This window comes from Periplaneta americana, chromosome 1 (genome assembly GCF_040183065.1).
Source record: "Periplaneta americana isolate PAMFEO1 chromosome 1, P.americana_PAMFEO1_priV1, whole genome shotgun sequence".
Lineage (NCBI taxonomy): Eukaryota > Metazoa > Arthropoda > Insecta > Blattodea > Blattidae > Periplaneta > Periplaneta americana.
In genome coordinates this window covers 173,848,641-173,920,729 of record NC_091117.1, presented here as the reverse complement: position 1 = coordinate 173,920,729, position 72,089 = coordinate 173,848,641, and the positions used below count along the sequence as shown (strand labels likewise).

Below are 72,089 nucleotides of genomic sequence, written 5' to 3'. Positions count from 1 at the left end.
TAAAAATGTAAAAATTAAAGTTAAAATGGTATTATTTTAAAATCGTAACGTGATAGATAAAAACGGACTTGAGATCTGTAATCAGCATACTCAAATTAGGGTTGGTACACTTGCTTTTGTTCAGTAGCAAAATCACTGTAGACCATTGTTATTCAAGTCCTGGAAGTGTTTGGGAGATATTAGTAAATCCGATGCTGACAAGTGGGATCATCCTGTCTCAGTTCTGATAGAGCAAGTGCTATTCTCGAGAAGTACGTAATAAGCCCCAGAATATGGAGTCCTAAATTCTTCCTATGTTAGCATAGGAAACCTATACTATCGACAAAACTTCAGCATAGACTATTTTAACTACTGTTCTTTATGGATATCACGTTATTTATATTTTGTTATCGTTCTTTAGAGATACGAGTAAAATTCAAGTCATCATTTGTATTCTGTTATCGTTTTATAACGATATGAATACTAATTATTATTATTATTATTGTATCTCCAATGGGGGTTAGCCCTATTTTACATATGTATGTTAGGGGTATAGTTTTATACACAAAAAACATAAGCATAAAGAGAAATGGAAAAGAAAATTAAATTAGCTTACGCGATGTAAACAAAACATAAACAATCCGTAAATTAGAAATTGCTATTGCAAAACAAATATCAGTTATCAATTTGAAACATACAAAAACATTAACAACACACATGCGTAACACTTCTATAACACAAATATGCAGCTTTCCGTACCATACATCATAAATTAATACACAATAGTCACACAAACACAATCAAACTATAATTACGACATTGCGACGACATCAAGCATCCCATAACTGACTCACATACATAACAAATCAAGCATCTGTTGCAACACATACACTTCAACATAGTAACCACACTTTTAAAAGTTACAAATTTGGCTACAAGAAGAATAAATAGGACACTGTTACTAATTACTATTCTTCTACAATTACTTAAATACATCTGTAATAAATCTGTGAAATTCCGATATGAATAATATTCATGTTTTTTATATTGTTATCGTTCTTTAGCGATATAAATAATATTCAAGTTATCATTTATATTGTGTTTTCCTTATTAGCATTATAAAACAATATTCAAGTTATTTATATTGTTATTGTTATTTCGCTATATAAATAATCTGTATTTTATGTAAGTAATTATTATAACACAAATAACCATCTTTCTTTGTAAAATAGGTTATTTTATTTAGATAATTAAGTACGTATTATATAATATCTTATATTAATTAAACAAACCGATATTTATTATTTATATTCTGTCATCGTTCTTTAGTGATAGCCTACTGTATAAATACTATTCAAGTTATTTGTATTGTAATCGTTCTTTAGCGATATAAATAACATAAATTTAATATTAGGTTTGGAAAAATCCAGTTGCATAATACTGGTATTAGTTTTACTTTTTGTATTATTACATTATACTATCTTGAACTACAATAAAATGAAAAGGAGTAACGAGGAATTGAACCTGAGACGTTGACATCTAAATTCATACGTTCGTCCGCTGAGCTACGAGGGCAAAAGTGTGGAAAATTTTCGGAAAAATTGGCCCAATCACACTCTAAGATTTTCTGATGATTCGTAGAAGCTAGTCCAGGATGCGGGGGGGGGGGGCAAAGGCTAATTGAGATTTCCCGGTGTCTGATCGGGTCAGACATCCTGATAGAATTAATATTTAACCCTTGCCGTGACTTTCGGTGAAGTCCGGAGGGCCTAATTAGTCAAATCCACTATCCTCATCCCCACGCTTGGGCCCCCTAGAATTTAATAAGATGCGAAAGAGATAGTGGTGTGCGGAAAGCAACGGGATGTTACCGCATTTAGGCTTATCCTTCCCAAGAAAAACTGCAAACATAAACAAAGGAAGCTTTTAATAGAAGAAGAAGGATCTTCTGCGAACCTCTGGAAAAAGAACTAAGGAAGAGACTAGTGAAGTGCGTTGTGTGGAGTGTGGCATTGTATGGGGAAGGAACATGGACATTACGACGAAATGAAGAGAAACGAATTGAAGCATTTGAAATGTGGATGTGGAGAAGAACGGTGCGTGTGAAGTGGACAGACAGAATAAGAAATAAAATTGTGTTTGAAAACGTGAATTAAGAAAGAATGATGCTGAAACTGATTAGAAAGAGAAAAAGGAATTGGTTGGGTCTCTGGTTGAAAAGAATAATAGACGACATTAGGATATGTGGATCATATGCGGAGACTAAGAGGAAGGCAGAAAATAGGAAAGATTGGAGATTGCTGGGTTTGCAATGAAAGACCTGCCCATGGACAGAACACTTATGTATGTATTTCAGAATGCCTGGAATATCGTGTCTAAGAACAGTCGCTATTTGTAAAGACTAGTCAATTCCATGCCCACTCGACTGCAAGATGATCGAGATAAGAGGAAGATAGACTAAATATTGAATTGAGGCTTTTTGTTTTGTTTTTTGAACGCTTAATTGTTTGAATGTTTTAAGGCCGACGCCAGTAAATTTGTTTTGCTTATGCCACGAAAGATATTTTATTGAGAATAATTTTTTTCTTTCCATTTGCAGCCACAATATCATAATGATAAAGTCATGGCATAATATATTAATGAACCTGATGTTAATTACTAAAATAATTGTAAAAGAGAAAGGAGCCATTATGTATAGTTTGTCTCTCTCAAAAACAGAACAAAAGAGAACATAAAAAGCATGAGGTTGTAGTCGAACGCAGGACCTCATGAATAAGAGGCCTGAACGCTACCATTACGCTATCGAATAACAGACAGAATACTTCAATTATAACTGTAGATATCAGGCAACGTGGTCGAACAACATGTAACATCGCCTGTCTCCGAATTGTAGCGAAGATACCCGAAGGGAACTTTGTTTCAGGGGAGCGGCCACTTTTTCTTTTGACAGCTGTACATCTGTAATATTTATTATAGAAAAGTATATATAAATTAACTGATAAAACATTAAAGTGAAGCATAATTAATGTGAGCAAGCAAATATAGACTAAAATATAATTATCACAGAACTGGCCAAAATATTATGTGTAAATATTACTGTATGATACACAAAATATTAAATGGATGACTTTTAAGAGTGGACATGCATATGGACAACATTGTTACTGTAAGTGTATAAAATTTCTCTGCAATACAATCACAAGTGGACGAAAACTTCAGATGGATGTAAATGATGGGGATAATATGTTTCTGTACAATCTATCTTGGAATCCTAATAAAATTTAGTTCACTACATGTTCAGACTTTCTGAAGAATTATCTTGAAAATAGCTTCAATAGTGTCCAGTGTGTTGCAAGTTCAAGAAATAGAATGGTAATGGAAATTATGATAGCAGTTACAAGGAGTAAAAAGATGATAAAAGTGTCTCCCATTGTTGCACCAACATCAGAATCTTCACTCAGCTCAGTTGTTTTTGGCGGGTTCTCCTTAACTAGTCTTGCATGAACTCCAGTATTAATTGTATCGAGTGCCCTGAAAGAAGAGCAAACCAAATTATATTACTTCAAAGTGATAAAATGTATCGTTCTTAATTATTTATATTGATGGTAATTAAAGGAAACGCTGCTTATATTCAACCACTGCGTAAATTGTACACTTATTTCAGAGTGTCCTTTATTATAGATTCTACATTGTCTAGTGATACATAAATATGTATTATTCAACACAAATGTGTACATTTTTCAGCCATTTTTTATTTGTTCTGGATTTGATACAATTACAGTGTGGCTGTATCAGATATGATGTCAGATTTTCAATTTAGTTTTTGCTCGAGTCGATGAAGAAGATTATAGAACAATAATGGTTAAACATAATAATTATTATTACTTATTAAAACACATATAAAGTGAGTTCTTTACAGTGAGTTATTCATTGACTTGATATAGGATCAACCTAAATAATAATTAGTTAATAATAATTCATACTATAGGACTATAAAATGCTATAAAGAAAGAATTATATATTGGCTTACTGAAGAGAGTGATATGGCATTCAATTTCAAATAAATGTTGATTGTGTTATATTAAAAAAAGTAACAGTAGGGAAATATTTCATGGAATAGTTTTGTATGAATATATATTGATTTATGTTCACTATTACACTTTACTACGTCATACTACTTTTGACCAATAAAACGGTACGAAACCAATCATGGCTGCTTATCGCACAATTTCATCACTTCCCTAGCATTTTTTTCGCACAATTTTATCGCTTCCCCAGCATTTGTTTCGCACAATTTTATCGCTTCCCTAGGACTTGTTTCTGTGTTTGCCAACATTTCAAACTGCAAATTCTTTACGGTACTATAAAACATGCTTTGCGATCGTTATTTGTTTACAGCATAGACAGTCAACTGAAAATGACGGCTCCGTTCAAACATTTTGTTGAAGCTAACATTAGTGAAATAGAATTTCAGTAAATAAATTAATATTTTATAGTATTAGAGTACTTTATTTCTTCCAATCTTTATACACTTTCTTCTGTTTTTATCATCTTCCTACCATTTGTTTCTTTGTTTGCCAACATTTCAAACTGCAAATTCTTTACGGTACTATAAAACATGTTTTGCGATCGTCATTTGTTTACAGCATAGACAGTCAACTGAAAATGACGGCTCCGTTCAAACATTTTGGTGAAGCTAACATTAGTGAATTAGAATTTCAGTAAATAAATTAATATTTTATTGTATTAGAACACTTTACTTCTTCTAATCTTTATATACTTTCTTCTAATCGTGTAATAGTCCATTAAATCCCACTCGAGTTTTGATTTCTCTCTCTCTCTCTCTCTCTCTATATATATATATATATATATATATATCTGTTCGTGTTCCACTCGCAGATTTATCGATAAAATCAAAACCTGTAGTGAGAATACTATAGATCATTCAATAAATAAAGCGACATTGGTAACAGGTAAATGAAGTAATCCACCACTCTCACACTTTGTGATTTTTATCAGCTATAAGTCATTCATTATCTCGTGAAACCAAATGCGTGTGTGCGCCGTAGCTCGCTTACCCCCGGGTAAGCGAGCTAAGCTGTTTGCAAGTGGAAGTGTGGCGAGAGAGGGAAGCTTCCCAAGTTAGTTTCACGAGAAAGCGAATGGCCTATACCTCTATCTTCACTCTTCAAGCGTAGACTGAAGTGTTGCGGGCTGCATTCAGGAGTGTTTCTGCGCTACCTATTGTTTTGGACACACCTGGCCTAATAGGCCTATAAGGCGTTGGTGAAAGGGGTGGGGATCATTTATACCGATGACAATTCCCTCTTCGTTGACGCGTTAACCATCCCAAAGTTGTTACCATTCCCCACTACGAGGAGGTGCGGATGGAAGTTTTCCTTCACCGAGTAGTGACACCTGAACAACATTTCACTCCCTCCAATACTTTGAGGAATCATTAATGAATATCTCGCACTAATTTTACGTACAATGTATTCTATGGTAGAGCACACTGTAGAATCGCACGATTTCCATTCCAAGAAATTAGTGACATGCGTTAATATACATATTAAATTACGTATGTTACCACCTTAAAAAAATCTACATTATCTTCTACTTACCTCAGTGCAAAAATTTTTCTCATTGGATTATTTTTGGATAGAGCTACGGAGAAGTACATGGCGTAGCATGCACCAGGTACTTCCAGAATTTCACAAAGAAATTCCTTTGGTAATTTCCCATATTTGAAATTTGATGAGAGGAAAGCGTACTTGCTTTCTTTACAGACACTTCTGAATCCTTCGATGTCTGTAGCTGGGAATTGATTTTCATTTGGCTTCAGTAACTTGTGGTACACTTGCTGAAAAACAGGATCCTGGGAATTCTGAAAGTATCATTGAACTGCAATATTATTTATTATAAGAGAAACAAATAAGCATGTTAACAAGATCCTTCACTGTGACCTGAGCTGTAATATTTTCTGTTGTAAATCCAGGGAACTAGGTTTGGAATCCTGTCAGTGAAGTGGCTCTGCATTTCCTTTCGTTAGTTATCAAGTGCGTGTTGTTTTTTTATTTTGTGTTGACACATGTTGTTTCAAGCAACCCCTTTGACAACGTGAACAGGAAACCCACCACTTTCGAATTTTAGTGCTCTTTCGAATGTTATCGTTATTGGGGGAGGAACAGGCAAAATACTCCAGTTCTTGACGTATTAAACACGAAATTAATAAAAAGAAATTTATTTTATTGTCAAATAGAATTTGTGGCACAACATATTACAAATAAAACAAAAACAATATTATAATGTAATATCGTAATATAACCTACTCGCAAGTAGGCCTATATAGTAATTATATGAATTCCTAGAATGTCCTACATCAACATCAGAGATCCTGCTCCAATTTTCGGCTACTCCAATTGTAATTTATATCACAAAAACTATTTAGGGGGATTTCATGGTTGTTTTACTTGCATTTCGCCAGAATTCAAAGAATTACTCCATTAATAATCGAAAACTTATCAGTGCAGCAGATACTCTAAAAGTGGACACAGTGATTTGCTATTGGATCCATAGTACCCGTTATAAAATAAATCAGAAATATTATCCTTGAATAGGAAGGAATATTAAAAAATTAATAAGAATTTAATGCATAGAGATGCTGAATGTTATAAATGAATAGAAGAATGAACAAAGTACAAAATAGTACAACTTTTTTCTGTGTCCGCCGAGTTAGCTCTGTGATTGCCGCCAGACTAGCTGGCCCGGGTTCGATTCCTGGTGGGGTTAGAAATTTTCTTGTAAAATTTCTACCTCGGGACTAGTAGAGATGGCGGTGCACAACTTCTAATCACTAAATTGTGCACCAAATATGCCTGGGTTAAATCCCAAATCTCTCCGCAGTGCATATGAAGAGAAGGCATATGTCACTGTAGATAGTGATTCGTCCGTCGGATGGGGACGTTAAGGCTGGCGGCCCCCTTGGTGCTATTCGACAGGAGTAGGCTAAATGTCGGCACCGGGTTTCCCCTTCTCCCTTCCTCATCTTCATCATCATCCCCACTCATTCCCTACACTATATTCACACGAACACTTAACATACACTCACCCTAATACACGAAATAACTCTTCACACAGATACACATCATGCACAACGTGGCCCGCCGAAGTGGTATGCAACTTGAAAATGGGTCACAGTTCTGCCATCTATCCGCAGTATGTGGAACTCGAATCACGCAAGTGAAGTGGATAGGCATTGGAAACACACACACACAACTTTTTCTCCAAATTGAGACGCAATTTAAATTGGTATATTTGCTTATATTTATAGAATCAAAAAATGTGGACAAAGTTTCTTTAGAGGAGAAAATTGATTTTTGATTCGACAGCTCCGACTAAATTGAATCCACAAAGGCTTGGTAATCCGTCGTGTACAGACGAGACACACTTCTATAACACTTAATTATTGTAAGAGGCTCAAAAACAATTATTTTTTGTCTCTTAATAGCACATTTTTAGCGCATTATTGTTAATAGGATGGTTGCTGTTCATAGCTCATTTTATTCAGCTCATTAAACAACATATCTTACACCTATTATTGTGTTTACTTATCCTAATTCCAATAGCCTAATTCATCTGTAGACATTGCACACAATCATAGATATTTCCTCAAATTTACTGCCACTTTGTTTAACAAAGTATTTACCACGTATAAACGTACATATGTAAAAGATTCTTTGATCGAAATGAAAAAATGACATTGTCTAAGTAACACAGGACAACGGACAAACTCACAGTCCCTATGAAAGTAAGTACACTGGACTCTCCTAAGTTGAACTGAAAAGAATTGAAAGTTTAGTCCAATAAGGGTAGTGGGGTGTGGCAGGTGAAATGAATACAAATTGCTATTGGTTATTCAACAACGAATACAGTACTGTACTTGCACATCCTACCCGCCCCGAGACTTGTGTATGCGCTGCTAGTACCACAGTGGGTTTCGACAGTTCCGTCTCACAAACGGCACAATTCTTAAATAGAAAAAGAAGAGTTCATTAATTTAAAATCAGTAATTAAATATGGATGTCCTAATCAATAAGATATTCTGTTTTCCTTTAACAATAGTATCACTACAAGACACAGAACCAATTCCCATTCAAATGGCAAACCCATTTCTTAATGTCCGTATAGGGGCGTCTCTAATTCTCCTACGTAAACAGTCGAACTATACGATGTCGAACTTGATTTCTGTCGAACTTAAGAGCTTCCACTGCACTCCTTAAAATTTCCTGTTGGGAGTAAAACTCAGATATAGTGAATTATAATAAGCCTACTCGAAAAGGTTGCCAATAAGTCATAGCGACGAGAGGAACCGCTGTGCAGGCTGATCGGTGAGGCACACTAAGAGTAATTCGAATCCTATCCTCTGCTGTCACAACCCCGCTTCTCGGTTGTTCCTCATCATTCAGAGCGGAATACAACAAGGGAAATACTAAGAGGGCAAAAAGGACAACAAGGAAAAAGTGTATATAAGGAGGACAAGGAGAATATACAGAGTAAAAGGAAAGAAAAACGAGGGGAATACCAAGAGAATAGGGAGAATATAAGAAGAATAATGGTAATATAAGAAGAATACAAGAAGTATAATGGTAATACAAAGAATACAATGGGGCTACAAGAAGAACTATTGATTTCTGGTACTCTTCATGCATAGAAAGTGAAACATGCATATGCTGTACAGGGTGGAAGTGAAATAACTCGCAGGTTTTCATAGCGAATAGCTCATGTTGTATGTAACAAAAAAACTATAATCTCATATTGGTGGAAAGTTCATAGTTATTAATTTTTTTTTTTCCAAATGTTTAACAATCTCTTATTTGGTAACTATTGCGAGTAGAATCATGATTTTTGTCCAAATCGATAGAAAACCTAATAAAGAATCATTTATCCCTGTGACGTATTTCAATAGCGTGCACGGTTTTCGTGTAAATTTAATTTTGAAACCTCTAAATTCAAGCCATTGCACGATGCGAACAAGTGGCAACATCTTGGTAGAGAGCAGCTCATCTACCGAGACACACCGAGTTCGTTCACCTCTTACATCTGTATCACGAGTAGAGTGTGTTAGCGGCGGTGTTGCCATATTGCTGAAAATTCAAACTTAATTTTCTAATTAACCGTGCATTTAATCGCAAAACGTAACAGAGGTTTTCTATTCATTTCAATGTACTATCTCCCCTTTCTATCTGCGAGATCATTTAACTTTCACTCTGTATGAATAACTTGTGCCTTCAGTAATATCGCATATACTTTATGCTTAATCAATTTAAATGTTTAGTTACCGTTTTGGATGCATTGTTTCTAACTACAAAATTCAACAACCTTTTCACTCATTTCTGTGTTAAAGAAATAGTAGGCCTAATTATTCACTCTCAATTTTATTTTTGTTTGTATTGGAATCCCCTCCTGAGCACGAGTCTTACTCATTCAGAAGTCGACTAGTTTATATTACATTACATAAACTTGTAGTCGTTTGAAATTTACTAGCAAATAAATAAATAAATATATTGCTGCTTTTCTTTTCCATATACTACAAATAGGCTAAGTAGGCCTACTTACCTTGAAGTAATATGTATTGGCAGAGGAAGTTAGTATCCCCAGTGTGTATGTCCCATCATCCAATATGCCCTGGAAGTCCGTGAAGGGCATGTCATAGCGTTTCACAGTCAGAAACGATATGAACGTGGCCGAATAAGCTACAAAGGTGGTGGCAGCTGTTAAGTAAGCTGTAAAACAGATCATGCGACATGGCCACGTCCTGGGTAAAATGTCAACTCCTATAAAAAAAAATAAAATTTCCCATCAATCGGTTATTTATGTATAATATTGAAATAAGTAGGTTAATCAGTAGTAAATATCTTATGCGGTTGCCAGTCTCTTTAATAAAATATAACAGTAAACAATGTAATGGGACGAAAAGTCTGAGTTAAGGTCGCGTTCTCATTTCGGTAGCTGGACACCATGGAGAAAAAAAAATTGTGTTCATAACTATTTTATCAATCATGGGAATTCAAACATTAAAGCTATCATTATTATTATCAGACCAAAACTGTCAAGTTGTTTGAGCTTGGACTATATCTCTACTAATGAAAACTATTAACGCAACTCTCAACCAGAATGACAAACACGCACAACAGGGTGGTAACCAAACTTGTACTCCAATCGTCCACGGCATTAGAAAAAGAAAATAATAAGCGAATAATATAGAAAAACAATGATTTTTAATTATGAATTTCGTAACTCCCCATCTAAAATAATTTTCCCATACATATAAAAATAACAAAGTATACAAATGATTCTAGCCTAATTGAAGGGCTTGGTGAAAGAACCAGGTAACTCCATTTTTGAGCGAATATGAGTTACACATTGATTGTGAAAGGAAAAAAATCCTCTTTCTTTTGCTCTAACAACCAGACAGCTCCATACAATAGCCACTGAGTTGCAGACTGGAAGGACCTGCCTTTATCATGTGTTTGGTGGAAAAATCAGGCAGATCCTGGAGCTACCTGGTTTCTTCACCAAACAGTTCGAACACTTCCCTGTAAATGCGAATGCATAGTGGAGAACTTCCAGGATGCTACTACACTGCCTACAGATCTTTCACAAGAGGTCTCACACGTCACTCAGTGTTTCTAAAAATGTTCAGCGTAAGTGATGTGACTTCTAGTATGCAAAACTGCGTTCTGAAATTTGCATGGGATTGACAAGAGCAGAAACACTTAGCGCAGAATGTCACAAGCCCACCCGACTTGCGAAGAAAACATGGAAATCGGCCACATACTGTTTCAGAAAACTGTGTAGCTCAAGTTGACCAACATATACGAAGTTTCCCTCGCAGAAAGTCCCATTACAGTCGTACAGATAATGTAAAAAAGTACTACTTGGCAGCAGATCTGAATGTGAAGAAAATGTATCATTTGTACTTGCAGAAGCACTAGCCACAAGAATATTTGAAGTTGCAATCGGGATTGGCGATAAAACCTAACATATCATACGACTTTTACTATAGGTATTTTGTCTCTAATTTTAATATGTCGTTTGGAAAACTACGTACAGATATGTGTCAAACGTGTGACCAAGTGGATGTCCGCTGAGTCTGAAAAGGAAAGAGGAAAATTAAGAACAGAAAAAGAGCTCCATCTGCAGAAGACTCAAGTGTTCTATACTTTACTGAAAGAAAAGTCGAAACTAGCTAAAGAGAATGTGTATGCTGAAACTATATGTATTGACTACCAACAAAACTTGAACTCACCAAAGTTCCTTCTAGTGATGTCTTTTATAGTCGACAGCTATGGGAATACAGTTTTTGCATTCACGTTGCTAGTACTCAAAAAAGTTATTTTTATATGTATGATGAAAGCATAGGACGGAAGGGTCAGAATGAAGTTGTAAGTTTCATCCATCATTTTGTAAGCAGTACACTCGACAATAACGTCACTGATCTCCATGTATTTTCTGACAACTGTAGCGCTCAAAATAAAAATCATACGATTATGCAGTATTGTTTCACGCAAGTGCAACAGGGCAAATTAAAAAACATACACCATTATTACCCTGAACCAGGACGTAGTTTTCTGCCCTGTGGCCGTTCTTTTCGACTGGTTGAAATACAAAAACGGAAACATGAGAGAGTGTATGAGCCTAGTGACTGGCATAAGATTGTACGGACAACCTCCAAAAAATTTGTGGTCGTTCAGGCTACTCAGAATATGATTTTCGATTTCACAGGGAATTTCAAAACCTTATTTAAAAGAAATGTCCTAAATAAGAACGAAGAGAAGCTTGCTATCTCCTAGTACAGACTTCGTCATTACGAACATGATAGAAAAGAGGTTGTTCAATGTAGTAAAACATGAGGGGGCCTAAAAGTATCAGAATTTGCAATAAAACACCCCACAGCTTCCTTGTCATTCCCTTCTGAAAGTCTTTATAAGCCTGCTCTGCCAATCAAAGCAGCCAAATTTAATGACGTAATGAAGTTAGCAACAAAGTATGTTCCTCCTTCTGACATGTGGTTTTACAATGCTTTGTTATCTGACAACTTGTCACAGGGTGACACCGCCTTGTCCGAGTCGGATGATGAGTTAGACATTTTGGAGTCTGCGCGAAATATGTGTATCACATACAAATCTAGGCTGCGGGATATCAAAAAGTAGAACTTAAATTATTTTTTATTTATTGATTTGTGAGTGTGGAACTTTGTCGAGTATACCTTTTTGTATTATTTTATATTTGATGATTAATTTGTAATTGAAGTAATTTTGTATGCCATACATTTTACAATGTATTCTCTACATATTTCAAATGATTGTTATGTCGTATATAATAATGTAGTGCTTCTGAAATACCAGGAAACTTTACAATAAATTGACTATTTCAAATGGAAAGCAAAAATCTTGGTTCTTTGGTGAAATAACCAGGTAACTCCACCAATTAAAATATTTAATTACAGGTGATGGTTTTGTGATATAATTGAGGAACGTTTTTGCAAAGTCGATAGACGCAGAAATTTTCGAAAGCGAATTACATATGGATATCGTATGTTTTCTACCTCCGGAATCGATCTATGAAATCAGATTTACCAAAACTTGATTCATACCGTATGTAGAAACTACCAAACCTTCCAGGTTTTTTCAAAACTCGATAGATCCTGTCACTTAGTGTAATTTCTGTAAAATCTTGATTTCTGCATCTATCGACTTTTGCAAAAACGCTCCTCAATTTTACTTTCAGTACAGGAAAGAGTGCTCACATCTGTTCTACAAGTGTTTCAAATCTGAGACTCATGGAAAGCATACTGATTTTTTTATTCAGTTTTTTTCGATTATCTCAAAATGAACTAGAATGGAGCTACCTGGTTCTTTCACCAAGCCCTTCAATTATAATAAATAACAATGAACATTTTCATTTTATCAAAAGAAATAATCCTTTCATTAAAAAAAATAAAAACAGTATTTCTATTATGAAAATATTCGTTCTACGTCACAAGCATAGGCGGAGTTATGGGGGGGGGGGCACGGGGGGCACTGCCCCCTCTCCAAACTTGGCTGAACTGTTTTTTTCTATTAACATTAGAAAATATTGAATTCAAAACATTTTTCTTACTTTTGTTTATGATTAAGTTTCCGTGCTTAAATTGACGAATTAATGTCTTCAAACCATGTGTCTCGACTATAATATTTATTTTAAATTCCTGAATGTTTAAGAATTCCTATACCACATTTGGGGAATAGAAGCACTAAATTTTTTTTGTAACAACCTGTACTGATGTGTTAGAACTTCGCAGGTGTTCAGGCCGCCACTTGGAGAAATATGAATAACATACTGCACAACAATGCAGAAAAAAGAAAAGTGATCTCGGTATAATGTGTAAACTTAAAGACGAGATTAAATAAAATAGAGTTTACGTTTCACATGATATCTTGCTTTTTAAATAGACAGATTAAAGTAAATAATGTGAAATTGGTCCACCGTTGTGGAGTAATGGTTGGCACGTCTGGCCATGAAACGAGCGGACCCAAGTTCAAATCCTGGTTGGGATAAATTACTTGCAGGGGTTTTTCCTCAACCAATTCAAGCAGAATTGCTGGATAATTTTCGGTGTTGGACCTCGGATTCATTTCGCCATAATTAATTCACATATCATCCATACAAAACCCTGGGTTAAGTTCACGGTGCGGTGTGCTGTACTTGTACAAGAGCACAGCCATTCTGCTACCCAATCATTCACAGAAGAGGAGTGGTAAGCACAATAAAACTCAGGCTGCAGTGCAAGCCTTCGGATCTCTCCTCCATACAAGACGAAAAAAAAAAAAAGTAAAACTGTCTCTATATTTTGTTACAACTTTACTTTATTTTACAATACCTTTATTAAATGATTTCGATATACTGTACCAAGGTCATGCTATAATGGGGGTTCTATGGTTTTACTTTGCCCCTCCAAAGAAATGGTTCTCTCTCCGCCTATGGTCACAAGGCGTTACTGGAGAAAATCTTAAATATGATACACTATTTCTTACTATCATCAGGTTAATAACTACTATGTTGTCGGTTTTTTTCGCGAACCCCTTTGAATTTAACATACATTACTGGTCAGAACAGGTCAGCGAGCAGCGCAGCCAGCACAGCTTGCGTCACACAGTCGCACAGAACACAAATTAGGTGGACAAAATTAATATCTTCTCTCCTATATAACAGATTTGTATTAAACTTTGTACAAGAGTTACAGATAGCATATATTTTTGTGTATAAAATCGTATTTAGAAACTAGCAGTTATTGCATAGAGACGCAACCCAACACAATAAAACAAAACAACAATAATAACAGGACATGACATCGGGAAAACAGTTGACGCACGAACATGGTTGTTGTCAATCCACCATTTATTACACCAGCTATTCGTTTATTCAAGCTAAGACATCTGTATACGTGTACGAGTACGAAACATAAGAACGAATATTGGGTAAAGCGACTTTTGACCCACGAATTATTCTTATTATTATTATTATTATTATTATTATTATTATTATTATTATTATTATTATTATTGACATACTATAATCCATGTTGAAATAATTCTGTACCTACTCTATAAAAGAGACCTTACGTACTGTAAATTCAATCTTCACTTCTGCGCGATCCGAAAAGATAAAATTACTCAGACATGCTATCTACTGTCCGTCCAAGTGGTTACGTCGCAGCGTCGTAGAAAGGGAGGAAATCACGTGACAGTTAATTACTTAAGGAGGCCCTTTTATTTAAGTTATTTAAAACAATTGTATGGGTATAATATTACGTAGACGTCCAATTCATAACAGAAATTAATGTTCCCAGAAAAGAGCTAAGACAGCCCAGCCACTAGCATTTACAGAGAGGCGAATAGAAGCAGTTGCGGAAAACCAGGATGCGACGTAGGCAAATGGAAAATGATGCAATATTGAAAGCTCTTTCGTCACTGGAAAACGCGAACATATTTTTGGAACGTACTGTTTACTATGACCGTAAGGCTACTATGACTGTATATGCGGTCTTGGATCTGTGTGGAGGACGGTTGAACTTCATTAGTAGAAGGGGTGGGAGTGAAGTACATTCAAAAACTCAGGTACAATAAAACTTGAAGTAAAAATAAACTTATATCCCTGTATAAAAAATTGTAATTATGAATTTCGTAACTTCCCATCTAAAATAGTTTACCCATACCAGGACGAATAGAAGAAATAGTGTGCGCACTCTGTGAGTTTACACGGATCCGCCGCAACGCGGCGCTGTTACTGCTAAGCGCCAGAGTCCGTGGATATGCACGGACTCTGCTAGGAATTCACAGTACTTGTTACGCTAAAAGCAGTCCTTTTTAAAAGCAAATTTCTTCCATTTAGCCCGGCTATTCGTAACTTAAGAAATACCTTTATAGTCTCGTATTCATAATTAATAGTATTCTATCAGGTATTACTATTATGAACGTTCGTAACAGAAAATACAATGGGATCTGAAACGTTGTGAAAGCAATTATACGTTCAGTATTTAAATAATCTTTTCGTAACAAGTTGCGAATGCAGGGACAGAAAAACCTACGAAATGCTAGTAAATAAAGAGTTGAATTATATTTGACGTCCCCATAAATGAATTAAATTACTCACCATGATTAGTTGCCTGCCACCTTTGAGAGTTTGCGAGATGACTTGACGGATTTACGAGCTTGTAAAAATCTTCGGATTTACTTTGTCCTGAAGAAGAATCGGCACTGTAAATAGTGGTAGACTAATATCGGAATAATATCGATGATGTGTCCTCTGCAACAACCTGCTCCCGAAGACTGGATCGAAAGAGCGTCAAGATGGATCTCATCCCACATTGCACTTGCTGAGCTAATCTTTTCTTTAATTTTCAATTGTGTTTGAATAAGTACGTTATACACAGCTTGGGAGGGATGGGTTAAAAAACTGACGTTCCTACCTGATCGGTAGTCTTTGATTTGGGTGAGAGCTGCACAATGAGACCTATTATTTCATTCCTGTCGAAGGGCACAGAGGGAACACGCAATAAACTTAGAGGAATGATTTACTACATAACCGGCCACATAATACACTAAACATGTCAATCAACGCAGCAGGAGTGGTATTTACTAACTCGGGCGCAGCACATTTCCAGTACTGACCATGTATTTTTTCATTAATAACATTTTTTTTTTCCTTTTATACAGGTTTCTACAGACTTCTTAACTGTCTTGTTGAGTAATTCCACATTTCGCGCTAATGTTCGCATTTGGTTCACAAACGATGTGAGTAGTTCATCACTTTTCGTTTCAGAGTTTCCAGCAATGTTAAGAAGGATCTGCTTCGTAGTAAATGCATATGGAGGAAATCTATCGTCGAAGGATGAACTGAGTGAAGACAAAATTCCGAAGTGATGTTCCAAGGGGTCTTGGGCGAGTTTCCCTGTTAGGATATATTTGTATCCTTTGCTCCGGAGCCATTCGCTCATTTCTAAGGTACTCTGCAAGGTTACTACTAAACACTGTTGTAGCAGACGCAAATGTGTTGGTTGTAGTTGTGAGACACTGAAGAAAATCAGTAAGGAATTAGTGATCAGAAGAGTTTTTATAAAGAGCCTTAGCAGAAATGTGTGAATTTAATGCGGCGGCAACAGTTTAAATGCCTTGTAAATTCTTCAGTGCCCTCACTGCCTTCGAAACCCGATGACCCTAATTCTCGATAAAATTTGAGGCCTTTGGTGACACTGTGGCTAAAGAGTTGGAACGCGAGTCTGGTGGCATCCATTCTCTTAAAGGAGATATAAATGAACTGTTGTCAAACTTGGGACAAACCCTACACATTCGCATATCCAGGTAAGTCTTCCTATAAAAACTAAAACTGATATTTTTCTCCTTACAAGAGAGTTCGATTTTAGCATGCAAATAATTTGTTATGCATTTCAGCATGTGCACAAAATCTGAGAATGCCCGTATCTTTCTTTTTGTCGTCGAACGGATTAGGAATATAGTAGGCTAATATGCTGGAAATTTTTTCCATTGATTTCTAAGTCTTCCAGGCCTTTCTATTTGTTTGACTGCCATCACAAGTGAAACCGACTACTCTCGTCCCAACTGTTTCTAATTGTAGTATAACTTGTATAAGAATTTTAGCGAGAATGTCACCTGGAGTAGCGTTTCTGCTAGCGTAAATAGCAATTGGTTGAATCCAATCTTGCATAAATACTAATGCATGATTTGCTAATTGTTTCTTTTGGACATCAGACGTGAGATCTCCGAAATCAACAAATACGTCCACTTTAAGGGAATATTATTAAATTGAATTTCTTTTCTGAATTTGACCTCATCGAATATTACCACTCCGCAACGTTTATTTTCATATATTTCATCATTTCGGTAAATTAGGGAAAATGTGAGGTACAACTCTTGGTTGTAATTTTCAACGCACTCGCGGTATTGCTGTCTTATGATTTTTTATATTAAAACAGTCTGATCGGTTATTTACCGAAAGCTGCCTATCTTTCCGCGGAATCGTTCTGACCCACTTTCCAAACTCATCTTTTTCTTTGGGAGATGAAAAGAAATGTCTTGTTACACTATTTCTACTGTATTCCGATCTACAACCGGAACAAAACAGTACGGAGTTTTTGTAATTATTTTGTAAACCACCACACAATATTCTTTTCTCACTGGTTAATTCAAAGCCACTGTTCAAAGCACAACAAAGTGAAGACATCTACATAACTCTCAACAACAAAGCATATTAACAACCCCTAGCAACTTTCATCATTAAACGCGCAAGAAATATATTTTCGAGGTATCTGACGTCAGACAATAGATGGATCCAAGCGATCGAAGCGCCACTAGTTGTCAGGTCCGCCACCGACAATGGGAAAGCATAGAAGTGCGCACACTATTTCTTCTATTCGTCTTGCCCATACATATAAAAATAACATATAAAGTATGCAAATGATTGTAGCCTCATTATAATATGTGACGATGAGCATTTTCATTTTATCAAAAAAAAATACCCCTTTTATGTTAAAAAAATAAAAACAATATTTGTATTCTGAAGATAATCGTTCTACTTCACAAGGCGTTACTGGAGAAAATCTGAAAATGATATAGTATTTCTTACTATCAGCAGGTGAACAACTACTTTGTTGTCGGTTTTTTTCGCGAATCCCTTTGAGTTTCATATACATTACAAGTCAGAACAGGTCAACGAGCAGCCCAGGCAGCATAACTTGCAACACACAATCGCACAGAACACAAATTAAGTGGACAAAATTAATAACTTCTCTCCTATATAACAGATTTGTATTAAACTTTGTACAAGAGTTACACATGGTATATATTTTTTGTGTACAAACTCGTATTTAGAAACTAGCAGTTATTGCTTAGAAATGCAACCCAACACAATAACACAAAACAACAATAACAAGACATGGCATCGGAAAAACAGTTGACGCACGAACATGGTTGTTGTCAACCCACTATTTATTACACCAGCTATTCTTTTATTCAAGTTAAGACATCTGTATAATATGTGTACAAGTATGAAACATAAGAACGAATATTGGGGAAGGCTACTTTTGACCCACCTTGTATTATTATTTTACTATTATTATTATTATTATTATTATTATTATTATTATTATTATTATTATTATTATTATTATTGTTTATTATTATTATTATTATTATTTCAACTCACCTTGTAAACAGAAGATACCAAAGACAGGAGTAACGAAGTCAAATAAGTTATATTGTTGATTCTTCATTAAAATGTTGAACCGCTTGCCAACATGATACGAGAACCAAAGCATTAAAATGAATATTATTCCACTTGCTCCCAGCATCTTCCATATTATGTCTTGAAGAGGTGATAAAATACTCTGAATAGTGCTGATGCCTTTATGCGGCTTCTTTATGTAGACACAGTACCTATCCGATAGGAAAATAATGTCAATTTGTAGAGGTTAACAATCTACTATTAAATAACTAAGCAACGTTACTACTTACTTACAAATGGCTTCTACACTCTATACCAGATGTCTTTGGAGCAGACCATCAGTGTATTCCGAATCTCACCGGTCCGGTGGCATCGATGACTTCACGTTGCAGCGAAATAAGGAACAAAACTGCTGGAAGGATCGATGGCTGTCATGGCGACTGTACAAGTTGTTGTCTGTGTTACGTTAGCAAAATTTTGCGAAATTTTCGTACTCCCATCTCGTTCAAAGAAAAGATAGCATAAACAATTTATTTCTTGAACCGGTAGTAATAACTGGTCCGTTGACATGTTCGCTCATAAGCCATTAACATATTGTTTTTAAGTTGTGCTCATTACAAACAATACAGCAGAACTAAAGCAGAACACACCGCCATGACACAACAGTGCACGATGTCATTCGTCTGCTAATTCTCGCCCTATACAAGAACCAATCAGATTCACTGATGGCGGCTGATTGAGACTGCGACCACCTCTGCTAGTTGTTGGCACCGGTGCGACACCGGTGGAGCATTAATGACGTCATCGGTGGAATTCGGAACACCGTGATGCCATCGGATTGCTCACAGGTGAGATTCGGAATACGCTCCATAACAAGGCTCGCGATGCATTTCATGTCAACGCTGCTCTCCCATTGGTTGGCGAGTCATTACTTACTGTCATCCTCTGAGGAGTTTAGGGCTGAGAGGAATGCGGTTCCGACTAGTCTAGCGTGGTACTGGAGTGGGAAAGAACAGTGACATCGCCAGTCTGGAAGGAAGTACAATCATACTGAAAACATTCGCCCAATTTACGAGAGCAGTATGCCTATTAGTTTTCTAACGTATTTTTGGCGAGATAGAGATACAACCATTCGTACTTACGTGTTCAGAGAAGGAAAGTATTGTAGAACATTTTATTTATTTATTATGGTGAAGTTAAGGCCATCGCACCATCAGAAATACAAATACAATAAAATAAATAAACATAAAAATCATAATAAAATTACAATAATATAAATGAAGAGAAGAATCATACTATAAAATTTAGTGATTAGTAGAATTGAATTAAATTTGTAAAGTAATCAATTTAATAATAATAATAATAATAATAATAATAATAATAATAATAATAATAATAAACTGCCCCCATTGAGGGTAGCCCTTACGGACACAGTATATCCTCAAAAAAATTAGTATACATATGTAAACATAGATATTAAGTTTTAAAAAAGGGAAACAAAGAAAAGGGCGTGAAAAATTACAATTGCTATTAATGTGGCACCATGTGATTAATTAGGATTTGACAGGATTTTTTTAACACAATTATCACAATGTCATCCCTCAGAGATGTTGGCAGAGCAAACTGCCGTCGAAATTCTTCGAAAAAAGCTGATATAGTCCCTCGAGCACCTATGAGCAAGCCGAATACTTCAACGTGAATTAAGGCATATTTCAGCTTGAAATAGTTGACTGTAGGCTCATAGATCGTCTTCTTCTCAAGGTGGACCTCGGCTGACTGATGACATTCTACTTCAAAACGTATCGTGGGGTCCACAATGATGCCCTGTTTAGTGTCAGCATTGACGCTAAAATATATACTCGTCCCGTTGACCCATTTTCCACAGCATGTTTCCTTAGAAATGACTTGTAACGGTGAAATATTTAATATGAGTTATTCATATAATATTAACATAGCTAACATCAGGGAGACGTTTGAGCAAAAATTGCAACAATATGTTTAATATATTTATAACAAAATCACATAGGCCTAGGTAAACAATATATATATGAAATATTCACACACTACTACAAACTGAAGAATACATATTTTTGGACGATTAATACTTCCCACTCCGCTCGGCTCGGCTTAGCTGTAGCAACAAAAGAATCTACCTTCAATCCCCCCCACCGATGACAAGAATACCTCAGGTCCCAGCACTAAACTCGTCGGAGGAAGACAGTAGCTGAGAGCGTTGTAGACACTATCGCGTGCATATCCTGGTTACGAAACGGTATTCAGAGACGCGTCCACTACTACAGTTCTATTGCGTCTAGCATCTGTGCGGTGTATGAGCAGACGACAGCAGTACAACTAATGATGGTGCAAGAAGGTATGTTCAAAGACACATTACTTTAATTTTCACTTTTCGTTATATGAACGTAGTCGGTCACTTAATTCATACACAGACATTTACCATCGTGTGAACCGCGCTCTCTTGCATTTCGTTCCGTTGTTTACATCTGCTCCAAAGACATCTGGTATAGAGTGTGGACAACCCGGACGTTCATTGCCGCCCTCACATACGCCCGCCATCGGTCCCTATCATAAGCAGGATTAATCCAGTCTCTAGGATCACATCCCACCTCCCTCAAATCCAATTTAGTATTATCCTCCCATCTACGTCTCGGCTTCCTCAAAAGGTCTTTTTCCCTCCGGTCTCCCAACTAACACTCTATATGCATTTCTGGATTCGTCCATACGTGCCACATGCCCTGTCCATCTCAAACGCCTGGATTTAATGTTCCTAATTATGTCAGGTAGGGACCGACGGAGGACTTACATGAGGGCGGCAATGAACCTTCGGGTTCCTTAAAAGCCATTTGTAAGTAAGTAAATATAATGAAACTAAAGTATGTTGCCGAAAAAGAGCAAGGTTTTGGTTTTCAGAGAAGAACCATAGAAGAGCAGAGATAGTTAATGAATAATGAGGAAAAATTATTATTTTGTACGATTTCGTACATAACAACATTTCAACAGTTGTTCAGTGCAGTATTTAAAATATTATAAAGTAAATTACGAAAATTCATTGTATGAAAATGAAAAAATGTGAGACAGAGATAAAGTTCGTTAGATTTCTGGTACGTGAATTAAAATTCTTTCGAAGAAATATGAAGCAGCATTTAGATAGTTTAGAAAAAAAAAGCGGAAATTAAATCTTAACAACAAACACACTCCCTGCTATACATGTATAGCCTTGAGGGTTATAATTATAACACATGTAAACAAGCTTATTAATGACTAGAATCAAGATGAAGATTACTTAGATCACATCGACTCTATCTTTCATATTGACTATGTCGTAAGAATAGTTAGGAAATTGTTGTGGACATCCTCTTAATCTTCCGAACGGAACAAGTGTATACCACAGTCTAGTATATAGTCACGAAGCTCAATACTTACTAAATATGCAAACATAGACAATTGAAATATGCATCCATAGATAGTTGGTAGCCACCAGGATCGCTACTATCGCCTCATCACAGACTCTTTCCCCAGCAGACGATAAAATGTATTGTACTTTCGATATCGTGTTCTTTTGAAAAAATTAACACCTTCTTTCCACTATTGAAATACGAAATACATAAGGTTCTTATATTATTTTCATAAAGCATATATTATATTTTATAAACTCACCTTCCTGGATCTTTCGGAAGAAGGATAACTCTGACCTGTTTTTCTTATAATTTATAGTGCAACAAACGTCTCCTTGCCTCACATTATTATTCAAGTTATTGTATTTGAGCCATTTACAGTTATTACAACCAATAACAAACATTTCACAGTTTACTCAACTTTTCACAACAATGCGAAATACGGAACAGTCAATGCCTTTTCGTTCTGGACCGCCGTAATATATGTTCGTGTTTTCTGTTTCAGTGTATAGAGCTCAATGAAATAGCTTTATTACGTATCATTGCTAAGTTTTATTTAGTGTAATGTGTCCATAAGTTTCGTGTACTACTTGCTGCATAATATGTTGCAGATATAATTATAAAACTGTATTATTTTAATGTGAAGAGAATTTTACATGTTAACATAATCTGTTCGCATCAACATTTTAAGTAAAAAATTGAAGCTATTTTGAGGTTTAATAAAAAAGAATTTACATTGTGATTTTAATTTAGCATAATTACCTTCCTTAATTGTAGGCAGAAATTTACTATACCACTTCTATGAAATTACGATACGATTGTGTTACTTCTCTTACGTTGTAGATAAATACAATAATTCAGTCTCAATTGTAGTAATAAAATACAGACAAATTTAATGTGAGGGTATCATACATGACAGTATGTTTAATCATAATGTATACTTACGAATATAGGAATATAAGTTAAATATAGTAAACATAACCTATAATTTTCATACGACATAATATACCGGTACATATGTAATGGCAGGACATTGGAGACCACTAAAATTAGACAGAAAAGGGCAACTGATATAGTAAACATAACCTAAAATTTCAACATATCTAAACATGCGGTGCAACTGAAAATTATTGAATCGTGCATAAATGAATGTACCAGAATTTCGCAATATTTAATCGAAATAAAGGCAGGTATTACACATACGAACAACGTAACTTTCACACCAAAAATAATGTTACACCTTAACTCTCAAGTGAATTATATCTGAAATGTCTCATAATCCTTGTTTTAAATTTTATTAATGCAATTACACTACATTTGAAAGAAATATGTTACTCTTCATGCATTCCAACTAATTTATATGGTTCAAAACCCGCCCTTCGTGATCGGGTTAAGGGAGTCACATGGTCTGCCTTACGGCCTGTATTAGATCACGATGGCAATGACACAGTCTATTGTTCCTAGAACTTACAGCGCTCCAAACGGCTAGCAACTATCGCGAGAAATACAAAAAATCATCCCAAGCTTCGCGACTGTCGCCTATATATTAGACTGTGTGTATAGCGAACCAACTTCGCTTAGATAGGGTATAATGTCCTATTATCTGTAATAACAAGTAAAATAAAAAAAACACTACTGAAGCTTTATTTTAAGATAACTTAGATTTTTCATACACACTGGGGAATATGTACAGTAGTGGCAAAAAAAATCGGACCGACCCTTGCAGCTGATTTCAGTCTTTTTCACCCCAGAGCACGATAGACTGGTAACTAAGACTTTCGTGGTTCGAATCCTGCCTGGAAAGGAAACTTTTTTTTGTTCCTTATTCAAATTTATTCCCGATACTTTTCGATTCCAGCGATATTTTACTATTTAATAAACTTATTATTCCCAGAACATGAATTTTACCAGCTATTGAAAAGTATTGAGAGTAAATTTGAATAAGGAACAAAAAAAAGTTTCCTTCCCAGGCAGGATTCGAACCACGAAAGCCTTAGTTACCAGTCTATCGTGCCCTGGAGTGAACAAGGCCCTGAAATCAGCTACAAGGGTTAGTCCGGTTTTTTTTCCTCTACTGTACAAATTTTATTTTTGTTGAAAGCTGTTATTATATTGAAAATAGAATATTATTAGATATCTTATGAAACATCACAATTTTCTCCATGATTAAAATGGAAATAAAATTTAACGAAAACTTTAACATTTCACGTCATTTAAAAATTTAATGTTCATATTTCCGCCAACATTCCCTTCTTTTATTACCGTCATTGTTTCTTTTTATATCCTCAGTATAGTGTACCAACATAAACACCGTTCAAGCACTACAATAGATGTGATTATTACTTATTATATTCTTAAAATTCGTTGATTGCAACAGTATTACCCTTCTAACATTTTATTACGTAAAACTAAAATATACTGTTACAAAATTGTATGAGTCATTCATTAATATATTTTTCTTATTTGCACATTTTACTCTGTGTTGACTATCTTCTTATCCAATAGTTCCGATATTCTCCACTAGAGAACAAGTGTATTGCAACAATTAGTTAGCACCTTGTGCAATTGTATAAACGCATATTGTGAAAAACAAGAACTTTTTGTCACTATATTTTACTTAATACCATCGTTGGAGAATAACGCAATGTCATAAAAGATAGAGTTTATAACCGACAACAGATTGTAACACTGAACTCAATTTTGAGGGTTTGCCCATTTTCGGGGCATGCCCTCATTTATGCATCACATTCGGGGACATAAAGACTAGAATTACAACAAAAGAGATGATAGTATTTTCAAAGTCGAAAACAGTCACTACATATCCTCCGAAGACAATCATGTTTTTCCATTTCAGTAGCCAAATCCATGCAGGAATATCACACTTATTTTATATTAAAACATCGGATATAGGAGTAATTAGTCAGACAATACTCTCCAGAATCATACGCCGTCTTCTGGATCTGAGACGTCTATATTCCGAAACGTGGGTGATATTTAAGACTCAACCTTCATAACCGGAGCTTACCAATTCCATAAAAGCGCGGTCACAACTTCTAGAAACTCTGGACGAAAGAGTTTGCTTCAAAGTTATATAGGCTAATTCCCATGAAGCATCACATCTATGGAAAAGAATGACATTTCTTGTCGGAAACAACGTATTATTACAAGAGGTACATCGGCAGATGGTGCATTCTTGGAAGAGAAAAAAATATGAAGTCCTAGGAGACAGAGACGGTAGATTTAGAGCCGTCATACCCTGTAACCCCGAGGAAAGAAATGTCAACTATCAAAATTATTGTTAGTCGTCTCATTGGAGAGAGTTCAGAATGAGGAAACATGTAGTTCTTACTCGTAGAGGATTAAAGAAAATATCATAATTGTCATATTGTAATGTATATACATTTGAAGTTGTTTCATAGCACTATTCACACAATAACGTTCGCCGTCTGTATTTTTGACCTTCGTGACAAGATAGATGAACCCTGCTTTAACATTTGCTTGTGTGTCTTTTGTGTTATTCTTCATCTTTTACAGTACGCACCTCGCGACAATGAAATTCCTTGTCACAAAGTATTAGTGGCTGAAAGACAATTAACATTTTTGAAAATAGCTTAAAAGATAACCTTCTTAGCAATTCACTCCAATCATACTGACTTAAACTACCACTGACTACAATGTTACTTCTTCCTTTAGACATCATCCTGATAGCGCTATATTTTCAAAATTGTCTTATAATAATCTCTTTCTATTATCTAACATTATTTTAAATATATTAAAATTCTATATATTTTAGCTCGATTCTGCTACACAGTTTGTATTTAATTGTTTAATTAATAGTTCTTAGTATTTTGCTGTTTAATTCGTAAATAACTCTTGTATACATGTAACTCTTATCTAAATCAAATTGTTGAATTATTTGCAAGTTCATACATATGTATGTATGTATACTTTTTGCTCCTTGAGTGAAAGAGAAGGCCTTACGGCATTAACTTTGCTAGCTAAAATAAATAATAATAATAATAATAATAATAATAATAATAATAATAATAATAATTGTCATTATTATTATTATTATTATTATTACTATTACTATTATTGTTATTATTATTATTATTATTATTATTATTATTATTATTATCTATTCTTTGAATCTCTGTGCAGTGTTTTGTATCAGGGGTTTGAAATTGGGTTATCAATTTTTTTTGGTACTGTACGTTATGATTATAAATGTTGAGCATTCTACTCTTCGTATATATTATTATCATTATATGTTCACACTTTTATTTTGAAACTAGCCGTACCCGTGCGCTCCGCTGCACCCGTTAGAAATAAATATAAAGTAATTACATAATTAAATTAGGACGTTTGATCCAGGGAACATTCGTGTTTGACAGAAGGATAAATCGTTTAATATGTCACTTAATTTAAATTGTATTTAAATAATTACAATGCGGTCATTTTGGTCCAGAGAGCAATCATTTGTTGCAATGACTATTCCTTTAACATGTTTCTTAATTGTTATTACATGCAACCATAGTTTAATGAAGATTGACATATCATTAAGTTTTAATGTGTGTACTATATATCACTTGCTATATGCTTCCATTGAATTATGATAATAACTTAATTTTAACCCTTGTTTTCTATGTCTTCAGAAATTGGCGCTTGGCCCGCCATGATTCTGAATCCTTCAAATAACTTAGTTATAAAGCATAAACAGTGATATGTAATTATATTTCTTTCTTTTGAAAATGTAAGAATTCACGATTTCCTATGTACCATTGCCATGGAATGAATAAATGTGTTTTTTATGCCTACTCAAAAATTTTATATTTTGCACATAGGACTTACTGCAGGAACAACAACACTATAATCTGAGGCGGCGGTAAAAATGTATTGTATTGTTGTTTTAAATGTCTTGTATGTCCTTAAATATCAGTCCTATCAAAATCTCCCATAGAATAAAACTTATCGGAAATCATTTTTAAATAAACTTTTTGTTATGTAACATTTTTAATTAATATTAATAATAAGGGAGATATTTCGATTTAATTCAGACCCCCTTATAACCACCCCTTTAAATAAAGTATTTTGAACGCCATATAGCTTAAAATCTAAGTTACAACGAACTTAATTTATATTCCAATTTTCATATAAATCGGTTCAGCCATTATCACGTGAAAAGGTAACAAACATCCAGACAGACAGTCAGACATAGAAACAAAAATTTCAAAAAAGTGATTTTTGGTTTCAGCAGGATTAATTATGCATTTTTTTTTTTTTTTTTTTTTTTTTTTTTTTTTTTTTTTTTTTGAAAATCGAAAATTACCAGAAAAGTTTCGGGTACAGGTTTATTATTAGTATAGACAAATCTGGGATTCGCATTAATGTCTAAAAGTATACTTCACTTAAAGCTACTGTTAAAATAGTCATTTATACCAAACTATTTAAATGAATAAGAGGATTAGACTCACTTGGCCTCCTGAACCCAAGACAAATAGTCCACACCATCCATTCGTGTTGGTGCGCAGAGCAGGTACTTCAGCGAAACGTCGACAAGACCTGTTGCAAGCAATCCCATGAGCCCATTCCATGTTCCATTTTCATCCCGAATACCGTATGTTAATTTCTGAGGAACTTTGTACTGCAATCTGTAACAATTATTCATCATTATTATTAAAATGACGCCCATATTACATTCACTTCGCTATTACTGCCGTATTTCTGATTGTCATCGTCAACGATCTAAGTCGTTCTACTGTTCAAATTCTTAATCGATTTTCTTATTTATCGCCTTGTCACTATCTTATTATCGTCATTATCACTACAAACAGTCATTACTACAAACGTCAATACCATCTTCAACATCGTTAACACACTTGTGTCAATACCATATCCAGTGTCACAGTATTATCGTTATCGTCAACATCGTTAACACAGTTGTGTCAATACCATATCCAGTGTCACAGTATTATCGTTATCGTCAACATCGTTAACACACTTGTGTCAATACCATATCCAGTGTCACAGTATTATCGTTATCGTCAACATCGTTAACACAGTTGTGTCAATACCATATCCAATGTCGCAGCATTATCGCTACTATAATCAAAATCGAATAATTTCAAGGGAAAAATTGTTCCGGGGCCGGGTACCGATCCTGGGACCTCTGGTCGAACGTACCAGCGCTCTATCAACTGAGCTACCCAGTAACTCTACCCGACACCATCTCCACAAACAACCACAAGAGACCATAATTGTTCAGTGCAGGCTAATTCTATGAGGCGCGTTTTTAAAGTGAGTAGAGTTATAATTAAAACAAAATTAACACATCATTATTTTCAAAATACATTATTATATTAATTGGATTCCTCCATGTAGTTTCCGTCATTGAGGCATGTGTCATAACGGGGAACCAATGTTTGTATCCCTTTATCACAGAACGATGCCTCCTGTGATGAAAGCCATGTCTGTACTGCTTCTTGCCAGTGATGAAAGCCATGTCTGCACTGCTTCTTTAACATAGTCATGTCATCGAAATGTTTGTCAAAAAATAATTTCTTCAGATGAAGAAACAGGTCAAATTATTCCCAACCAAATGATGCTAGGTCTTGGGTTTCTTTGGCTAGTACAGACAAGCCGTTTTGCTCGTTGAATTCAGATGAAGAAACAGGTGAAAATCACTTGGGCCCAAGTCAGGGCTGTAGGGAGTATGGTCAAATTTTTCCCAACCAAGTGATGTAATGAGGTCTTGGGTTTATTTGGCTGTGTGAGGTCTAGCATTGTCATGAACCAAGAGGATTCCACGCGAGAGCATTCCACACCATTTTGTCTGTATCGCATGACGAGGATTTCGTAGCGTCGCACAGTACAGCGTGCAGCCTTTCTTGGTTGTTGCATTACAAGACAAAAATTCAACGAGCAAAACGCCTCGTGTGCCACAGTCAAACCCAAGTTCTTATCGCGTCATTTGGTTGAGAAAAATTTGACCATTTGCCCTACAGCCCTGACTTGGCTTCACGTATTTTCACCTGTTTCTTCATCTGAATAAATTTCTTGGTGGCAAACATTTCGATCACGATGATGATGTGAAAGAAGCAGTTCAGACGTGGCTTTTAACACAGACGGCATCGTCCAATGACGAAGGGATACAAAAATTGGTTCCCTAATATGACATGTGCCTCAATATGACGGAAATTATGTGGAGAAGTAGTTTAAAGTGTGTAGAATCCAGTGAAAATAAAATAATGTTATTAATATTTTCCTTTAAATTATCGATACTCACTTTCAGGCTGGGAATTAACGAGGGTGATGGGGAGGGGGGGGGGAATTTTCCCCTGTTGGAAAATTATTTCCCTCTCATAAATTCATATTAACATCCCTGCCAGGGATAACTTCTATCCCCCGCACAAAATATAATTGTTTTAACACGAGTATACTTTATAAAGTTGAGTATAAAGTAAGCAAAGAAATTAATATGGATGTAGGCCTATTATCAAGCTGACAACAATCAATAGCTTAGGAATTACACATGTTATCCTAAGTCTGCTCATTTATGTAATTATTATTATGAACAAGATGCAAGACAAGCAACTCAGTGCGACCAAGCGTTGAGCTGTACCTTATCGAATGAGGACAATAATAATTTTATGTATGGTATTATTTATCCAGGATTCTATCCCCCCCCCCACTCATCTTAAATCTTAATTCGCACCTCGCCTCGTATTTCAAAATATTAATGTGTGCTACTTACGTGAAGTTAATTGCATTCTGAAATAATATCCATTGGCGTTCATCTTGATCCTTCACACGATTGTTCTTCTCCGAATATGAATGTGGCTGTAAAGTGAAAAATTGTTTAACAGTAGGCTATATTAAATTTAATGTAACTTTAGTTACAAATAAAGTTGGTTTCAAAGCTTAGGACATGGAAAAAGTAGACCAACCATCACCATCGCCACTATTATCATCGTACAACCAGCACAAAATAAGAAAAGTGACTGCTGGTGTTACATACTGAGTGAATAGATTGTAGAGGAACAACAACGCGGCAACAACAGGTTACGTAGACAGCTTGCTGTCAGTGGTGTGGTAGTATCGGTAATTCGACAGATTAATGTAAAATATACCTATTACTCAATATAAACAGCTAAAGCACCATTTACTTAACCGCAACTAAGGAGGCAGTTCTTTCAGGGTATGTACAGGTTCCACCAGAAGTTTAAGGACACCCCTTCGAAAGAAATGTTGCACTCCTGTCCTTACACCTATGTGAAATCTCCTGATGTTTATAAAGGAACCAAATGCCTTTGAAAAATGAATTTTTTTACTGCAAACCCAATCTCTGTATCTTTCAAAATGTGGATTATATAACAATCTTTCTGTTATGAAAACTTGGTAAAAAAATTACGTTTTTTTTAGGAAAAAAATTAATTACTCCAGAATGGATGTATTTAGATAAGTGAATTTTGGGATAGAGTTATAAATATCTTAGACTTCTTGTGAAAATGTTACTTTTTGTTGAACAAATTATGACACCTCGTTGACGCATTAAAATCTACATTTGTTTATTTTTTTGCCATTTCCTAGAATTCTCTTGAGTTTGAAATTCGCAGCAAATTGACCCATTGCCACTTACATAATAACATTGGAAGTTGTTAATACTGGTCAATCAGCTTATTCCCTCCATTTTAGTAAACATTTGTGGAGTTTGCTACAAGTGCTTAAAGGTCAGGTTTCTTTCTTGAAAAAAAAATAGTAAAAATTGATCGAAATTCAGGAGTATGGACGTGAAGTGGCAGATTATTGGGATGTGAAATAATGACTTGAGATAATATGCGACTCCATTCCAAATTCATTGATCCAGACACATCCATTTTGAGTAATTTTTTTCCTACAAAAATGTAATGTTTCATTACGTTTTCATAACAGAAAATTGTTACATAATCCACAGTTTGAAAGATAGTGAGATTGGGCTTGTAGTAAAACTTTATTTTTCACAGACATTTGCTCCCTTTACAAACATCAAGGGATTTCACTTAGGTATGAAGACAGGAGTGCAACATGTCTATCAAAGAGGTGTCCTTAAACTTCTGGGAGAACCTCTATACATTTCGTCTTTTAGAATTTTCCAGAGATAAAGCAATGAAGTGTTAGTTCGTGCGATAGCAGGGACCACAAATGTCTACGATAATTTTATCCTCAGACACTCTACTAAGTTTCTCCAAAGAATAGTGGGCTGTATATGCTATCGCAAAATTCTGTTGGCAGTAAGAAAAATTGGTGTTGAGAATTGCTAATTCCATATCAGACAGACACAGAGCAAAACAACCACGTAAAACAACTACTGGAGAAACTGGTATCTCCGTATTTCTGCACGACGACGCCTTACATCCACTGCAACTCAGTTACAGAGGGACCTTCGCAAGGCTGTCACTGTGTTAACTCAAATAGTACAAAATCGACTGCACGATATAGGGCTACGTTCACAAAGACTTCTTAAAGTTCCTCGACTCTCGCCACAATATAGATCACATCATGTAACATAGGTCAGTGACCATGTAAACTGGACTCGGGAACAATGGAGGCAAACAATGTTTAAAGATGAAGTTAGGATTGGTCTCCATCCAGATAACAACAGCATTTGCATATGTAAATCCAGTGGTCAACGTTATAATGAATCGTTTATGGCTGAACACTACCAGCAACAAGGTGGTTCAACACTATACCGGGCAGGATTTATGTGGGAACGTCGCACATCATTAGTTCACATACAGAACAACAAGGATGCACAGAAATACGTTCTTCGACCCATCGTTACTGGATTTGCACATGATATTGGAGCAGGATTCACATTCATGGACGATAATGCCCGTCCCCACTGTGCCGGTGCTGTGAAAAACTTCTTGCAGAGACATGGAATTCATAGGATGAATTGGCCAGCAGCTTCTCCAAATATGAATTATGTAGAACATTCATGGCGCCTACTGAAAAGAGCAATTGCCAACCGTTCACATCCTCCAGAAACCATAAGGGATCTGATACCAGCTGCCAAACAGGATGGGTAGAATTACCATGAGAAGATATTCTGTAGGAAGACATGGAATCTAAAATAAGAGGACATTGCTGAAAAAGATTACTTTTTTAAAAATTGGTATAAACAAAATTAAATATAAAAACAATGGCTCACCTTACTCAATTTTCTCACTAGTTGCTGGATCAGTATTACATCTGTACCCTACTTATCGGTGGAGCCCACTTTGTGCACGAGAGTCTGAAGAGACAAACTTATATCTTGTAACAAATAACTTCGGACATGTCCTCGAAATTATATTTCACCATGATGATAGCTCTGACTGTCTCCGTTAGCATGCTATTTCGTTCTTTTTTCCATTGATCAAATATTAGGGAAAATACTCTCTCAACACTTCCATTGTGACTTGGGATAAATAAATAGAATTGACATATTTTTAAGTGTTCTGAGAAATTTTCAGTGCTCGCAGAACTATTGGAATTGAAGAATTTGCACCATTGTTTATCTAAACTTAAATCTTTGTCAAATTAACTTGATTGGCATATCTTTGTACATTGCAGAATAAAATTGATAAAATAGCTTAGAATCATGAATGACTTTTTAGAGTGTAAGAATTCAATGCATTGCTTTGTGCTCCAGCTTCAACCATTGAAAGCAGTTAAATTCTTTCACAGATTTTCACCATTTCTTTATGTATTCTATGCATAATATCGAACATTATTCAATATTAATATTAATTCTAGTTGAAATGCGAAATGCCGGACATTTCAATTTTTTTTAAATGCCTGCCGGACAGGATAAAATGATTTAAAAAAAGGACATGTCCTCCTTTTGCCGGACGGATGGCAATCCTAGGAATGGGACAATTTTCCCCAAATGAATTGGATAACCTGGTTTTCAGCATGCCACGTAGTGTCCAGGAATCTCTACGAGTGCGTGGAGGTCACACGCATTGTATTGACTCAAGATTTTGTTTTGTTTTGTCAAATCAATGACATTCGGATTTCTTTGCAAATTAAGACAGATTTTTTTTTCGTTATTTGTGTAAGAAGTTTACAATTTTATTTTGTTTTTTCTTTAAGAAATTGACATATAATAGAAATGCATAGAAATTTATGGCACATTGAATTCAGAAATAAAAAATTCAGTAATATGCTAAACTTTTTTTGACCAGTCTATTACCTAAAATTCATTTAGTTCTCCTCTGTAACTTACATCACTAAAACATGCTGCGGTAATGATTTCCCCTTGTAGATTTGCTCTTCGTCGATGGAGTGAGACATTCGTCCATGACAAACCACCAGATGGTGTCCACGTGCCTACATATTTCGTCTGTAAAATTCTGTTGCGTCGAATGTGATACACCTCGGTAAATGTCACTTCCAGCGCTCCCGTCCCAATCTGGGCCACAATGAACTCGCAGTCCAGTGGGACATAGATTTCGCTGAAGAACTCCTTCAGTGACGCATCCGAGTGGAGGAACATGAGCCACTTGCTGGCAAACGGCAGACGGTATGCTCTCGTTATCTTAAATATAAAGTGAATAATAATGAGAGAAAAGTAGGAATTAATAATGCTTCAAAATATTGCACATACGGTATATTCGTTTGTAAATTAATTTTTAAATCCTGAAAATAGCACAATTTAAATCTAGATTTTTAATATCGTTATACTAATTTTAAAGACTACAGCGTTTATTTAGCCTATGATATCATGCATCATCATTATCGTTGTCTCCATAGTCATCATCATCTATCAGTGATGACTCTGAACTTCTGAATCTTCCTCATGTCTTTCTAGATTGTTCAAGGAAAATTACTTTTCTGTGAGCTCGTGACAAAAAAAGTCGTCTTTCACTAGAAATTAGCGAGGTCTCTTCTTCTAGTTTCGGAGTTGTCCTTCCTCCATGACCGTCCTTAGTGGAAACTCCTAATTTCTCTGCGTTTACAAATAAACTTGCAAATAGTAGGCTATGTGGCTTTCCTCAAATCGTCTCTGAGACTATGCTATTTAGTTCATCTCAATAGGTGCAAATATTGAAAATCTAATAATGTATAGTAGTGACAAAAAAACCGGACCTACCCTTGTAGCTGATTTCAGAGCCTTTTCACTCCAGAGCACGATAGACTGGTAACTAAGACTTTCGTGGTTCGAATCCTGCCTGGGAAGGAAACTTTTCTTGTTCATTATTCAAATTTATTCCCAATACTTTTCGATAGCTGGTAAAATTCATGTTCTGGGAATAATAAGTTAATTAAATAGTAAAATATCGCTGCAATAGAAATTTATTGGGGATAAATTTGAATAAGGAACAAAAAAAGTCTCCTTCCCAGGCAGGATTCGAAACACGAAAGTCTTAGTTACCAGTCTGTCGTGCTCTGGAGTGAACAAGGCTCTGAAATTAGCTACAAGGGTCGGTCCGGTTTTTTTTTGCCACTACTGTACACACCCAGAAACAAAACACGGGGCACCTGATTTTTCCAAGTTTCAGTTATAACATACTGCGCATGCTCAGTACTTACTGCTTTTGTTTCTGGGTCTGTACATGCTAGTCATATTCTTGCTTCTAACATAATTTTCTCTACGAATTCTGTCATTTCGTCAATATTGAGGCATATATTTATAGCTTTTTATGACAAATACAATTACGATAATGAAGATGAAGGGTCACGACAAAGATAGTGATGAAAACTATCAAAATTATTTACGAAATTTGTATGAAAAAAAAAAAGGCGAAAACGTCAACGAAAACTATAAGAACCGATTACAGTACGATGTTAGCTTCAGAGTGAAATCATTACCTTTTCCAGCTTCTGACGAATGCCTTCTCCAGAAGAAAAAAAGATGTGGAACATTCTGATTTTCGCAGCAATTGTGAGATTAGATTCCTCTACATCTGACCAAAATGCGTCTATTCCTTCACTCGAAAACAACTTCGAAAATTGAACGGCGTACGAAACAGAGTCTGTAATATAAAAGTGAGCATGAAATTAGTCCTGTAATGTTGGCAAGGCTAGAATTTTATTTTTACATTGCAGAACACAACAGTATGCCGAATCCGTATGAAATTCATTATTATTTCAGAATGAAGTTTATGTGTAACGACGAAATTCTCGTTTGGATATTATTTAATAATCATTAAACAAGGACAAACCTAATATAATGCCGGAAATTAAGCGAAGAATAACACGGGTGTAGTAAATTTCTTGTAGAGTTTATTTTCCTGAGTAATATCCATGGTCATCAATATTGTTAAATACACAATGCATGCGAGGTAGTTCGAAAAAGTTAAGGAAACTACTTCACTTCACAGAAATAGAAAATGATGCAAGTGCTTTTTTTTAAATATTACCCCTACACAAATACATAACTCCAGGCTGATCTGAGCTGAACTGGCTATTCTACTGTAAATGCCATATTCTAATTTCCATTTAGTATTTCGAGTATCGTACAGCCTAGATCATATATGTAACAGATATGTCGGGCTTATAGACTTTGAGGTTAACGAATTTTGTCAGGTTTACTACGCTGCCATCTAGTTGTTACATAAGGAGTTACGTCATAATTCCCATTTGAATTGCATTGGCGACTGTTCTGCCATCTCGTGTTCGTTTACGGCGGACTGGTGGCGATCCTGGCGGTTGTTCTCTTCAAAGTGCTGCCGATTTTAACGTAGCGAGGAGTTATCTGTTACATATATGATCTAGGCGTACAGTCAGTGAACACAAATATGTGCAATTGACAAAGTCAAATTACATATAAAATAAACAACAGACATAAAAAGCAATAAAATTGTATCAAAAACACTCAACAACATTAACATTAAAAAGCTCATTAATATCATGAAAGAGTTTGTTGATTAACCAATCAGAGACAAGTCTGTTAAAATACTTTCTTTCCAGATTGAAAACATGTGTCGGAAATTTATTTGCAACTTTTAAAAAGATAATAAAATAATTATTCATTGTTTTGGTTAGCCTACACTTAGGTATATCAAAAAGGTCACGGTTTCTGGTATTGTATAGGTGAACATCATTTCTCTGTGTCAACATTTGTGTATTATCTTTGACAAAATTTAAGGCTTGATAAATATACCGTGATGTTACAACTGTGATGTTTTACCATTTCTGGAACATTTTTAAAAGTATTTTCATAATAATCATTAAGTTATAGATGTACAGTTTCTACAAACTTACTTGGTGAAGACGTAGAGTATAGGATATGCGCACTTCTTAAATAATGCAGTTTCAACACCTCTACAGATACAGGTACCGTAATACTTGACGGAATCGAACAAATTACGTCATAAACCATAACAGCATGCAACAAGATTAGAAATGTTCTCATTGCATAGTACATCTTTTCCGTTAACGAAATCTGAAAAAAAAAAAAAAAAAAGGAATTAATGAACATTATATAATATATATTATTTATTTTGAATTTTATTCCTACATAATTCGTACCATTTTAGAATGTCGTAAAATAATTTCAGAAATCAACACAAGGTCCCAATATGTAGCTGCTAAATAAATGTATTCGGATCAGGAAGGGTGGAGGGGTAGAGTTCGGTATGCAATCGTCTCCACTTTGTGAACTCTGGGTGTTTTAAACATGAAATAAGCAAATACCAGTAGTTGTATCGAAATATTAGTGTCTTCCAGGTACAAAATTTAAGGTTTCTGGGTCAGCAGAAGATGTCGTACATCATCTATTTTTTTTTTACACTTTTATAGTCTACTGTTTATTGTGTTTAGCCTTTAATGTTTTTAAAATAAGACAAATATATTATATTGTATTAATAAAATTCATACATAAAAATCGAAATAATTTTGAATTGTATTCTCATAGTTATGAAACAAAAAGTATGAATTCTTTAAGATTGTTTGAACCAAAATGCAACACTGCTACAGTATTACTTATAGTAGTAATTTAGGCCCAAGAATATATAAAAAATTTGTATTTAAATGTCCTGATCTTGTCAATTCTAATAGTTCTAGTATTAAATTTAAAAGTTATGTATGGATTTCATAAAAATTTAAAAATTCTAAATTTAAATTTATATATTCTTATTGCGTGGTAGACATAAGACAAATTGTATTATATACTTCTTAATTTAAATTCAGGAATCTGCTCCTAAGCACGAGTTCTACTCTTTCAGAGGCGAGCTAATTTTTACAGTGTATATTATATTTTATGTTACAATTATTAGCAAAATAAATAAATAAATAGTAAGTAAATAAAATAAATAGGCAACTTTCCACGCTACTACTAAAAACAAATTTAAAAAAATTCGTTCCATCCTAATTAGTAGGCCTAAGTTCCGTAGCTCATAACAGACTGAGATGAACTTCACGCATTCAAAACACGAAAAACGCCCTTGAACTTCGGCGCATACGACAGGCACATTGTCCGAGACATTGGTTCGGTACGTCTCGTGGAGTATACACGGAGAACTGAATTCTGTAGAACCTTGTGATAACCAGGCTTCGAGACTTTGGACCCGATAGAGCAGTTCAGTGGGAAATCTGCGTAACGGCGTACTGAGTATAGTGGTAAAGCGTATAGTGGGTGGGGGTACTGTAGAATGAATGCCAACAAATACGCAAAGAAAAATGCTCTGGATTTGAAGGTTCTGACGAATGATGTGGTTTTCATACAAACCCATTTTCAAACTGTGACTGAAACTATTACACTGTTAGAAAAGTCAGAGCAAGAGATGCCGGAAGCCCTCGAATTAATTTAGAAAATGACGCAGAGAATTAATGGGACACCAAGTACACATGTTACTGAACGTGTAAATCAATGTTATGCAAAAAATAACGGATATGGAACAACAAGTTAGTGGGCATAGAGTCACCTGAGAATAAAGGACTGTCTCTTAGAGACTGCAATGATGTTATGTTTTTTTCGTATTGCTCCTATCACGTCATGCGACGTATAGCGCAGTTTTCCACAGTACAAATTTTGGCAGATAACCGAAAAATATTTGCGTTTGAGACACTGAGAATGTATCTTGTAGTAGGTACATTGCAATTCGGTACTGTAACTGCACTTCCTAAAGATGACCAATAGGATAAGTGAAAAAATTAAAATTGCTACAAGCTTATTTCCACCATTAACACTGTGTCTAATTAAACACAAATGCTTGTAAAAGACAGGAGAATAAATACTTTTCACATTATTTTGACATTATCATTGTGTAATGTATATTTACTTTCAGAATGTATATATATGTTTGTTTCCCCATACTACCGTACTCTACTCTAAATAGCAACGTTGTTACCTCAACATACCTGGAGCGAGTCAACAACCTATAGTGCATGCACAGTAAACTTATTGTATCGGGTCCAAAGCCTCGAAGCCTGGTGATAACTGATAACATAATATTCCCTGTCGTTTCCAGCTTCTTTGCATTATGTCATATTATGTTACGTTATGCTATGTTTACATTTGTTATATTTATGTTGTGTTATGTTAATTTGTGCTGTGCTGCCTTGTGTATATTTTGTTAATTCATAGCCTGTATTGTATATACGGTGTCTCTAAATTAGGCCGACAAAATTAGGGAGCAGAAGATAACCTTCGTGGAAGCATATTTTGTTAAGAAACTCATGGGCTGCGACGCTTCGTTTCAGTGCAAGAAGGAATTACAGGTCGGGATAAAGCAGGGATGTCGAACAGCGCTCTCAAACTGTGAAACGATTAATACTGTTTCCTACCGTAGCTGAGCTACAACGACAGCCAGTCATCTCGCAGTAGCAGTTTTTTGTACGCAGTGTGTTTATCAACTCTGGCGGCTGGTATGGATATGGAACGACGATTCAATAGTGAGTGGACAGATAAATATTTATTTATCTTAAAGGACGGAAAGGCACATTGCTTAATATGTAGAAAGGAACTTGGATACATTAGCCATCATAATATTAAAAGGCATTTTAATTCTAAACGTCATGCTGAAGCTTATGGATCAGAAAAGTTATCCAGTTTCACTCGTGAAAAGGCTGTAGAAGAATTAAAAGCAAGGTTGAATTCAGAAAACCTTCCATCATCATCATCGGTTGTTACTCGAACAAGTTTGGTTCGTGCTAGCTATACAATTTGTGAAATTATTGCAATGGCTTCAAAGCTATTTACTGACGGAAAATTTGTGAAAAGCTGTCTCATAGGTGTTGCAAAAGAGATATGCCCGGAATACGTTAATGATTTTAAATCTATATGTTTGTCTCATAATATTGTTGCAGAGTGCGTATCAGAAATGGGAGATAACTTGGAGAAACAATTGATAGCAAGAATGAAAACTTTCACTTATTACTCACTATAGCTCTTGATGAAAGTACCGACCGGAAAGATACGGCGCAGCTAGCTACAGTATATTCATAATGGGTGTCGATTCAGATTTCAATGTTCATGGAGATCTTGTAGATGTTATTTCACTAAAGATCGAACTCGAAAAGGAGATATTTTTTAATCTGTAGCAAAAACTATGAACAAATTTCAAGTTACACTAAAAGTAATTAGTATTATACATCAAAACAGTTTACGTTTCTGAACTTTAAGTTGCACTGTTATAACACATAGGCCCTACACTAAGTTGATATTTTAAACATGATATTAACAACATTATTATTATTATAATTTATTTCCGTCACTAACGAACAACATTCATGGAATGACCTAGTAGATAAAACTCTATTATTATTATTATTATTATTATTATTATTATTATTATTATTATTATTATTAGTCCTCATGTAGGCTACATTCTTTGTTTATCAGAGTTCATCAAGTGCAAATCTAAACTGAGTTCCTATCAGTTGGTAAGATGTACTATAAAAGTTATCAAAGTACCAGCCGCCGCAGTAAGCTTTTGTATACGATCATTTGGGCGGACTGCCTACTACCTGTGTTCAACCGTTGCACGGTAAGGGAGGAATAAAGGATCTGCAGTTGTTCGAGGCTGTTCGACATCCCTGGGATAAAGTAAGTAAGTATGTGCAAGTAACAAGCGATTCTGTGTCACATGATTCTGTGTGTTACTCCAAACAAAGAAAAAATACGTACAGAAAAAAAGAAACCAACGACGCATTAAACTGTACTCAACATTACACTAGAATGAGTGCAGTCACTGCCATCGTGATCTAATACAGGCCGTAAGGCAGACCACGTGACTCGCTTATCAGCTGATCGCGAAGGGCGGTCTTTCAACCATATCAATTAGTTGCAGTACTTGAAAAATAACATATATTTCTCTGAAATGCAGTGTAATCGCGTCAGTAAAATTTTAAACAGTGATTGTGAGGCACTTGAGACACACACAATTCACTTGCAACACAATTCACTTGCAACGTAAGGTATAATATTATTTTTGGTGTGAAAATTACATTGTTGCAGGCAAAGTTCGTATGTGTAATACCTGCCTTTATTTCGATTAAATATTGCGCCCTTATGTGGTTAAATGAATTTTTGGTGTTATAAACAGTAAATATGTGTAATAATATACACGTGAAAGTGAAACATTGACTGGTATGTAAAGTAAATTATGATTAGGCCTAAGTGCAGCGTTACTGATGTTACTCTTGTCTAATCCATTATTGTTAGTTTACCGTATTTGTTTTATTAAATTTAAATTATTGCGCCCTTCTTATGTGTGAATAATCTACATTATAAATAATACGACGTTTGATAATATACACAATTTGAACTAAAAGCGAGATACATATAGTATATTATGAAAAATTATACCTTATAGTGTTCATTACTGTTACAGTATCTAGCATTTTAATTAATTGAAATAAAGCACGCTCGCTTCATTACAAAATTCTTGCACATACATTTAAGCACGTTTCAACAATTTTCAGTTGCATCGCACGCATATTTTGATGTGTTAACATTATAGGTTATGTTTACTCTATCAGTACTCGTCTTATTTCTATATTCGCAATTATGCATCATAATTAAGCATAACGCTACGTATAACTTGTAAATGCAATTTGTCTACACTTCAATTGTATTTATTAGTTTCATACGGTACTCCAGTCTGATTAGTTTAATATGTTACCAGGGCTAAACTAGCGCTGAGGTAGTTCCCTTCGTATTCATTCACCTTTCATATACTAATTAGTTCGGTTAGTTCAGGCTTTTATTATGCCTTGCTTAGAGGATGAAATGCATCTCCACAAAAAATAAATTCAACTGTTTTCAGTTCAGAAGTTACCGGAATTATACCTCAGCGCTCGTTTAACCCTAGTTAAGTAATATAACCATATGTACATTTCATAGGAGGGACTGTGGAAGTATAAGTAAGGAAGATAACCGTGTTCTGAAGTTTATCCTAAATATATTCTTCTGTATTAAATCTCACAATAGCTTTCGTTCTCAACTTAAAATGTTGGCGCAAATAGGTTATGTTAACATGGTGAATTCTCTTCACATAAAAATAACACAGTTTTATAATTATTCCTGCTACATTATGCAACAAATAAATAGAACTAGCCGGAACTTATGTACACATTGCATTGAATAACAATTTAATTGTATTATTTATTTGTTCCCTACTATACTGGGTCGTATTGAATTCTATTTATCTAACCTACCAGATGAAGCAGAGGGTTCCTCGGGGGAGGAAGGGAGGAACGTCCTCCTCACATTTTCTGCTTTTGAAAGTAAATACCAAATAAAATATGTGCCTTGAAATTCGAGGAAGATTCGATAATTTTTAAGTTCACAGCTATAAGAAAAACTCGGTTGAACGAGTTTTAAACGATGCGCGCTCATGTTCTGTAGAAAACTGTGAGAAAGATGCGAGATTGTCTGTGTAGAGGAAAGGCACTCCATTCCTCCTCTACTGCAGTTAACACAGATAGACAAGAGCGCACTAGCGGCCAGAGAAAGAAGCAGAGTTTTAAAGCAAGTAAATGAACGGAGAGGGAGGAGATCCTCCTCTGAACCAGCGCATGGGCGGGAAATATAGGAACCGACTGGTCGTGCAGCAAGCTCGTACCGCTGCCACCTAACGATGTTACATTCAACCACACTATAACACATCTAGGAGGGGACACAACAAAAACAGTTTTAACGCAACGTTATGAAAGACACCATGTAAACTTTTTTTCAATTATAAATCAAAAATATTATTCATTGCACTTTATATAGGTTTGAAATTTATATGGTTTGAAACTTTCGTGGATATTTGAAAGTTAAAGTCGGGTGTATGTAAAACAAAGAGGAAGTAGTTTTACGTAGTTGGCCCCTGAAATTCACTTCTATTCATTGTTTACTAGACAGGGCAACAGCCAAGTTGTCACTTTTGTACAAATATATTTTAAACTGAAAGTATGTACTCCAAACTACATCATTTTTAACATAAAAATTTAATCGGCCACCGGCAGCTTTGAACAATAATGATAGTATGACTTTACAAGAACTGACATTCTTCAAAAGCATGGATACTGAACTTGTAAAATGTACATGTGGTAACACAGACCACGTGGGTGAGTGCAGTGTTCTCGCTTTCCTCAGATTATTTCCCATTCCCATTTCCATTTCCGTAAAACGGTTCCGGTTACGAGTTAGTAGCTAGTCTCTTCCATCACGTGTGATGCTGTAGTGTGCTCGAAAAATGCTACGAGGTTGTGAATTTCCTTGTAATTGTTAATTTGTGCAATTATTCAACAATAAATGGAAGTGAAAACATAATATATTTTGGACAGTTTAGGAAACTCAGTTTACAAGAACAGATTATTGTTATACAGAAGGGAAGGCTAACCCCAACACTACCTGGTCTTACATGTATGCATGTAGGATAATTTGTAGCATATTTCATTCAAGAAGGTGTCATTTCGTGCTGTTAACTTCTTTCCTCCTCTTAAGAAATATGCAGGAGCCGCCACTGAGATGAAGTAACACAACTGCGCGTGCCTACACTTATTTCATAGGAGGGACTGTGGCAAATTTTCTACCTACAAGTAAGGAAGATAGATGTGCTAAATTAAAATCACAATATAACTAATTCTTCTTTATTATATCTCTAAATAGCTTCCATTCCAAACTTAAAATGTTGATGCAAACAGGTTATGTTAACGTGTAAAACTCCGTTCGCATTAAAATAACACAGTTTTGTAATTATTTCTGCAACATATTATGCAGTAAGAAGTGAACGTATCTTATACACACATTACACTAAATAAAATTGAGCACCGACACGCATTAAAGTAATATATTTCACTCAGCTCCGTATACTAATATAGAAAAGCCCGCCCCATCCTGCATTACGGCCTGGTCTAGATCACGATGGCAGTGGTGCAATACAAGTACTAAACTACGTAGACGGATAACAAGAGGTCGTACCAATGGAAGTAAACAGACGTGCTGTAATCGATACCAAATTATACTGGGATCCGGACGTAAACAAACTGAGTGATAGTAGTAATGACACATCCCTCTTGGACTGAAAAGAGTGATTGTTTCCGCCTTCTTGAAATGAAACGAAGCGTCGCAGCACATGAGCTCCTTAACAAAATATGCTTCCACAAAGGTTATCTATTGCTCCCTAATTTTGTCGGTCTAATTTAGAGACACCCTGTATAACATTGCATTATATCGTGCCATGTCATCATGTGATGTGATATATTATGTTTGTGTGTTGTCATCTCTGGTACTCTCCCCGATATATATATATATATATATATATATATATATATATCTTGGCTTAAGCCGGGAGAGAATTTAAGCCGAGTCCTATGTCAAAGAACCCTATCCCTGTTAAGAGGGCTTCAGACAAAATGCGACGGCTATTTCTCGCTCTCTTTTAATTTCTTCTTCAAGTACCATATCCAGTGACCGAGACGTTATATGCAACCCGAGAAAATTTTTGTGAATGGCAAAGTGTTAGGTAGTTCATCCGTTGCCTTTCTAGGGTGAGTAGGATGATAGTGATAATGATTAATGCAGAAATTGTGAAATTCCGGGAGAGAAAATGAGATCATTCTACGAAAACCTACCACCAAGCACTGTCTTTCTTTACTACAAATTCCACTTGGATCTATGGGGATTATCATCGTGGAAATACGGAACTCTTTCTTTCTCCTAGTGGCTCTTCAAATTAAATAATATCTACAGGTGAAAGAGTCGTAAAATGAAATACTACTAATCCATTTTGAATCTTGCGTACACTACTTTTAACACTTGAATATAATTAATTGGTTAACTAGCGGACTTACTCGTGTTAATTATGTAAGATTATTGCGGCTTACAGCTGTTTCAGTGCTTCACGCACCATCCTCAGAGCCTACTAGATCTCGGCGTCATCTCGAACTTCTCTGCCTGTTATGTGGGTGTGTTTGATTGTTGAAAGGTGTTGAAGAGTGGAGTCAAATAGTGTGTGTGTACTGAAATTGATCTGAGTGTTGAGAATTTTATCGGGGTGTGTTTTAGTGTGTTTGTATACTTCGTATTGTTCTAGTGTGTTGAGTTTTTGGTTCTTGGGTTGTATGTGTAGGATTTCCATGTCCGCATTTATGTTATTGTATGTATGGTTAGCATTGGTTATGTGATCGGCGTATATAGATGCATTGTATCCTCTGGTTATTGCTTTAATGTCTTCTTTGTAGCGTGTTTGGAATGATCTGCCTGTCTGTCCTATGTAGAACTTATCGCAACTATTACATGTGAGTTTGTATACACCTGTTTGTGTTTTTTGTGTATTGAGATGTCTTTGTAGTGGGTTTTCTGTTCTGTATGTTGTGCTGTATTTCTGCTTTCTGAATGAAGATGCGATCTTATGTGTGCTTTTGTTTTCATATGTTAGTGTGATGTATTTCTTGTGTTCTTGTGTTTGTGTTGAGTTTTGCGTGTTTTTGTGTTAAGTTTTTGTTTTGTCTTTCTTATGATGTTGTCTATTATGTTTGGATTCTATCCGTTTTCTTGTGCTATGTATTTGATTGTGTTCACTTCTTCATTGTAGTGTTGTTGGCTCATGGGTATGTTGAGTAATCTGTGTACCATTGTCCTGAATGTAGCATGTTTGTGTTGTATGGGGTGGTTAGATGTGTTGTGTATGTCTGTGGTGGTGGTGGCGGTGGTGGTGGTTGGTTTTCTGTATATTTTGTAGGTGTGTTTGTTGTCAATTTTTGTTATGGTGAAGCAGAACCAAGAACCAAAAACTCAACACACTAGAACAATACGAAATATACAAACTCACTAAAACACAACCCGATCAAATTCGCAATACACAGATCTATTTCAGTACACACACAATATTTGACTCCACTCTTCAACACCTTTCAACAAACAAACACATCCACAGAACAGGCAGAGAAGTTCGAGATGACGCCGAGATCTAGTAGGCTCTGAGGATGGTGCGTGAAGCACTGAAACAACTGTGAGCCGCACAAATCTTACATAATTAACACGAGTAAGTCCTCTAGAAATACTACTAGTTTTGTGTGTTCAGTTCTTGTTTTAACTTTAACGTGTTACACACGAGGTTCCCGATTAACAGGCCTAAACATGGTAACCATACCCTAAAACGTGATCAAACAGGAGAAGAGTTAAACTAATTTCACAATACTTACAGATAGGCCTACATGGAGTGCTAATGGAGAATTGTAGTGTTATGGATTGAAGCGACTTCAGAAATATTCTATAGATGTGTGTTTTCACATTGGTATTAGAATATTTCAATTGTAAAAATGTACACTCTTCATTATATATATTAACCTATCTAGTTAAGTACTCTAGAGTGGATAATGAAATGAGAAAACTGTGCACAACTACTGCACGCAAGTGACTAATATATTTTAGCAAGTTCTGTGAGTTTGCTTAATAAAATAGGTATATTGATTTGGTTTTTCGAGGGGTATGACTTGGACGGATCCATTAAATTAGGATAAACGTAGCCCATTGTACTCCCTATGATCACCCAAGTCCAACAAGTGTATTAGTAAATCCGATACTGACAGTTGGGTCATCATGTCTCAGTTCTGATAGAGCAAGTCATATTCCCCAGAAGTACGTAATAAGCCTCAGAATATGCAGTCCTAAATTCTTCCTATATCAGCATCGGAAACCCATACCATCCGCAAAACTTCAACATAACTTAGACTATTTTAACTACTGCAATGATAGGTGAAATTAGGGAGAGTTTTAGTATTAGTATTTATTTATTTAACCTGGTAGAGATAAGGCCGTCAGGCCTTCTCTGCCCCTCTACCAGGGGATTACAACTATAATATGAACAATAAAATTACAATTAACATTAAATTTACAATTACAATTACAATAAAATTAAAGTACGACAAGATTACCTGATTAATGAAAGCTAGACATTTTATCATAGAAGTTAAGAACAAAGAATAATTTTTTATTTACTGAATTACAAATTAAACCTACAATAACAAAAATCTATAGCAATGAAATTACCGGATATTGAAATATTTTGTGATAGATTAAGGAAACTATTTACAAGAAACCATGTCTGAACAACTCTCAATTACTGGCCAAGTGCCTAGCAAGTTTGCGTTTGAATTCAATTTTATTTCGACAGTCCCTGATGCTAGCAGGTAACGAATTCCAGAGTCTTGGCAGGGCTATTGTGAAAGAGGATGAGTATGAGGAGGTGCGATGGGATGGTGTTGTTGGTATTGTTTCATGGCGAGAGCGTGTGTTCAGATTGCGGTGGGAAGAAAGGTAAGTGAAGCGAGACGACAGGTACGAAGGAATAGAAGAGTTCAAGATTTCGAAGAGAAGGAGAAGTGAATGTAAATTTCTTTTCTTATCTGGTTTAAGCCAACCTATTGTTTCCAGGAATGGGATAATATGATCATATTTACGAACATTGCTTACAAAACGTACAAACAAATTTTGAGCACGTTGAAGTTTCGTTTTGTTGTCGCTGGAAAGGTCAGTCAGTAAAATGTCAGCATAGTCAAAATAGGGAAATACAAGGGTCTGCACAAGGGACTTTTTTAAGCAAGAGGGAAGATGAACATTTATCCTTTTTAGCAAATGAATAATAGAATATACTTTTCTGCAGGTTTCTGTGATTTGCATGTCCCAGTTGAGATTATTGTCCATGTGAATGCCAAGGTGGGAAGTATTCGCGGAATGAAGGAAGAACTCGGAGTATTCCGAGTCAAGTCCTCTGAAACGTCTGGTTTCCCACTACAAATTCTACAAAAACCTGGCCGGGGATCGAATCCGATTAGCATGGGTGGAACACCAGCAAGTTTACGATAACCCACAGATACGAGAAAGTAGGTCCTTAGTAGTTTAATTTATTCAAAATGTTAAAACGTCACCCAATACATGCCATGAAGGTATTTTGGGGTATGGAGGTAGAGCACCATGCTTTTTGACCTCGTCACTAGAATGAGATTTTATGGTAGACAACACGCTCCGACTGACTTTTTTTTTTACCCCGGCAAAGACCCGGTACTCTGTAGGGGGCTGAGCGTACCTCGAGGCTGTTCTAGGATCGGAACCCAGACCTTCCAGTTCGTAGCCACTTGCTCTACCAACTCCATTACCCTGCCCCTTCCCTTCATTTAACAGTCACTAACTTACAGACGCGTTCACTCAGCTAGTCAGCCACTCAATTACCCACCTCCCCACTCATTCAACTGACCAGTCACATAGTCAACTAGAAAATAAATTATTTTCGGTGAATTTCGAACTGGCGATTCAAGGTCAAGCAATAGACTGCATTTACCACGCGTGATTATCCCATTTTTGGACCATTCTCCTCAACTCAAGTCAGCTGGGACAGCCGGGATTACCAGTGCTTCAGTTACATTTTTCAGTTCAGTGACTCGTGCGTGGTTTGTACGTTAGCTTGATCCGCCAGTTAGAAATACGCTGGGTTTAGCAAGTCAATCACACTCAGTAAAACAGTAGCACAGTCGGTCAGTAATTCTATCAGTTAGCCACGAATCCACTTTTTTTCTCTCCTGTACGGGGGAGGAACCCGAAGGCTTTACACTACAGCCTGAGGTTTATTGTGCTTACCACTCCTTTTCTGTAAATGATTGGGTAGCCAAATGGCAGCGCTCTTGTACAAGTACGCCGCACCGTCAACTTAACCCGAACTATGGGATAGATAATGGTATATGATGGCGAAATGAGTTCGAAGTCCAACGTCCAAAGTTACCCAGCTATTGTGCTTGAATTGATTGAGGGAAAACCCCGGAAAAACCCCCAACGAGGTAACTTGTGCGAAGCAGGATTTGAATCAGGGACCGTTCGTTTCAGGAACAGATGTGCTAACCGTTACTCCACAGCGGTGGACATAAATATACTTATAAAGTTAGTCAATAATCTTTTCGCTGTAAGAAAAATCCTAATGTAAACAATAGCACGTGACTGAAGTGATGCTTCATTGGCCACTGTTTGTCGCCATAGATTCTCAGTACATGTTCCCACCTACTGTTGTACATTCTGTTTCATGTTAAATATTTCTCGTTACTCATCAAGTAGGCCTAACCTCACTATTGTGCATCCGTTTGCTTAGGAAATATTTACTTTATAATTATTATAATTAAAACTCATTTAACTTATTATATACATTTAAGACTATTTGTTTTTCTCCGCTTTTGAGAGGGTTTCTACTCTTATGATTAATAACCACACACACCGAGGATGCAGAAGCCATACTTCAGTACCACGTGCTTATGTGAACAACTACGAGCTCAAGTAACGCCAGCTTATTACAAGAACAGACTATCTCAGTATTACTTACTTACAAATGGCTTTTAAGGAACCCGAAGGTTCATTGCCGCCCTCACATAAGCCCGCCATCGGTCCCTATCCTGTGCAAGATTAATCCAGTCTCTATCATCATATCCCACCTCCCTCAAATCCATTTTAATATTATCCTCCCATCTACGTCTCGGCCTCCCTAAAGGCCTTTTTCCTTCCGGTCTCCCAACTAACATGCTATATGCATTTCTGGATTCGCCCATACGTGCTACATGCCCTGCCCATCTCAAAGTCTGGATTTAATGTTCCTAATTATGTCAGGTGAAGAAAACAATGCGTGCAATTCTGCGTTGTGTAACTTTCACCATTCTCCTGTAACTTCATCCCGCTTAGCCCCAAATATTTTTGCTAAGCACCTTATTCTCAAACACCCTTAACCTATGTCCCTCTCTCAGAGTGAGAGTCCAAGTTTCACAACCATACAGAACAACCGGTAATATAATTGTTTTATAAATTCTCAGTATTACTGTTGGTATTCATCCGCGTTCATAGTACATAACAAAATATAAAAGTAACTTTTCTTTTACATAGCGTTTTACATATGAGTGAAGTTGCATGTTTCATCGTATTTAACAACTAGAATTCAATTTTTTATTTTCAAATAATACAAGATTATGGTTTCCAAATACGAACTATATTCTCCTGCGTCATGTGAGTGTTTCGTCTGGGAGCCAATCACGGGTATGACAACAACGTGCTTATGTTTACATTAGGATTTTTCTTACAGCGAAAACAGTATAGTCGTTCGGTCGTTGAATCGCTCAGTCAGTTGCCGGCTCATTTACTGAGTGTTCAGCGTTTCAGTTGCTAACTTGATCTCTCAATCATTTGATCGCCTATTCGAGCAGTCCCTCCAGTTTTCCTCACACATGACTCATTTGCATTCAAATTTTTGTCGAATAATTTGAAGTAAATTAAAAACCATAATCGAAATACTGCATATACTTTTATTACACACTGATAATACACAATCTTTCAGCTTGCGCTCTCGATCCTCAATATGAATCAATCTTCTTTAAACAGACGATTCGAAGAAAATATTAGGTTGAAGAAAAAGTTCGTAGCATTTCTTCGCTATGACAAATACATCGTTATTCTGAGAGATTCCATATGGCTATATTTCCTGAACTATACGTTGTATTTGAATAACCTACAGAACATTTGAAAGAGGCTGTCCTAAAGTTTAGAATACTAACGATAGAGCGCTCTTAAGCGCACAAAAGTGTCAGTTGTAAGATAAATCACTTGGGGAATAAAGACCTGGCGCTTCATTCTGGCCACCGAGGTCTCCTAATATCACAACTTGTGATTTTTTCCTGTGGGGCTTCGTGGAAGACGCAGTTGATGTACCACCTCCACCCACAAATTTTATTGGCCTAAGAAATCGTATAACAGCTGCGGTGAACTCAGTGATGCAAGACATCCTTTATTAAGTGTGGGATGAATTCAGCTACCGTCTAGATCTCATCCGTGCAGCCGGAGAGGGAAAATTGAACATGTATAAACTTGAGTGGGTGTATAATCAAATGCAATTTACACAATTCAAATGAAACGTATAGTTCAGGAAATATAGGCATATGAAATTGAGTCCATCTTTTAGTATCATGCTGTATATTTACTTAAAGATTAATTTTTGGTCCTACAGAATTTATCTGTTACGATACCAATTGTTATTAGAGCAGAAAAATTCGCCATCAAATCACTCAGTAGAGTGCGCTTCTTGTACGACTTAATACAACATGTCAAATATTTGACGAAAATGGAGTAAGGCCACAAAGGGAAAAACTCTAGAGGAGAGGGATTCGATCTGGTGCTGTGGACTGAACTTCGGCGTAGCTCAGTGGTTAGAGCGCTTAGTACGTAGAACCAAGGACCCGGGTTCGATGCTCGTGCAGGAGCGAATTTTTCTCCTCTAATAAAAAATGTTGTATATTTATTTGAGATGAATAGAAGATAGAAATTAATGAGTAGTATATTCTCTTACATTATCTATGACACTCTAACAACGCTCAAATAGTTTTTAGATGCCGCGTCTGAAAAAATCTGCTTCTTTGGAGTTACAGAAGTCGCCAAGCCAAGTTTGTAAAGCGTCTTCGTTATCACTGCAGTTCCCTTGGAGACTGTTGAATAGAAAACGGAAAAGGTGGAAATATGAAGGCGAAAGATCGGGAGAATATGGGAGATGTGGAATCACCTCCCAACCAAGCTCCTGGATAGCAGCTTTCGTCTTGTTATCGGAGTGCAGGAATGCTTTATCGTGTTGTAGAAGTACGGATGCAGTTTTCCCGATCTTTTTCTTTAATTGCTGCCGCAAGGCGTCTGAGTTATTGGCAATAAAATGTCACAAGTTATGGCTACATTCCTGGGAAGCAATTCGTAATACATCACGGCTTATTCATCCCACAAGACGTAGGTATCATCATCATATCATCATCTGTGGATGGAAACTTACTTTTATAGAGGATATTGTGTGCTGAAACAACAGAACCATTTTCTTGCAGTGCTTTCTCCGATGGTATTCTCCGCGTACACGGTACAAATCTTTGAGCCGCATCCACTGCCTTTCCTGCTCTATTAAACTCAAACAGAAGAATATGCCGGAAGTGTTCGTTTCTTTCCACTTGACACTTCATCTTCTTTAGCCCACAAATAGCATAAACTTTCTTCAATTCCGCAAAATTCAAAACGTATTTACAACACTCCAAATAACAAATTACAAATTACTAACGATAAAAAATCTCCTATCAACACAGTGTTGCCATGACTTACAAAAGTTATTTAATGTTAATGCCATTAGGAAAGTACATGAAAACAGACAGGGTATGCAATTGAGCGAGTTAACATCAACTGGGACGGGAACATGTTAGGAGAAAATCCGCAAACTATTAAGGAAAACGCGGGAATTTTACTCGCAGCAAGTAATGAGATAGGTTTGGAAGTAAATCCCGAAAAAAACGAGGTGTATGATTATACCTAATGACCAGAACATAGTACGTAATGTAAATATAATTTATCTTTTGAAAAGGTGAAAAAATGCAAATACCTTGGAGCAACAGTAACAAATATAAATGACAATCGACAGGAAATTAAATGTAGAATAAGTATAGGATATATTTGCTATTATTCGGTTTAGAAACTACATTATTATCTTCATTACTTCTCAAACATAATTTTTAAGCAGATGAACAATGTAGTATAAATGTGAGAATCTACAATATTACATAGTCGTGTGATTTTATAACATTTTAATACACAACAGGTGTCTGACACACAGATTTATTCTTCTGTTTGTTCTTCACACACAGCAGTAGAATAATTGCAGTATGAGCCTTCTGGGCAGACTTTATAGTGTCCATCCTTGGCGTTATATGAAGCTGTACACTGTTCCCCCAGACCTGAAATAATAATAATTTGATTACGAAAATAATATTGATTATTGCTAAGAGGCCATTTTTTTCTAAAAATATTAGTATTGAGAAATGCACAAGAAACTGTTGGCGGGAAATGCTAACCTTCTTAAGGGATTAGGTACAGCTTACAGCAGTAAAATTTTGGAAATATTTAACATTTTTTTCTCCATTACTGTATCTTATACAAAAATGAAAATTAATATGTGTAAAACATTGTCCTTCTGCTGTATGAAAAAAGTATTTTTACGATTTAAAAAATATATTTATATTTTTTCTTTTCAAAATTCAAAATGGTGGCAGTTCACTGTGCAGTGATGAAGCGTTTCCCTCATAATTCAAAAACTATGCAACATACTGTGACGAAATTTATGTCATATCTGCAATATCATGCAAAATCACTTTTCCACCTTTCACGGATTGTCTGATAAAAAGTAAATTAATTTAAAAAGTGGTGAAATATCAATACTTTCTTCTAACATAAAATAAAAAAATATATATTGTTATATACAATAGAAGTGATTTAATACAGTTATATGAACACTTTTTAATGATTGAATAAAATTAACAAAATCGATTAAAAACCAGACATGTTTCGGAGGACAGTCTTCCTTTAGCTACGTACGCGGTCGAACATCTGTACCAGCGTCGTGGTACTACCACTGAAGATGGAGGAGCATTCCTCCGAAACATGTCTGGTTTTTAAACGATTTTATTAATTTTATTCAATCATTAAAACGTGTTCATATAACTGTATTAAATCACTTCTATTGTATATAACAATCCCACTCATGAAGACTGTTGCATCTGACCTAACTTATATAATTTAAAAAAATATATTATTAAGGAATGTAGTTGAAAGAGCACGATATTGTAATAATAAGTTTCAACAATAAAATAAAAGAGAGAGAAAATGAAAAAGTTAACAAGTTACCCTTAAAACTAAAGAAAAAGTGTATTTTACTAACAATTTCAAATTAATGTAGCGTTGAAAATGTTGCGATTAGGACAAATGTTAATGTGGCATTTTTTGCTCAGAATGTCTTCGGAAATAAGCTCTGTAAGTGACGATAAATCCTCGTCAATCACCCTGTATGTTAACTGTTGCAGATGATAGAGGAAATGAGGGGTAGGTAGATAACTGAAGAACCCCGAGAAACTCTCTTCTCATTATTCAAAACAAGTTCCACTACGAAGTAGCCGGGGATCGAACTCGTAGGGACACCAGGACGGAAGACCAGCGCGTAACAATGTCATCACATTTATGGTGGTTGATATAAACGTAAAATGCTTAATGAAACATGGTGATGGCTATTACTTTATAATATTTACGCTTTTGTCAGTATGTGTATTCTATAGTATTATAGTGATCATGGTGTTAAATGTTTGGGAATGGAGGTTTGGGTACGTACCGACGTTGGTGACACAGGCAGGACAGCAGTTTGCAGTTCCGCAGCAGTACCATTTTCTACTTTTCACAAATTGTTCACCGGGTGCGCAAGCAGATTCGTCGTGTATACCACAGAAACTTTCTTGACACACAAATTTGCATGATCCAAAGCACTTCAAGCACTCGTTCCCAGAAATGGAGATAACGACCACCAAGGCCAGTAGGACAAAGCGTGCAACCTGAAAAAAATAAATACATTTAAGAGTCAGTCCAAATCTGGGTCCACAGGCTTTCCTTGGCTTGGCTTGGTTTGGCTAACGGGTCTGTACACTTAGGCATGCTTTGTCCCTGTGTGGATGATAACCTCAACACCACAATGAAACTGATGATAGATCATGAGGAGAGATTTGATAAATCTAAATAAGTTTTTTCTCTAACATTCACCGTTTCAAAGGAAATCGTTACATTTCTATGAAGCATTTGGCAACATCACAGCTGCTGCAATAACTGTAAAGGTACGGTCACATGTCGCTACTTTTGCAGCGCTGCACTACAAAATACTGCGCAACTTTTGTACTGCGACGTGTGAACAACGGTGCAACTCAAAAAGTAGCGGCTGCCGAACCTGCTACCCGCTACTTTTCCATGCTGCGCGCAGCTTAAAAGTAGCGACGTGTGAACAGGGTTCTCAGGGTTGCAGCCGCAGCATTTTTGATATCGGTTTTGTTGAAACTTTTGCTACGGTTGCAACCAGTGTTGTCACCCAAATGTGCCAATGATACGTTTATTGTTTGGATATATTTTAATGTTAGATGTGATGAAAATAAATTATTTGTAACAGTTATTAAATACACAACACAGTCTAAGCATATTTGCTGACGATATAATTAATTCTTTTTTAAATTTTCAGTATCGTGGTTTCAAACAGGAGTGTTGCCAACATTGATTACGTGAATATGCTGTTGGTTATCATTTAAGTATTGGCCCATAAGCGTTTTTAAAAGCTTTATAGTAAAAATAATGTCAATTTCTGAATACTAGTTAGTATAGAAAGCAAATAATAGATAAGTAAGCTTTCGCATGAGTTTCTTAATAATGCGAACATAACCACAAAATATATATTGACAAGTCAACACGGAGATGGAAACTTGCAGCATGACTGCGGCTGCAAAAGTAGCGCCTTGTGTGTGAACAGACTCGCAACCTCCAGTTGCAACTTTTGCAGCGCTCGGGTTGCGGAGCGCGCTACTTTTGGCTTACGTGTGAACACGACACGAAACTTTTGCAGCTGCAGTACAAAAGTTGCGCAGCAAAAGTAGCGACGTGTGACCGTACCTTAAGCCAGCGCGTCCTGCACTCCTTACCTTCCCCTTCCCCTATGCTGTACTCAGTCGGTAACACGAGACGTGCGCTGCGTTGCAAGATTTATTTCAACGATTTTCGCTATTATTCAGTTTAAATTCATGGCTAAATGGTTTAATTTGCAAAAAAAAAAAAAAAAAAAAAAACACACATTCAAGATATTAACCGTCCAGATTATTTTTACTATCTGCTTGTATAGCAATCAGTCATATCCCTAGGGGGTTTACCGCAATAGAGCGCTGCAAACATTGGGCAAAGATCCTGCTTAACGGTGCTTCATCAAGGGAAAAGTGTAATGAAAGTTTTGCTATATTTAACATATAGAATCACCACTTAAATTTTGGTGCAGAGGTTACCATCAGTCCTGTATATCGTCGTTGTTCCTGCAATAACTCCTATATGCAAAATATACCATTTTTCAGTAGGAAGAAAAAAACACATTCATTCATCCTATGGCAGCCGTACATAGGGGATTGTGAATTCTTACTTTTTCGAAAGAAAGAAATATAATTACATATAGGAGTTTTTATTATTTGCTATATCACTATATTATTTAAGTTATTTAATAGCTAGAGCAAAAATCTGAAAATCGATGAAAATGTCACATAGAAGTTATTGCAGGAACAACGACGATATACGATAATTGAAGCGTTGGACCGAATAACGGTCTATGTTACAATTTTTCAAAATCGAGTTTTTAATGGAATAATGCTGTTTAGGCAATAGTCTTACACAGCTGTCACAAAAATTGTTTTTCAATATCTGTATCAGAGGCGCTTCTACACGAGTTACAACCATGAATTTCTTGGTTACAATAATATCTCTATCTCTAATCAACGTAGTCACAATACTACTTTTTCTAATGTGTACAAAAAACAAGTATCCACTACTATAAAGACCATTACACGTTCTACCCGCAATAAACATAACATTGATGAAACTGAAATATGAAGCTTACTTGCAAATGTGTTATGAGTAGGTAATGGAAGGTGATGAATAGACAGCGAAATATTTAGGTCCTAAAAATGTACCTTAGGTGCTTAAATATTCACTTCCATTACCTTATAAAATAGACTAGGCTCTAAAAGTATAGGGTAGGAAAACACTACAGATATTAAAAAAATTAGTACAATGTTAACAAATTAGCAAATTTATTGACAAAAGCAAAGAAACAAACATTAGTGCGTAAGAGTTGTTAACTGTAGGAAATAGTACTTTAGAGTGTCCAAACTCTGTTTGTATAAATTATTAAATTTTGTCAAAGGTACCAGTACTGCCACTTAAAATGATTATGTATGTATCTAAATGCACTTAAAGATCCACAAAAATTGTTGCAATTGTTCGAACCATAGTTGGCTTCGCAATAAATTACTACAACCTTCTCTAAGTGTTCTAGAGAAAAGGTTTGGCGATTGTCGGTGTAAAATCAGTTTAAGCAGGAAAAGATCGTTCTACGTCAACAGACGTAACGGAGGCAAAGGAGACCGAACCTAAGTACATTATTAAACCAAGAAACGAGTAGATTTCGCTGGAAGGTCGCTGTATAATTTCCGTTAATAAATTATTATTATTATTATTATTATTATTATTATTATTATTATTATTATTATTATTATTATTATTTCGTAATTTCCAACTGTATCTACTAGTACTGTAGGCTACACTTAAAATAACTTGCTTTGTACAGCACTGTTAGCTTCTCTTTCCGGTTGACGTTACCATTTAGTTCCAAAACAAGCCACGTGTCTTCCTTTCCTGGACCACTTATAGGAAAGAAAAAGAGACGATGAATTTCATGAGAAGGACATGTTTAGAACAGAAAGCGGAGGATGCAAGAAATGAGATAAAGTAGCGAGTTAAAAGAGGAAGTCAAAGCCTTGATATAACATAACTCGTTAATTTCCTAAATGCACGTGGCAGATTTTAGTACTAATAAGTAATAACGTTGTGATTGCTGCTGTGTACCTCAGCAATGCTTGGGCAGGGTATGGTTGCGCCCCACGATCAGGTAAGATGCAGTATATATAAAAGGGTGTCCACACCTGTGGAGTAACGGTCAGCGCGTTTGGCCGCGAAACCAGGTGGCCCGGGTTCGAATCGCGGTCGGGGCAAGTTACCTGGTTGAGGTTTTTTCCGGGGTTTTCCCTCAACCCAATACGAGCAAATGCTGGGTAACTTTCGGTGCTGGACCCTGGACTCATTTCACCGGCATTATCACCTTCATTTCATTCAGACGCTAAATAATCTGAGATGTTGATACAGCGTCGTAAAATAACCCAATAAAATAAAAAAATATATAAAAATATAAAAGGGTCCCTGTTTTGTAGGCAAAGTTGCGCCCCGCTCCCATCAGGTAAAAAAAAAAGGGGCATGACATAGTTGCGCCCCGATGAAATAGATAGAGAAAAAGACATTACGGGAACTTGAGCCTATTAATCAGCCAATCTTATTGATTTCTTATTCGATTTAATATTCAATATCGATACCGTTAAAATGAACACCATGAAGTTGGGAGTACTTTATTGGCTGACATATTCAAATGAATGAGTCGTTGGAATATGGGGCCTTAGCAATCTTGACATTTCATTAGCGATTTTCACACCGTCTGTGGCGTATAGTGAGGTTAATTTAAAATTAATGTTAAGTTTAGTGAAAATGGTAAAGAGTTAATAATTCACAATGGTTCTAAGTTTCGATTTGCGAAACCATGTACCGTAGGGTTAAGATATCGGTGTACAAACAAAAAATGCAGTTAATTTATTGTGTGTGATCGATAAAAATTGTTATTTTAAATAGCAAAATTCATCATATGCTACCTGATTTCAGTGTAGCTACCACTATAATATTTTTAAATAGGCCTAAATTATTTATTTTATGACAATCACTTTCGTGTGTACTATGCCCATCGAGGTGCAACTATGCCACGTCTATTCTGCTGGGCAGGGCATAGTTGCGCCCCACGGTCAGATAAAATGCAACAGATAAAAAAGGGTCCCTGTTTCGTGGGCATAGTTGGGCCCCGTTGTCATCAGGTAGAGAAAAGGGGATGGCATAGTTGCGCCCAGATGAAACTGGTAGAGAAAAAGACACTACGGAAACTCGAGCCTCCTAATCAACCAACCTTTCTGATTTCTTATGCGATTTAATATTCATTATCGATACCGTTAAAATGAACACCATGAAGTTGGCAGTACTTTAATAAAGTACATATTCAAATGAGTGAGCCGTTAGAATATGGGGGCTTAGCAGTCTTTGACATTTTATTACCGTAATGATTTTTACACCGTCTGTGGCGTATAGTGAGGTTAATTTAAAATGAATGTTTTTTATTGGGTTATTTTACGATGCTGTATCAACATCTAGGTTATTTAGCGTCTGAATGATATGAAGGTGATAATGCCGGTGAAATGAGTCCGGGGTCCAGCACCGAAAGTTACCCAGCATTTGCTCGTATTGGGTTGAGGGAAAACCCCGGAAAAAACCTCAATCAGATAACTTGCCCCGACCGGGATTCGAACCCGGGCCACCTGGTTTCGCGGCCAGACGTGCTGACCGTTACTCCAAAGATGTGGACTAAATGAATGTTAAGTTTAGTGAAAAAGGGTGAAGAGTTAATAATTCACAATGGGTCTAAGTTTCAATTTTCGAAACCCTCTACAGTAGGGTTAAGATATATCGATGTACGAACAAAAAATGTAGTTCATTTATTGTGTGTGAGCGATAGAAAAATGTTATTTTAAATAGTAAAATTGGTCATTTGCTAGGCCTACCTGATTTCAATGCAGCTATCACTGTAATATTTGTAAGTAATTTGTTTATATTATGACAATCACTTTCGTGTGTATTATGCCCATCGGGGCGCAACTATGCCATGTCTATTCTGCTAACTGATTTCATCGGAGCGCAACTATGCCATGTCCCTTCTGCTACCTGATTTATTCGGGGCGCAATTATGCCATGCCTAGGCCTCCCAATTGACCGCGGGGCGCAACTATGCCATACCGATTCTGCTACCTGACTAATTCGGGGTGCAACTATGCCATGTCCCTTCTGCTACCTGACTTCTTCGGGGCGCAACTATGCCATGCCTAGGTCTCCCAATTGACCGCGGGGCGCAACTATGCCATACCGATTCTGCTACCTGACTAATTCGGGGCGCAACTATGCCATGTCCATTCTGCTACCTGACTTCTTCGGGGCGCAACTATGCCATGCCTAGGTCTCCCAATTGACCGCGGGGCGCAACTATGCCATACCGATTCTGCTACCTGACTAATTCGGGGCGCAACTATGCCATGTCCATTCTGCTACCTGATTTATTCGGGGCGCAACAATGCCGTGCCTAGGTCTCCCAATTGACCGCGGGGCGCAACTATGCCATACCGATTCTGCTACCTGACTAATTCGGGGCGCAACTATGCCATGTCCATTCTGCTACCTGACTTCTTCGGGGCGCAACTATGCCATGCCTAGGCCTCCCAATTGACCGCGGAGCACAACTATGCCATACCGCAATGCTTGACCCCACCGCACCTTACCGTACCTCTCCCCTTACAGTCCTAAGCTTCATTCGCAACAAAACACCAGCGCTCCAAGATCAACTACACTTAGAAATCGAACGAGTATTAGAAAGATAGATCGAAATGTTTTGCGTAAATGGAATACTTAACTATAAAAACTTAATCTGTATTCAACTAATCAATCCAAGACAACATTAGTTAGTATTGAAGAGAAGGTAAATTTTGAGGATTATACATAGCAAATATAACTCACCTGTGTGGTCTTCATAATTTCCTTCCACTAATGTTTTTGAAGGAGACAGACTTATTATAAAATGCTGTACTTCAGCGATGTGTGGGTAATATATCTACTTGATAACGCCAAAGCTAAGCCGGACTCTATAATCCCTAGGCCTTGAAAACAGTCCAACATAAACGTCACTCACAAATCCGGGAACGTAGACCTGTTTTAAGAGATAAAACATGTCGTGTCTAAAAGAATGGAGACACAAAGAAAGTAACAATATGGGAGGCAACAAAAAACACGCTAAGGTCTGGTTTCTTCAACCTTTATTAAAATGCATCTAACATAGCGTTAATTAACTGTAAGTTAAAAGTACAAACTGCTGTTAAAATATTGCGTTTCTTTAAATTTACATTTCACATTTTAACATTCTGTTTGTTAACTCTCTGTTAGGACCAGAGAATCTAGAGTTTAACCATAACCTATAACCAAATATAGGCTCAGTTTTGTTTTCTGAACTTTGATAATTGCGAATCTCGCTTGTTTCCGTTGATTGATTCAGAGAGGATAGAAGTCTTTATATTCTCTCAGGTTTGATTTATGCTTCTTTCCGTCTCTGTATCACAGTAGCGTGGAGCGGCGTATTAGTATTGCTGTTGTGAAATGGAAAAAACTGGAACAAAAAGAAATAGTGGATTATCACCATTTAATACGAGAAAAATTCGTTCCGGCACCGGGTATCGAACCCGGGACCTCTCAGCTCTACGCGCTGAGTGCTCTTTCCAACTGAGCTATGCCGGGACACGATCCACGGTGCCGGCCGAACTCCTCTCGTAATGTTTTACGGCCTTACTACCTGCACTTTGGACAATGTAAGTCATACATGCAGGAGCGCATATTTAAATGACTTTATGGCCATATTCAACATCAGTTTGTGACAACTGCTAACAGTTAATACATCACATATTCATTATAATATATGAGGTCTCGCCTACCTCATTGAATATTACACGACTACTATGAAGTAGCCAATGTGTACCTATTATCACCTCATATATTATAATGAATATGTGATGTATAAACTGTTAGCAGTTGTCACAAACTGATGTTGAATATGGCCATAAAGTCAATTAAATATGAGCTCCTGCATGTACGACTTACATTGTCTAAAGTGCAGGTAGTAAGGCTGTAAAACATTACGAGAGGAGTTCGGCCAGCACTGTGGATCGTGTCCCGGCATAGCTCAGTTGGAAAGAGCACTCAGCGCGTAGAGCTGAGAGATCCCTGGTTCGATTCCCGGTGCCGGAACGAATTTTTCTCGTATTAAATGGTGATAATACACATTGGCTACTTCATAGTAGTCGTGTAATATTCAGTGAGGTAGGCGGGACCTCATATATAATGAATATGTGATGTAGAAATAGTGGAACTAATTTCTCTTCGTTCTAGAGAAGCCTTCTGTTGGAAATAATTTCTCAGTATAAACCAATTATTGAGAATAAACAAACAAATGGATTGCGTTGAAAGCGAAAAGTGAGGCTTGGCAAAAAAAATAGCCTATGCCTTTGTATGAATTTCTTTTCTGTCAAATCATTCAAATTATCCGCTCTGTTTATGTATTCATGGATATCATTTTCTAAACAATCAAGATATAAAAGTTCAGCATCTAACGCACCAGCCATATTGAATATTTCTTTGTTAACGGATTGTTAAATGATTTAACTGCATGAAATTGGGTAGTTAAATTAAAATGGGTTTTTAACAGCCTGCTAGAACTAACAGAAGTTGAAGAAATGCTTCATCTGTTAAGTTTACAGTTAAAATGGAATAGCACACTTGTAATTTAACAAAGGTTGAAGCAACCGCCCTAACTGAACCAGTGATCTAGTGTATATGTCTTTATTTAAAAATTACCAACTACATTAGGCCTACTTCTTTGTAAGTGTGGCACCAGTTAAATTCATTAAATTCGTCAATGTGAGAAAATCAATTATTATTTCCTCCACTCTTGAAGCATTCCTTTTGAACATTAAAGCAGTGCAATTTTATCGTTATACAAACCCATTTGTGAGCTGTGTATTAATACGCTATAATCGAAATTAATTGATCAGTTGACTTTATTTGTTTTTGTCATAACTGGAGTAATCGTAAGTGGAATTCTTATTACTCCCTGTGAAGTAGTTTATGAAAACTAGTAATCTACTCTGTATATTGAATACCTGCAAAAATAATTTATTCTAATTAAAATACATTTCCCCCTTTTTACAAATGTATTCCACAAGAAGGCACGGTGGGAAATGTAAAACTTACCCACCTTTGAAATTTTAATAACACCACCATAACACGAAACTGGTCGTCTACACGCAACACAATTATAACTAATACTGTCACTGCTGCTACTGCTATTAGTGTGTGTATTCACAATTAATTAGACCTCAATGCTTCAAGCCGTTTCACTAGTCATTGTACTACAATAGGACTATACTACAGAACAAATGAAGAGCAATATTAATCACAATAACAGTGACAAAGGACTTTACTAATAGACAGTACTATATTATGCACACTATTTAAAGGGTGTAATTGATGTTATGTTATTTGAATAGCTGTACCAGTGAAGAAGTGTGTAATGTCTGAAGTGTGTTTGTGTCAGTGACGTTTTATTTTATAGTGGTAGTGCAAATATTTTGAAATGTTTCTCAAGTGTTACTGAAATCAGGATAGTGTCAGTGAAATGTGTCGTAGTTATAGTGCAGTGAGTGAGTTGACAACGAAATGAGTATAGTGCTGAAAGGTACTTGTAATTGTATGAACTCGTGGGTTTTAGTTCGAACTTTGGGTTAAGATACAAATTAGATTTAATTTTATTGTTATTGTTATTATTATTATTACTATTATTATTATATTATATTATTAGGGTCTAATATTATTAGTATTACTTACTATTATTCTTATTATTTATTCATTTAGTGTTTTAGGGTTTGGAATTGAACAGGATACATCAGCTTCTTGTCTATGCTGATGACATGAATATGTTAGGAGAAAATCCACAAACGATTAGGGAAAACGCGGAAATTCTACTTGAAGGAAGTAAAGAGGTAGGGTTGGAAGTAAATCCCGAAAAGACTCAGTATATGATTATGTCGCGTGATCAGAATACTGTACGAAATGGAACTATAAAAGTTGGAGATGTATCCTTCGAAGAGGTGGAAAAATTCAAATATCTTGGAGCAACAGTAACAAATACAAATGACACTCGGGAGGAAATTAAACGAAGAATAAATATGGGAAATGCTTCTTATTATTCGATTGAGAAGCTTTTGTCATCTAGTCTGCTCCAAAAAATCTGAAAGTTAGAATTTATAAAACAGTTATATTACCGGTTGTTCTGTATGGCTGTGAAACTTGGACTCTCACTTTGAGAGAGGAACAGAGATTGAGGGTTTCTGAGAATAAGGTTCTTAGGAAAATATTTGGGGCTAAGAGGGACGAAGTTATAGGAGAATGGAGAAAATTACACAACGCAGGGCTGCACGCATTGCATCCTTCACCTGACATAATTAGGAACATTAAATCCAGACGTTTGAGATGGGCAGGGCATGTAGCACGTATGGGCGAATCCAGAAATTCATATAGAGTATTAGTTGGGAGGCCGGAGGGGAAAATACCTTTGGGGAGGCCGAGACGTAGATGGGAAGATAATATTAAAATGGATTTAAGGGAGGTGGGATATGATGGTAGAGACTAGATTAATCTTGCTCAGGATAGGGACCAATGGCGGGCTTATGTGAGGGCGGCAATGAACCTCCGGGTTCCTTAAAAGCCAGTAAGTAAGTAAGTATTCATTTAGTGTTTTTAGCGTCCTGCCCAGGTCTTTCACTGCAAACCCAGTTTTCTCCAATCTTTCCTATTTTCTGCCTTCCTCTTTGTTTCCTCATATGATCCATATATCTTAATGTCGTCTATCATCTGATATCTTCCTCTGCCCCGAACTTTTCTACCGTTCACCAGTCCTTTCAGTGCATCCTTCAGTAGGCAGTTTCTTCTCAGGCAGTGACCAAACCAATTCCTTTTCCTCTTCCTGATCAATTTCAGCATGATTCTTTCTTCACTCATTCTTTCCAATACAACTTCGTTTCTTATTCTGTAGTCCACTTCACACCCCATTCTTCTCCATATTCACATTTCAAATGCTTCTAGTCGCTTCTCTTCAATCCGTCGTAATGTCCATGTTTCTGCCCTATAAAATGCCACACTCCAGACAAAGCACTTCACTAGTCCTTTCCTTATTTATTTTTTCAGAGGTGCGCTCCTCTTTCTATTAAAAGCATCCGTGGCCATTGCTATCCTCCTTTTGACTTCCAGACAGCAGCTCAAATTATTGCTTATAGTACACTCCAAGTAGATCCTATTTGAAACTGTCCACTTGCTCTACTGCCTCATTTAGAATTCACAAGTTTATCTTCTGTATTTTTCTTCCTATCACCATGCTCTTCGTCTTATTTGCATTTATCTTCATCCCATACTACTCACAGCTGTAATTTAGCTCCTATAGCATATCCCTTAGTATCATTTCCTCTTCTGCTAACGACGCCGTATCAGCAGCAATCTTATACACTTAATTCTTTTTCCTCCTACTATTACTCTTTCCATATTCTGATAAAAGTTCTTCACCAAATCCTCCAAGTAGATGTTGTACAAGGTAGGTGATAAAGGGCAACCTTGATGTACACCAATAGTGTCAGAGTTGAAGCTCCATAACCGGTTGTGGAGCTAGAAAGTGCAAGTCCGAGCGTGAACTTGCTTATGTCTGTGGAAACACCGGAGCACGCAACGAGTTATAGTGGAGCGCTCCGTTCCGTTTAGTCTCTGTCTGACAACGCTGATGTACACCTCTCCCAATTTCACTTTCTTCTGACATTTCTTCTCCCATCCTGATTTTGAAGCATTATTATTATTATTATTATTATTATTATTATTATTATTATTATTATTATTATTATTATTACTAGCCGTACCCGTGCGCTCCGCTGCACCTGTTAGAAATAAATATAAAGTAATTACATAATTAAAATAGAACCTTTGATCCAGGGAACATTCGTTCTTGATAGAAGGATAAATCGTTTAATATGTGACTTAATTTAAATTGTATTTAAATAATTAAAATGCGATCATTTGGTCCAGAGAGCACTCAGTAGTTACTGTAATAACATTATAGCATTATGTCCATCTAGAGAAACTACACTTTCCAATGGTGAAACAATAATTAATTATACAAATCGGTTAATTTAGCTTTCGATACTTCATACAAACACAGAAATATTCTCTGTAGCTTATATTTCATAGCTTTCGATTGTTGTTGTCGAAGGCCCCTTATAGACTAGTCATTTGTTTTCATTTCATTACACCGCCTTAAATGACATTGCTTTTTAATTTTAAAACTAATTTATCTCATTACATATCAGTCCTATCAAAATTTTGTAAAGAATAAAACTTATCGGAAATCATTTTAAAGAAACTTTTGTTATATAATATATTTCACAAAAATCAATAATAAGGGAGATATTTCGATTTATTTAATTCAGGCCCCCTTATAACCCCCCTTTCAAATAACGTATTTTGAATGTCATATAGCCTAAAATCTAAGTTACAACGAACTTAATTTATATTCCAATTTTCATATAAATCGGTTCAGCCATTATCGCGTGAAAAGGTAACAAACATCCAGACAGACAGACATACATACAAACAAAAATGTCAAAAAAGCGATTTTCGGTTTCAGAGTGGTTAATTATATTATATGTTAGGACCAATTATTTTTGGAAAATCGAAAATTACCAGAAAAATTTCGGCTACAGATTTATTATTAGTATAGATTAGACTATTATTATTATTATTATTATTATTATTATTATTATTATTATTATTATTATTAATTTTATTTATTATTAATTGTAATATATTTGTCATTATTGAGTGTAATTAGTTACCACTGCCACCGGGTCTTTACCCATTTGCAGTGTGAATAAATATATACAAAGTAATCAACGTGATTAGTTCACTGTACAGCACCATTACAAAGTATGGGTAGATTTTTTAAGGTAAGTTCATAGAGCGATTCGTGAGGACATCGGCACTCCTGTCAGAAGCGTGGCCTTTCGTTCCGTCTCAGGTACCTCAGATGCCTGTCATGTGGAAAGGTGTGGGTATTAGCGATTTTTTTTATTTCCTGAATATTTACAGAGTCTTGGGACGTAGTCTACACCCCTAAACTTAAAAATAAATATACAGGGTGGAAGCGAAATAACCCTCCGCATTGAAAGGAGGGATATATTGTATGAAAATAAACAAAAACATCTATTACACGTTTTGAGTGTGTGGTTAATTAAAAAATTGCATGTCAATTGCTGTGGAGTAACATTTAGCGGGCCTGGGTTGAAATCCTGTTTGGGATAAGTTACCTGGATGGAATTTTTCCGGGGTTTCTCCTCATCCAATTGAAGCAGAATTGCTGGGTAACTTTCCGCGTTGGACCTAGGACTCATTTCGCCTTCAAAGTTAACACTTCCTCTCTTTCATCATCATCTCCGTTTATTTCCTAGTTTTCCGTAGCCTCTCCACTGGGTTCATAGCAACCATTTTAGTTTAGCAAATTTGTCTGTTTTATGTCCTGAAGTCCTTGTTCTTGTAATACGTAAGCAGCCCGAAGATATAAAACGCATAATTACATTGTATTGGTGATTACTTTATCCTGTGTCTGGTTTTTGAGGGTCTCAGAAGTGTAAATTTTAAAAGCGTGAGACATTATACAGTCAACTCCGGATATAGGGAACCTCTGCGGACTTGCATATTTCGTTCACTATATCCGAGGTTCACTAAATCCGAAGTGTCTCCCGCCTAACCTTAAATGACAGGAATGAATGAAATTGTGAACAAGAAAATAAAATACTCTATAGTAATTAAAATATTTAATTTTTGTGGAATGTATTACACCACATACTGTTGCAGTTGATTTACTTAAACTGTTTTGTCGAACCACGTCCGCTTGCGAAAGATAACGTTCAATGTCACTTATAATATTAGCCTTATCTTCCAAAGAAAACACTTTACGCTTCGACATTTTATACAGTACATTCACTGTTCGAACACTAGAAACAGACTGATCAGGTAAGCCTAGAAATGACAAACGCTGTTATGGCGTGACTGCGTACTCAGCCTTGGAATTTCCAGGATCACTTAATGGAAACTGGGAGGGAGTTGATGGAGTTTGAAAATCATCGGAATCTTACCTTCATTTATGCTCTGGACATAATGTCCTTCCCATTTTAATAAAAGAAGACAATTTCATTTTCCGTTGTTTCGATGCTATCGGTCATAATGGAAATGTTTCTGGGAATAAAAGGCAACCCTTTGACTGTGAAGCATTAGAAGTAACAGTAGAGTAGTGTGCCTGAGAACAGAATGGCAACCCTTCGACGGTGGAGTGAGGCAAGGTCGTCACGCGTTGCCAGGGTTTACAATACAGCTTCTTATCTAGGATTCACTAATCCTACCTTTGTCCTTTGACTAAAGGATTAAGAAACTTAGAATGTTATTCTCAACACATTCTTTCAATTTTATACAAGAAGGTCTGACTTCAAATAAGAATTTATCAGGATACATGGTTCACTATAACCGAAGTGAGGATTCAGTATAACCGGAAATATTATTGTACTTTTTAATGTATGCGGGTCCGGACCAACGATTTAGGTTCACTATAGCCGAATGTTCACTATAACCGAGTTCACTATATCCGGAGTTGACTGTAATTTCCAAATATAGAGTTGACAGCATAATACAGAATCTTTTCAAAAATCAAAGTGTACTTAAAACATTTTTTTCAAATACAACATAATCAATAGTAATGAAATTATTTATATCAGTCAGTAATGTGCATTTTTATTGCCAGATAAATAATCGATAATTTCGCAGTAAAAAGTAGGCTAATAATGCTTTGTACTGAAAAATGAAGCAAAACTTAATTTGCTCCCAACAATAAAAGCAAACTTCGTAGAAATTAAATTTCTTTACATCAGTCATATCTGATGTGGATCAACATGTAATTTAATGTACCTAATATGTAAATTCAGCAAAAAGAGTTCCAGAATTTGCCACGGACCACATATGTTTTAGTTGGTCGTATAACGATGTGTAGAAACATTTTCTAATAGAAGATTGTGATGGAGACACAAACACACATAGGCCTGTAAGTACTGTAAGTGGAGACTGTCACGCATTTTTATCATTAAACGAAATGAGGGCATGTACAGTTAACAAGCGGTATTTGTTTTCCAGCATATTTACTATCACTTCGTCTCTCTTGGGTAAACGGGACTTAATCGTGATGTATAATTACATCTAGTCATTCTTGATCATTCAGTCGACCGCTTTACACAACCATTTTTATATTTCGTATTCGATCAGGTTTTCACGAAGGCTTCGAGAATTCAATAGGCAATTCAAGTGACATATTTAGAAAATGTTAATAAAATGCTTCACTTAAATCGGTTACCTAAGGTTAGTATATTATTGTAAAATTTTTAAGTTTAAAAAAATTAACTTGAAAATTCCTTCATGGTATATAAGACTTGAGATGAAATTATTAGGGATCATCAGTGGTGTTTTAGGTGTAATAGATCGACTATTGATCAGACTCCTTGTTTTCGACAGATATTGGAGAAAAAAATGGAAGTATAAGGGTACAGTACATCAATTATTCATAGATTTCAAAAAGGCATGTCATTCCGTTAAGAGAGAAGTGTTATATGATATTCTTATTGAATTTGGTATTCCCAAGAAACTTGTTCCATTAATTAAAATGTGTCTCAATTAAACTTACAGCAGAGTCCGTATAGGCCAGTTTCAATCTGATGCTTTTCCAATTCCCTGTGGGCTAAAGCAAGGAGATGCACTATCATCTTACTTTTTAACTTCACTCTAAAATATGTCATTAGGGAAGTTCAGGATAACAGACAGGTTTTGGAATTGAACGGGTTACATCAGCTTCTTGTCTATGCGGATGACGTGAATATGTTACAACAAAGTCCACAAACGATTAGGGAAAACACGGATATTTTACTTGACGCAAGTAAAGCGATAGATTTGGAAGTAGATTCCGAAAAGACAAAGTATATGATTATGTCTCGTGACCAGAATATTGTACGAAATGGAAATATAAAAATTGAAGATTTATCCTTCGAAGAGGTGGAAAAATTCAAATACCTTGGAGCAACAGGAACAAATATAAATGACCATCAGGAGGAAATTAAACGCAGAATAAATATGGGAAATGCCTCTTATTATTCGGCTGAGAACCTTTTGTCTGTTGTCAAAAAATACTGAAAGTTAGAATTTATAAAACAATTATATTACTGATTGTTCTTATGGTTGTGAAACTTGGACTCTCACTTTGAGAGAGGAATAGAGAGTAAGGATATTTAAGAATAAGGTTCATAGGAAAATATTTGGGGCTAAGAGGGATGAAGTTGCTGGAGAATGGAGAAAGTTACACAACGCAGAACTGCACGCATTGTATTCTTCATCTGACATAATTAGGAACATTAAATCCAGACGTTTGAGATGCGTAGGGCATGTAGCACGTATAGGCGAATCCAGAAATGCATATAGAGTGTTACTTGAGGGACCGGAGGGAAAAAGGCCTTTGGGAAGGCCGAGACGTAGATGGGAAGATAATATTAAAATGGTTTTGAGGGAGGTGGGATATGATGATAGAGACTGGATTAATCTTGCTCAGGATAGGGACCGATGGCAGGCTTATGTGCAGGCGGCAATAAACCTTCGGGTTCCTTAAAAGCCATTTGTAAGTATATAAGACTTGATGTAGGCAACTTGGGTGAACAACAATAATAATAATAATAATAATAATAATAATAATAATAATAATAGTGTGTGTGTAGCAGAGATGGTCAAGCCGCTGAAATGTTTGTATTGTTATTTCGTAAACAATTGTGCCGTTATTGTTCACACTTATTAAGTTTCCGAATTTGTTTTGCTTTGAGGCAGAAGTGTTTCGGGTTAACCTGAGACTTTTGTACCGGCATTTCGAAATATATAAAAGCTTTTCTTATGTTACTATTATTAACAGAACAAGTGCCATTGTGGTGGATATGAAGAAATACATGTCAAGCTATAATTTTCTTCCGCATTTGCTTAATCATACTTGGATGAAGAATTAGAACTTGTTGGATGCGTGGCTAATAGCTCAACATCATTTTCTTGAATATCTACGTTGTATGATCCTTATCTTAGTGGCTCTACCTTAACTATGTAGAACTGTTTAATTTAAATTTACGCTGACGTTACTGTACAGGGATTACAGAAAATATGTTAAACACTTATTGGATTTGGAATAATTTAAAGAAGTATGAATAAATGGGATTTTATTAAGTTTTGTAATTTGTATTCTACTTAAAAGCATCTTATACCATACAGTGGAATTTCTTAAAAAAAATTAACGTAGTTTTAGAATTTGAAATAGAAAGAAAAAAAAAGCGTCAGGTTTTCTGTAATTTTTTCATAATGTTTATATCGATATTTTATTGTTATTATTCAACGCACATTGCATGAAAACAATAATAGTTACTCCATTATTGGCAACATATACTGTATTATATGAGTTTTCATGATTTCACAGTGACTGTGGTCAGAATCAGGGTTTTGCCTATTCTACCGTGATTTGTAATTTGGCATCTCCAAAGTTTCGGAACTACATACAGTTTCCATCATCAGGACAGATAGGTAAGGCCAAAATAGTCGCCTATCCTGTTGGGTTCAGTCATCCGGATTACCCTGGAAAAACGAGCTCAACAGAGTAGGTGATCTCTTTGGCATCACCTATCTGCCCCGATAATAGAGTTACCATATGAAAAATCATAAACCTAGGACAACAAAAATAAAAAAATATATATATTAGGACAAACCAGGATATGAAAGATAAGAAACCAGAATACTTCGTAGGCCTACTTACTTACTTACTGGCTTTTAAGGAACCCGGAGGTTCATTGCCCCCCTCACATAAGCCCGCCATTGGTCCCTATCCTGTGCAAGATTAATCCAGTCTCTACCATCATATCCTACCTCCCTAAAATCCATTTTAATATTATCTTCCCATCTACGTCTCGGCCTCCCCAAAGGTCTTTTACCCTCCGGCCTCCCCAAAGGTCTTTTACCCTCCGGCCTCCCAACTAACACTCTATATGCATTTCTGGATTCGCCCATACGTGCTACATGTCCTGCCCATCTCAAACGTCTAGATTTTATGGTCCTAATTATGTCAGGTGAAGTATACAATACGTGCAGTTCTGTGTTGTGTAACTTTCTCCATTCTCCTGTGACTTTATCCCTCTTAGCCCCAAATATTTTCCTAAGAACCTTATTCTCAAACACCCTTAATCTCTGTTCCTCTCTCAAAGTGAGAGTCAAAGTTTCACAACCATACAGAACAACCGGTAATATAACTGTTTTATAAATTCTAATTTTCAGATTTTTTGACAGAAGGCTAGATGACAAAAGCTTCTCAACCGAATAACAACAGGCATTTCCCATATTTATTCTGCGTTTCCTCCCGAGTGTCATTTATTTTTGTTGCTGTTGCTCCAAGATATTTGAATTTTTCCACCTCTTCGAAGGATAAATCTCCAATTTTTCGTAGGCCTACTAAAAAATTTAAAAACATATTTTGATATTTTATATTTATTTGTCAGACTTTGTTCTTTTCTGATCCACCACTCATTGCCAGAAGCACGCTGTTTGTCAGAATGTACAGGTATGTGTAGAAATCACTACAACTCATATCCTGAAAATTATACGGCAAGAATATAATTGCTCGTATTGTGCCTACAGAGAAGCGATTTCTCCCCTTTGTCCTTTGACTCTGAATTAATGATAATATTATTTCAGTGTTTGCATTATGGCCTGGAATTGACGTAAAAAGATTTGTGCAATTTTCAACAATTCTCAACTTAACTCTCGAGTTGAATATTTCAAGAAATAATCTGACCACAGCTGATGTCCTAACATATAATTACACTTTTCTCTGTTTAAATTCTCAATACATATATTTAAATAGCAAAACTGATCAAATGCTTTTACATAATCGATTATGGCCCCTTTACTTTGGACAAATTGTATTGTTGGTACAACATTCTTCTAAGAAGGACCTTCTCTCAACT

At 36.0% G+C, this 72,089-nt stretch overlaps 1 protein-coding gene across 1 annotated transcript; it reads right to left on the bottom strand.

Moving 5' to 3' along the window:
• Positions 1 to 52,043: 52,043 nt before the first annotated feature.
• LOC138704316 (uncharacterized) lies at positions 52,044 to 60,044 on the bottom strand. Its single transcript, XM_069832180.1, has 3 exons — positions 59,890 to 60,044; positions 53,777 to 53,993; positions 52,044 to 52,352 (listed from the first exon to the last, which is right to left on the bottom strand). Exons 1-3 carry the CDS (start codon positions 59,902 to 59,904, stop codon positions 52,234 to 52,236), a joined length of 351 nt encoding a protein of 116 aa, XP_069688281.1. The 5' UTR covers positions 59,905 to 60,044; the 3' UTR covers positions 52,044 to 52,233.
• Between the last annotated feature and the right edge of the window lie 12,045 nt (positions 60,045 to 72,089).

Coding starts and splice junctions, on each gene's coding strand:
- LOC138704316 (XM_069832180.1), bottom strand. Junction 52,353..53,776: donor TGCCTGTGTCACCAACGTCG/GTACGTACCCAA, acceptor TTATTATTTCAG/GTCTGGGGGAACAGTGTACA.